We start from the raw sequence: 72089 nt of genomic DNA, 5'->3' as shown, positions 1-72089 counted from the left end.
GGGGACCAAGTTAAATATGAGTACCGCGTACCATCCCCAGACGGATGGACAGAGTGAAAGGACCATCCAGACACTAGAGGATATGTTGAGAGTCTGTGCAATAGACCTTAAAGGAAGTTGGGATGATCACTTGCCGTTGATCGAGTTTTCTTATAACAATAGCTTTCATGCTAGCATCGGAATGCCGCCTTATGAGGCCCTGTACGGAAGAAGGTGTCGATCTCCCTTATACTGGGATGAAGTAGGAGAGCGGAAGATGCTCGGACCCGAAGTGGTCCAAAGGACCAAAGATATAGTGGATCTTATCAGAGGGCGACTTGTAGCAGCCCAAGACAGACAAAAGAAATATGCAGACCTAGCCCGAAAGGACAAGAAAAATATCCCCTTGGAAGGGATTAATGAGGTTCGGAAAGAAGGGAAAACTAAGCCCAAGATACATTGGACCTTTTGAGATATTAAGACGGATTGGAAAGTTAGCTTACGAGCTAGCCCTACCCCCTAATTTGCAACAAGTTCATAATGTGTTCCATGTGTCAATGCTAAGGAGGTATCATCAGGATGCCAGGCACATAGTGGAGTACGAGCAGGTGGATATGCAGCCAGATCTAACTTACGTGGAGAAGCCAGTAAGGATCATAGATAAGAAGGAGCAGGTGCTTCGGAACAAGGTGATCAAGCTAGTCAGAGTACTATGGCAGAATCATAATGCGGAAGAATCGACTTGGGAACTAGAGAGCGCAATGCTAGAAAAGTACCCCCATTTGTTTTCTGTTTGATTCCGGGACGGAATCCTTTTAAGGAGGGGAGACTGTAATAACCCCAAAATTTTTCAACTTTTTGTAACCCTTGTGAATAGTGTTTTAGCTGAATGAGAAAACTTTTCACGCCACACTATGTAGGGGTTCTGTTATGGATATTCTGGGATTTTATTAGTACTCTATGAAGTATATAAGTGTATGTAAATATCGTCAGAATCCAATTCTGAACACTTTGGTTTTTCCCGGAAATCCACAAGATACGGAGAGAATTGAGTATAAGGTAACAGGATAAAAAGGATTTAAATTTAAGGATTATATAGAGGATCATAAAAAGGAATATAATGTATTGAGAAAGGTTAAGGGAACCTAAGTAATAAGATCCCGGGTATGATCCTTCAAACGATAAACGAGAACGAAAGTTAAGCGAACCGTATAACATATCAGCGGTCATTAGGCAAACGATTAGGAAGTTAATCAAAGGGATTAATGGGAATGATGTCATCCAACCAATAGAAAGAAGACAAGGAAGGAAGGATGACATCATGAGGATGAGGTAAGCATGACATGGGGAGGAAGGAGGTGTGGTTGAATAAGAACCACACAAATTCAAGGGCAAGGTAGTAATTTGCTAAATCAAATACAAATCAAGCCAACCAAGCTAGCAAAATCATTTCATCAAAAATCAAAAACAACCAAGGCATTTGTTCTTCATATTGCTCTCGGCTTTTACACATTTTCAAGGCTAGATTTTTCAAAAATCAAGATCCAAGCATCCTAAATTGGTAAGAAAATTCCCTAATCATCTTTATGCTTAGTTATGGCTATATCATGAGTTTAAGCCATTAATTTTTTCTCTAACTTCTTCATTTAACCAATAGAAGAAGACAATGAATAGTGTTTTCAAGTTTTTAACTTGAACTTTTTCTTGTTTTTCTTGAAGATCCAAGCTTTCCTAAGGCTTCTCAAAGCTTCTTAAGGCTTCCTAGCTCCACCCACCACTTCAAGGAAGGTATACCATTTCCAAACCCTAGGTTCATATATATTATAAGGTGATTTTGATTAGTAGGATGCTATTGTAGTTGTTGTTATGATTTAGAGTTTGAGATTTGGTATGGTAGTGTAATGGAATGGTAATTTTGTGGTTTTGATTTTAAGGAACTTAAGTATGATTAAAGTTAGGTTTAAGCATATGTATGAATGATTAAAATTGAATTGGTTGGGATTGTTATGATGTGATAAGGATGGATGTTTGTTGTGTGTTGGATTTGAGGATGGTTTGGGTTGATTGTGGATGGTTTAAAAATTTGGAAATCGCGTAAACATAGCCGTCGTAACGTCCGATTTTCTTTGGACTGTTTTTGTGCATAGCATTAGGACCCGAGAACCCCCTGCTAGATTATGACCACTGCCATGTTTAGATAGCTCATGTTACGAGCTTCGTTTTGATATGTAGTTCGTTCGATTCCGATGCACGGTTTAGGAGAAACGACCGTTTCAAGTAACGGCGTTTCGCGAACGAAACTTTTTCCCTCGCCTTACTTTGAAACATAGGTTAAAGACCAAAAAGGGTTAATTAATGTATGAAACATTTATGGTAAGTGTGTTAGGCAGTTGGTAAGACATTCGCGAAGGAATCGCTTTAAAACTCGTAAAGGTTAAATTATTAAAAATGGCGGAGCCGAGGGTACCCGAGTGACTTAAGCGAATCGGTGAGCGCAAAACAAGCGTTAGAGTCTAAGTTAGTTAAAGTATAGGTTTACAAGTGATTTTGGTTTAATTCCAACTTACTTGTTGTTTATAGGTGATCAGACTCGTCCCGAGCCTTTCTCACCCCCAAGTCGCTCAGGCAAGTTTTCTACCCGTTATACTGTTGTTGTGATGTAAATATATGTATATGCATTATCTTGTGATAAGTGCATGATTGTTATTAGCAAATTTTGCGATATATTGGAGCATGCTGATATGGTATATATGCATGTCTGTTTCGTAATCTTGATATATATCTGTTGATTCAATTGATTCAGTTGATAATACCTATGCTAGAGGATAGCGGTAACTTGTGTATACCCTTAGTATAGGGACCCAAAGGTGAACATATTTCTAAACCGGGAGTCGATGTTCCCGAGTATATTATATATATATATTTATATATATATATGGATATAGTTTTTTTAAACTATGGATCGAATAAGGTTTATTCGATACCTATATTTTATTATTTGAATATTATTTGAATATTCATTCGAGGGTTTATGACTCAGTTTATATTATTTATGAATATTATTTGAATATTCATTTGAGGATCTATGACTCCGATTATTTGCTGAGCTATATTCTTTATTTATTAAAGAATAAGGTGTTAATAATCAAACTTATTTTCGATTATTCAAATAAAGATAATACTTTTATATAAGTATATCTTTGGTTATTTAATACTCGTTTCAAGTATAAGTTTTAATACTTCTACTTCAATTATTTTTATAAAGATTATTCTTTATGGGAATATTATTTAATTAATAATATTCAGTCATTTTCTAAATATTCTGGGGACTGATTTACTTCATTAAATCAGCTTTACTCCAAACACTCTATAAATGTTTTCGAGTCTTCAAAATGATTTTTAAAAGATAGAGCGGATCCCAAAACTCACTTTTATATTTAAGATCTTCCTTTTAAGGGGATTTAAATACTCGTTCAAAACTTGAGGGATCCGGCTCAGTGGTGTATTTTATATTCGCAACAAGGTCGCAGTTTTGGTAAATGAATTGATTACTTACCCAACGTTCGGGAAGTAAGTCCATCAATTGAGTCGGTATAAGCAACATGGGCGCAGTGGGCGTCCATGATAGTGTAAGTGGCTCAGTGGGAGTCCATCAAATGCATAAGTGGCTGAGTGCCAGTCCAGCATAAGGTCCTAATTATGACCAGGGTGATGACCAGTGGGGAATTCGTCCATCTACTAGTAGAAAAGGTTACTAATGGGTATCTTTGCCTGATCAGCAAGATATCTAGTTTATGCCAAAATTCTTTTCCTTTCCAAAATTCATTGGATGTTTCAAACTCTGTTCATACTTTACATAACAGAGGTTCCAGGAAATGTTTTCGGGATATATATATGTGGATATATATATATCGGGACTAAATAAAGTATCTCATAACTTTTTCATTCAATAATATTTCAAAGATTGAATCCATTCAAGTCTTAACTTGTGGTCTCATCTATGGGATATTTTTCTTAAAACTCTTTATACTTTGAACAGTGGTAGTTCAAGTAAGCTTTATAGATGATATAAGTGTAGTGAAGTATTTGGTAACTTCATTTCTTGTTTTTACTTATATCTAGTAAGTAATTATCTTACGCACGATAAGGATTCTATTAAGTATCCATTTAGATACTTATATTATTGTTATCACTATATATTATCTTGCGAGCTGTAAGGCTCACTCTTGTTTTATTTCTTCATCACACAACAACAGTTAGGAGAGATGGCCAGACTCCAGCAGACCCAGCGCAAGCGCGTGGGAAGCGCCCCTCGTCTTCCCGATGATGTTGTAGCTGCTATAGCTGCAGAGGTAGATCTATTGTAGATCCTACTATCTACTTTTGAGAATCAAATTATGTATAATTATAACTTGTGGCAGATAATGGCAATTAACTGTAAATTTATCAAGTAATCATTTTGGGTTGTAATAATTTTAAATTATGGATTCAAAGACTTGTACTTATTTCAATTTCATCTCTGAGACTATAACGGGTTGTGGTGTGTGTTAATGTGGGGTCACAGCATGAGGTTATTTATTATTAATTAAGTGAAGTGATATTGTGGAAAGAAAGACCGTGACAACCCGGATCCCCGACCCCGGATCTGGGGGTGTTACAACAGCCTTCTTATTATCAGTAGATAATAAGTCAGTAAAAGCTCTTTTAGCTATTCTGAATGATGAAATTAATTCACCATAATTTTGGGGCTTATATCACAACAGAAACTATAAATAAGCTGACAGAATCTAGCAAAATAAATAGTAGATCTATCTTCATGCATTATGTCCCCAATAAAACCTAAAATAGCACTTGCATAGTCAAAATCAGTTCGATTTATGAGAGCATGCCCGATTTGTTGGCTGAATGAGGGAATTGCATCAAAATTGGAACATTTGTTTGCAAAAGCTTTAGTTATGCAATCAAAGAAAAAACTCCATTCCCTCCTTATGAAATATCTCTTCAACTGGCCCAGCTTTGCCAATGTCCTTTCATATCCCAGACTGGCCATCATGAATTGAAGAACTGGCTCGTCAACAGTAGAATTAACACAGTTCTCAGGTTGCTACAGTGCTTGACGAACCGTAGACAATGTCACAACATACTCATCCTCCCCTAATGAAAAAATAATACTTGGGGACCCTTGAGTACCACCATCATCATATACACCGCTTCTCCAGAACTCCAGTACTTGAGTACCAGAGACTGCTTCGGGTTCAGTCAGAGCATACCCAATATCAGAACTAGCAAGAATGTCCTGAATGAAGTGAAGTTCAGAGGGTGCTTCTGACTTGCTAAGAATAGCAGAGAAGTTATTAGGAACAAACGTAGCTCCATCGAAAATTATGTCCTTGGGTGCCATGAGAATTTTTGAGAAACAAAATTGCCTGTAAGGTGTTTGAGAAAATGTATGTATGAAAAATTGTCAGGAGATGAGAGAGAATAAAAGTAAAAAGAGAGAGATAAAATATGAAAGTAAATAAAAGATATTACAATCTTTTCTCTCATTTACTTATACACGGTAGAAAAAGTAACCGTTGAGACACATGTCAGACATGCAGCAGTAAAAGATAATTAATGGGCACGGGTATTCAGTAATCATTACTTATCACATGCAGTTTTTCAAGGAAAAACTGTTCCACTTACCAAGTAATCCCATTTATCAAGGTCGTTCAGTTTAATTTTAAATTTTAAAACAGTTCCCAATTAATAAATTATTATTACTACTTTACCAATATTCTGTAAAAATATGATCAATAATAGAATGACCATTAATAAAATCAGAAGTTGATTTGTATCAGAACTAAAAAGGTCATCAGAATATGGTTAGTATCAGGATTTAAAATGTTATCAGAATATCAAACGACTCAGAGACAAAATCTTGCATAAATATAAATTTCATTAATATATTGAGCAAATACATTTCATGAAATTTAAATTACATGCTGAAAAGTACAAGATTGTCCTAAGCTACAAATTCTAACATCAACAGCTTTAGTCCTAAGCTAAGAAGCCAGACAAAGCTGACGGTGAAGAGAAACAGATAGCTGCAATTATTTCTTCTTCCTACTCTCAACAAAAAGAACAACGAGAAGAATGATTCGCTCCTGCTGTCGGAGAGCATCTCTCCGTTCCTCTTCCAGACGCTCAAGATGGCGATGGTAGTCCATGTAGAAGAACAAGAGGTCTATGAGGACCTCTTGAGCAACTGAGTCCCAAATATCATCAGGAATGGCAGTGACATGCCATTCAGGACACCTCAAATTGATAGTGAAAGTGTCATAGTTCAGAACTAAGTTAAAGTGAACCATGTTTGTGATGAGTGAAAAAGAAATGAGTTTGAGAGTTTGAGAGAAAAAGAGAGATGTGTTGGCTGGAATGAGGTGTTGGTTTATATAGCCAATAGAATACCAAGAGACGCAAGGAAAATAGGTAGAAATAATTCTACCTCATCTCCATAGACTGATGAGAATAATAGCAGCCATTGGAAGTTTAAAACAGGATTTAATGCGCACACGAAACAAGTAAAAATTACTGTGCATAGACTTGTACCACTAACCCAAATTATGTTGACTGTTAATATCTCACCCAAACACATTCTGATTTTAAATAAGACTATTTCAGATTTTAATCACAAATAAGACAAGTAAAGAATCAGAGTTTAATATCAGAACTTAGACTTATATCAGAACTTAACAGTCATCAGAACATGATTTCTTAACTCAAAAAGTGAATGCCCATTTCTATAATTCTTCACACAAATTCTGATTTCATTTCTTCAGAACTTAATCATCAGAACTTCCATCATTACTTGTCCTCAGAATTTATGCAACTGACACTTAAACGTTCATCTAAAACAACATTTATCACCACGGTGATTTTCATCATTCATATGGAGTGTATGTGTGTGCAGTAAGCTAAATATCAGATAAAGATTAAAGTCTGATTTACTTCAGTATATCTTAGAAATAAGGCATAACTAAGAACTTTACTCAAAATTTGTCATGATTCTGAAGTCTACTTTAGAATGAGTTCATGCATGAATCCACCTCAACTGTTTTGTGCTCATTTTATGCATCTTTTGAAATTCCATTTTACAGTGGCTTCTCAGTGTAAGTGAGTCACGACTGCTTATCAAAATTTATGCTATTATCAGAGTATTTCTCCAGTAATCATAGAGTGTGAAAAGTCACCAAGAAAAAAATTTATTTTGCCTTTCTGATGCATATTATTTAATACCATCAATGCACTTGGGTCTTCCCTTCCACATTTTTACTCTAGATCTCAAAGGAGTACCTGATTTTTATTTCTTTTCCTTTTCTTTTGATAAGTGAGGCTTATCAGCACTTAGTATATTCACCAGATTTACTAACATCAGAACTTAACAGATAAGAAGCATTATTCTAGTTTTTGACTTAGTAATAAGATAGACAAAGTAAACTTAACTAAGCTCAATATCAGAATTTGCTTGTGTTAATAGATTTCCACATAAACAATTACTTCAAACATGGGACTTGTTAGTATATTAAAGACTACTAGGTCAGCATCTAGCATAGTTATCCTCATTGGATTGAGTAATCACAGAAACATTCATATCACTACCAGAGTTTAGAAATTCACATCAGACAACAATCAGTATTTAAGCAATTTTCAATTAAGCACAGAATACACAAAGACAGTAATATCTATAAATACTGATCATAAAATATGATGCATCAGAATAAAAACTAAGCAGATTTAGAGAAAGAACCTGAAACCATGCCAAGTTCATTTACCAATCTTGTAAAAGTAGCTTCACACAGTGGTTTTGTGAAGATATCTGTTAGTTGTTGATCTGTTGGAACAAAATGCAATTCCACTGTACCTTCATCCACATGTTCCCTTATGAAGTGGTACCTAATGCTGATGTGCTTTATCATTGAGTGTTGAACTGGATTACCTGTCATAGCAATAGCACTTTAATTATCACAGTAAATAGGGATTTTAAAATATGTTAACCCATAATCCAGTAACTGATTCTTCATCCAAAGAATCTGTGCACAATAGCTTCCTACAGCAATGTACTCTACTTCTACAGTTGATATGGAAATTGACTTTTATTTCTTGTTAAACCAAGAAACCAATCTCCCTCCAAGAAATTGGCAGCTTCCACTTGTGTTTTTCCTGTCAATTTTGCATCCTGCAAAATCTGCATCTGAGTAACCTATTAGTTTAAAATCTGATTCTATGGGATACCACAATCCCAGATCAGCTATTCCCTTAAGATACTTGAAAATTCTTTTCACAATTGTTAAGTGAGGTTCTCTTGGATCTGCTTGAAATCTTGCACAAAGACAGGTAGCATACATGATATCAGGTCTACTAGCAGTTAGATAGAGTAGTGAGCCAATCATACCTCTGTAATCAGTAATATCTACTGATATACTAGTATTCTTATCCAATTTTATTGCAGTGGCCATGGGAGTGGATGCACTTGAACAATCTTGCATTCAAAATTTCTTCAGCAAATTTCTGGTATACTTGGTTTTACAAATAAAAGTACCTTCTTCATTCTGCTTGACTTGAAGGCCCAGAAAATAGCTAATGTAACACCCCCAAATCCGGGGTCGGGGATTCGGGTTGTCACGAGTTCCATTTCCCTTATCAATACTTAATCTTAATAGTCAACCAACTACTGCGTACTGTGACCCCACAATATACACACACACCACAAGTTATAGTCTCAGAGATGAATACCAAAAATAACACAAGTCATTTTATTCCACAATTATAAGTCATTACACCTCAAAAGGGTTTCTGAATAATTTACATATTCCTTGTCATTATTACAATTCATAATATACATAAGTCTGGTTCTTCAATAGTTGAAAACCTAGCCTATTGGTAGTTCCTACCTCAGCTACGGCGGCATCAACGCCTACAGGAAACTGCGAAACGTTTCCTATCAGCTCGCGAATTGGGAGCTTGATCCTGTTCATCTTGTCTATCTGTTGTTGTGTGATGAAAGAAGAAAGCAAGGGTGAGCAACAAGCCCACCAAAATAATATGTATAATGATTAACAATATATGAGCATTCTCATAGCACTCATGAAAGTCTTGGTCAAGAAGAATTGAACCAAGTTTGACCCCTTAATGCGACCAAGTCGCATTAATATTTAGTATATATGTATATATACTGTAATATCCGGGATATAACGTGTAATTATTTTTACTATTAAATAATTAATATGTGTGTTCAGTATCTATTCTGTGAGTTAATTGTTAAGTGATATATGTACTTGTATATTCAAAAATAATATTAGTTGAGTATTTTAATTTTTATATGTCCAAAATAAAATATAGATAATTGTCATATCTTCCTAATTATTTTTATGTTGATTTATAGATTTATAAGAATCATATGAAATTTTTAAAATCTTTTTCCGGGTAATTAAAATCTATTTTATAAAAACGGGAACCAACCGACGTCAACCGTTGTTACGTTTTTGGAACCCGAAACTCTTTCGAGAACTCCTTCCTAACCTAATTGTAATATTCCGAGCATATTCCATGTTTCGACTTTTTCGATCCGGCTTACGGTTTGTCCTACGCGGGTCCCGGCGCAACATTTTCGATACAATATTCGTTTCGGTAAATCAATAAAACCCGTATTTTCGATAAACGGGAGCTTTTTATTAAACTATCCCAATTATCACTTCGTAATACGTGTAACCAGGCGCTGAGACCAAGACTGCAGTACAAATTGTACTGATTTGGATAATTATCCCGAAAACCGATACCGTTTGGATCAGTTTTTACAAATAAACGTACCGTTTTATATTCGGAATGATCCAACGGGATACTAATTTTTATAATTATAAATAGCCTTTTACCGTATTTTATTTCGTATAAAAATCATTTCCAGACAGATAATTATATAATTTTACAGAGAAAAATCTTATATTCATAAACTGTTCTAAGAATCAAACAGCAAAACGAAGGCGTTACCGATCTCTGTTTTCAAAGCTTGAGTAACCAAAACGAAGGATTTGAGGTGTTCTATCAGATTCTGAGCTTTGTTTCACTGCAGAATCAAAGGTTTAATATCTAAAAATTTATTTATTTTCGAATTTATTTTATTAAAAATATGAATTTTTGTTCGGATGATTGTTTGTATGATTTGATGATTGCATGTTGTAGAGCTTGTTTTCCTGATGATTTTCATATGTCATACGTCTGATTTGGAGTTCAATAACATGTTCAAATTTGAGTTTGATTTTTGAATTTTAAAATTAGGGTTTATAACCCGTATGAATGTTCTTAATTGAAATTTGGGGGTTTTTTATTCTGTGATAGATTGATGTTGTGTTATAGTGGGTTGTGTTCTTTGTGAAATTAGCAATCCAGTCGTATAAGTTTCATGAACCAACGAGGTCTGTAGAGAAGGGAGTTGTGTTTTGAATATTTTCGATGTTCGCCGGAAACCGGCGATGTTCTTGGCCAATTTCCGGCCAAAACATGAATGATTATAATGATTTGATTGCATGAATATGTTCCTGGTGAGGTGTAGTTGTGATCTGGACAGTTTGGTGGCCTGAGGTGGCCGGAATCGTGTTCTCCGGCCACACTCCGGCGAAGTCGACGGCGGGGTTGGTAAAATTGCAAACAAGCCCCTGTATTTTAAAAACGATGCAGTTAGGTCCCTGAAGTTTCCAGACTTTGCAAAAATAGGATTCCTGTTTTAAAAATGTTTAAAAATCATATTTCCCATTTATTTTTATTATAAAAATTCGTTTTTAATTTCTGAAAATTCTAAAAATGATTATTTTAACTCCGAAAATTATTTTTAATTCATAAATAAATCTGAATTAATTAGTTAATTAATTTCAGTTAATTTTTAATTGGTTAATTAGTCAATTAATTTGAAAATTAATTGATTAATTGATTTAATTAATTATTAATTGATTTTTAATTAATTATTTAATTAGATTTAATTATTAAAAATGATTTAAAAATTCTGAAAAATAGTTTCGAGCTTTAAAATATTATTCTAAATTATTTTCAAGGCTCGATAATTATTCTAAAATTGTTTCGGAGCCAGAATTGGCCAACTGAACCCTGTTTATTAACCCGAAATTGATCCAACGACCCGTTTTAATTCCGAAAAATATTTTAAAAATTATTTTAAATACCCGAAAGCATATTTATGACCCGAGACTTCTTCATAGATGATATGTCATTGATTACGTGATGTATTATGTGTTATACGTGACCTGTTGTTTGACTATCGGTCTATATATTCGATGTTTACTTGATTATTGCATAACTTTCAATCCGTTAATCGGATTTGGGTAAAACGAAGGGTAGATAGAAGTATGTGTTGAATAGAATTCCATGAGTAAATTATTGATAGATACTTATGATATGTGAGCAGAAGAGGCAAGACGTAGGAAAGGGAAACAGGTAGTTGAGGAGTAAGACGATTGTGATTGAAAGCAAGTGCAGGCTAGTAACCTAATACCAGGCAAGTGTTCTGAACTTTCTCGAGATATTGTAATTCTTGATAGTCTTGTTGACATTGCAAGTGCTTTGAAGCACGGTAACCTAAATCCTGATTTTAGTTATTGTTTCTGAGCTATGAACCATATTCTTTCTAAGCCATTGATTATTGTATACCCAAACACGAACCACAAATCTACGATACTACTCTACAAATACATACAAACTAAATATCAGACACTGAACTGAATTAATATATACTCAATCCATGATATCTTATGCTTTGAAAGCCCAAATCTTTGAAACCCTGAAATGTTGATTCCTTTGTTATCCAATTCTTTCATTACCCAGCATTCAAGCTTTAAAAGTACCTTGTTGATCCTTACAAGGATTTAAACCCTTTCATTGTTAAACATTTATTGTTGTTAATGATTTCGGTTATTGTTTATTATTGCATATTCTGTTATTATGTTAGAATTGGATTGTTTTTATAAAATTGTGGACCGGATTCGTGGTCAGACCATATAATGGTCAAGTTAGGCCAATGTGTGCCTTGGATCCAGTAGTTAGAGCAATGCTGTGTGCCTTGCTCGGGGTTAGTGCGTGACTGATCAGCAGCCTAACCTTGGTTTTTAAATTAAAAGTATAATATCCAATTCTAAATCATAATCCAATGTTCACTTGATATCATAATCATAGTCACCTGATGATCATTATTCTCAGTTTTGTCATTTTGACTTGCTGAGCTAGTTAGCTCATTTGTGTGATATTGTTTATATTCTTTCCAGTTAAAAAGGAACCAGTTGGTAGCAAGGATCCCCAGTCCAGCGCGAGAGCTAGGGGTTCAGGTTGAGGAAGCTGAGCTAGTAGGCTTCTTTTGGGATAATTTAAGTTTGTAAAAGTTTGTATTAATGTTTGATATTAGTGTGAGTTTGAAATAGTTGAGATTTGAACGGTTTGTAATATATTAGTGTGTTTGGCTTGTGTGCATACTTTAACCTGTTGCGGTCCGTGGTGGTTGATAAGTAGGGTCACTGCATATATTATTATTATCTTTATTATTGTTATAAGCAGGTTATAATTAAGGTGTGTGTGTGGACCCCAAACTTCTGACCCGGATTCGGAGGGCGCCACAGGTTTGGTATCAGAGCTACAGGTTATAAGTCACTGACACAAGCCTAGGTTAACGGGAATGGGTAGAGGGTTAAGATTAGAAGGCATAGGATGAAAGAACGTTAAGAGGTTGAGTGCTTCGGTATATCAGGTATTAGTATAGTTTGTGTTATGGAACGAGATTCTTATATTGTGATATGATTTCAGATAGCAGCGATGGCCGACTCTTTTATTCCCGTATCAGCTGATCACTCAGAGCCTTCAGTTGGAGTGCCGTTTTCGCATCCACGTCCTGTTGTTCCACCAGCATTGGCTATTCTACCTCCACCGGTATTGCAGCCCGTGCCACTGCAGGCTATTCCACCTCCAGGCATGAGGCCACCTGTTAGAGAACCCCCACCAGCTGATTCAGATTCCACTGGGCATTCAGCTGCGAGTGCCCCATTCCAGTCTACATTGCCCCCAGTTCCTTATTACCGGTATGAGGCTCTTCTGTTGGAGCGTGATTCCTTGTTGGCTCAGATCAGAGAGTTACAGCATATCATCAGGACTACAGATGTTGATCGTGGTGTGAGGGAGCTTCGAGAGGAGATTCATGTGACACGGAGGGTTCTTGAGGCTAGGCTACATGGAGCTACACTACCTGGCAGAGGCCCTGATGCACTGATGGGCTGGGCTACTGAGGTGATGGAGGACTTTGAGAGGCTGGCAGGACCAGAGTTTCCTTGGAGCTGAGTTAGAGATTCAGAGATGGAGATGTGGAGCAGTGTTGTATGGTTATATAGCATGTACAGTAGTGTGTAGTGTGTATCAGTAGACTTTTGAGTTGTATTTATAGACTAGCTATGTTGACTAGTGAGTAGGTTGTTGTACCCTTTTTGCTTTTACTTTTGAAGCGTCTTTACGCTTGTACTACCCTAAAACTTTTGATCTATATATATCAGTACCTTTTTCCTTTCCAGCACTGTCATTTATTTTATTGCACCTGTTTTACCTTACCTTATTTATTGCACCAGTTATACCCTGTGATGCCATGTACCCTGTTTTCCATAACTGTTTATATTCTGTAAAGAAGCATGCAATTTACTTAATTACCACTATTTTCAAAAAGAGATATTCCTGTTTTACAAAACTTTTCTTTTATGCAAATATTTGATTCAAAAGCTAAATAAATTGATTGATTCTTTACAGAAAATGCCTCCCAAAAGAAATACCCGCACCAACACCCGAAATGAAGAAACCAACAACAACAACAATCAAGATGATACAAACCCGAATGTGAACCCAGGACCTATGGACCCAGCAATAGCCCAGATTCTTCAAATCTTGGCCCAACAAACAGTTCACCTAGCACAACAACAACAAAGACAGACCAATCCCCAGGTAACTTTCAAAACTTTTCAGGCAATAAACCCACCAGAATTCAAGGGTTCCTTAAAGCCAATTGAAGCAAATGTTTGGTTAAAGGAAATAGAGAAGGCATTTGCCTTAGTGAAAGTAAAGGAAGAAAAGGATGTTGAGTTTGCAAATTACTATCTGAAGAATGAAGCCACCTATTGGTGGGAGATGGTGAAGACATTGGAAGGTACGGATGTTATTACTTGGGAAAGGTTCAAGGAATTATTTCTAGAAAAGTATTTCCCTCAGTTTGTTCAGGATCAAATGGAGCTGAAGTTTTTAGAGTTAAAGCAAGGGAATATGTCGGTAACAGATTATGAGGGGAAGTTTGAGGAATTGTCAAGGTATGTGCCGTCGTATGTTGATACTGATAGAAAGAAAGCTAAGAGATTCCAGCAAGGCTTGAAGCCATGGATCAGAGGGAAGGTAGCTATTTTTGAATTGGATACCTATGCCGGGGTTGTACAGAAGGCTATGATCGCAGAGAATGAGATGTTCCAGAAAGATAAGGAAAGCAAGAAAAGGAAAGTTGAGGGAAGTGAGGGTCAGTCACAAACAGGGAAGTTTCCAAATTTTAAGAAGGGCAAGTTTCAGCCAGGGAGAAATTTTAATTTCAGGAGACAAAATGCAGGAGACGGAGGCCAGGGCAATCGTCCAGCTAATATGAATCAGCCGAATCAGTTGAGATTAACTTTTCCAGATTGTCAAGTTTGTGGAAAGAAGCATGGAGGAGTTTGTAACAAGTTGAATGTGGTATGTTTTAAATGCAACCAGAAAGGGCACTATTCAAGGGAGTGCCGAAATCAGCCAGCAAATAAGGATCAACCTATCCGGAATCCAGCAGTGAAGGTTCCAGTCATTGGATTTACATGCTTTAAATGTGGGAAGCCAGGACATATGGCCAGGGATTGCAAGACACCAGCCCCAGTCAGTAATGCATTGAGGATTATGGGATCTACCCCAACAGTGAATGAGACTTCAAGGGCTAGAGTTTTTGACATGTCGGTGAAGGATGCGATCCAGGATACGGATGTCGTGGCAGGTACGCTTAATGTGAATTCTTTATGTGCCAAAGTGTTAATAGACTCGGGAGCAACTCGATCGTTTGTTTCACAAGATTTTGTTAGTAAATTAAACTGTCCAGTTGAGTGCTTAAATGAAATAATGACTGTGGAATTAGCAAATCAAGAACGTGTAACTGTAAACCAAGTTTGTGGAAATTGTGAGATTGAGATTTCTGGTAGTAAGTTTTGTGTAGATTTGATACCATTTAAGTTAGGAGAATTTGATGTGATATTAGGGATGGATTGGTTATCTAAGCATGATGCTCAGATAGATTGTCGAAATAAGAAAGTAATGGTGAAAACGCCAGACGAAAGAATAATAACGTTCAAAGGTCAGAAACAAATAAAGAAATTCTTAACAATAATTCAAGCCAAGAAGTTACTACGACAAGGATGTGAGCATTTCGTAGCATATGTAATCGACAGAAGTCAGGAGCCAACAAAACTTGAAGATATTCCAGTAGTGAATGAATTTCCAGACATATTTCCCGACGAGTTACCAGGACTTCCTCCAGATAGAGAAATTGAATTTGCGATCGACTTAGAACCTGGAACAGAACCGGTGTCCAAAGCCCCGTACAGAATGGCGCCTGTTGAGATGAAAGAGCTAGCAAGGCAATTGCAAGAATTGTTAGAGAAAGGAGTAATTAGACCCAGCGTATCCCCGTGGGGAGCCCCGGTATTATTTGTTAAGAAGAAAGATGGAAGCATGAGACTGTGCATTGACTATAGGGAGCTCAACAAGCTGACAATCAAGAACAAGTATCCGTTACCCAGAATCGATGATCTGTTTGACCAATTGAAGGGAGCCAAGTACTTCTCCAGAATTGATTTAAGATCGGGATATCATCAACTAAAGATCAAGCCAGAAGATATACCAAAGACAGCTTTCAGAACAAGGTATGGGCATTATGAATTTCTAGTGATGTCTTTTAGATTGGCCAATGCCCCAGCATCGTTTATGGACCTGATGAACAGAATTTTTAAGGAGTATTTGGATAAGTTTGTTATTGTGTTTATAGACGATATTTTAATCTATTCCAAGGCGGAAGAGGATCATGCAGAACATGTGAGAACGGCTTTGGAGATTTTAAGGAAAAAGAAGTTATATGCTAAACTGTCGAAGTGTGAGTTTTGGCTACAGGAAGTTCAGTTCTTAGGACACATAGTCAGTAACGAAGGGATCAAAGTGGACCCGGCAAAGATCGAAGCAATTACGAATTGGGAGAGACCGAGAACACCCACTGAGGTAAGAAGTTTCCTAGGATTGGCGGGATATTCTCATCGATTTGTTCAGAATTTCTCAAGGATTGCCACATCATTAACAAAGCTTACACGAAAGAATGAAAAGTTTATATGGAACGACAAGTGCGAAGAAAGTTTTTAGGAGTTGAAGCGAAGATTAATCACGGCACCTGTTTTGTCACTTCCAGACGTTCAGGGAATTTCGTAATTTATAGCGATGCTTCTCATAAAGGATTAGGATGTGTTCTTATGCAGCACGACAAGGTGATTGCTTATGCGTCAAGGCAATTGAAACCACACGAACAGAAATATCCTACTCATGACTTGGAGCTAGCAGCTATAGTTTTTGCTTTGAAGATTTGGAGACATTATTTGTATGGAGAAAAGTGTGAGATTTTCACGGATCACAAAAGTTTGAAATATATATTTACCCAGAAGGAACTTAATATGAGGCAAAGGAGATGGTTAGAATTGATCAAGGATTATGATTGCTCGATTAATTATCATCCCGGTAAGGCGAACGTTGTAGCAGATGCGTTAAGTCGGAAGGAAAGGTTAAATGTGTTATCTGTACCTGAAGAAATATATAAAGAATTTCAGAAATTAGAATTGGAGGTTAGAATTTGCAAGCCTGAGGAAGCAAAAGTGTACAGTATGATTTTCCAACCGGAGTTATTGGAGAAAATAAAGAAATGCCAGAAAGAGGTAATGGATCAAGATATAAATAGTTTGGTAGGTGAGGAATTATGCACGCAACAAGATGATCAAGGTATTCTTAGGTTTTCTTCAAGAGTTTGGATTCCACCAGTGACGGAGTTAAAGAATGAAATTTTACAAGAGGCACATAGTTCAAGATATTCCATCCATCCAGGGAGTACCAAAATGTACAGAGATTTAAAGAAGAATTATTGGTGGCCAAATATGAAGAGGGAAATTGCGGAATGGGTTAGCAAATGTTATACCTGTCAGAGAGTTAAAGCAGAGCATCAGAGACCAAGCGGATTGCTACAGCCATTGGAGATTCCAGAATGGAAGTGGGAACATATTACCATGGATTTCATAGTTGGATTACCAAGGACAAGGGCTAATCATGATGCCATTTGGGTTATAGTGGATAGACTTACCAAGTCAGCTCATTTTCTGCCTATAAATGAAAGATTTTCGCTCGACAAGTTAGTCCATATGTACCTAAAAGAAATTGTAGTTCGTCATGGAGTTCCAGTGTCTATCGTATCTGATCGAGATCCAAGGTTTAATTCAAGATTTTGGAAGAGTTTTCAAGAATGTTTGGGAACAAAATTGAATATGAGTACGGCCTATCACCCGCAGACGGACGGCCAAAGTGAAAGAACAATCCAGACAATCGAGGACATGCTACGTGTTTGTGCTATTGATTTCAAAGGAAGTTGGGACGAGCATTTACCCCTGGTAGAATTTGCTTATAACAACAGTTATCACGCCAGCATTGGGATGCCACCTTATGAAGCCCTTTATGGACGCAAATGTAGATCTCCATTATATTGGAACGAAGTAGGAGAACGCAAAATACTCGGACCTGAATTGGTGCAACAGACAAAGGAAGTTGTTGAAATTATCCAGAAGAGATTAATAGCCGCATAAAATCGTCAGAGGAGATATGCAGACCAGTCAAGGAAAGACATGGAATTTGAAGAAGGGAGCTTGGTATTATTGAAAGTATCACCGTGGAAAGGACTAACGAGGTTTGGGAAGAAAGGGAAGCTAAGCCCAAGATATGTCGGACCTTTTGAAATCCTAAAGAGCGTTGGCAAAGTCGCTTACGAATTGGCGTTACCTCCGCACATGGGGCACATTCACAATGTTTTTCATGTATCGATGCTCAAGAAATATAATCCAGACTCCAGGCATGTAATAGAATATGAACCAATAGAGCTTCAGGCAGATTTATCATATGTAGAGAATCCAATAGAGATTTTAGAGTAAAGAGAGAAAGTATTGAGGAATAAAGTGATAAAGTTAGTAAGAGTATTGTGGAGAAACCCAAAGGTTGAAGAGTCAACCTGGGAGTTAGAAAGTGATATGATAGAAAAGTATCCTCATTTGTTTTCTTAGGAGATTCTGAGGACAGAATCCTTTTAAGGGGGGAAGGATGTAATATCCGGGATATAACGTGTAATTATTTTTACTATTAAATAATTAATATGTGTGTTCAGTATCTATTCTGTGAGTTAATTGTTAAGTGATATATGTACATGTATATTCAAAAATAATATTAGTTGAGTATTTTAATTTTTATATGTCCAAAATAAAATATAGATAATTGTCATATCTTCCTAATTATTTTTATGTTGATTTATAGATTTATAAGAATCATATGAAATTTTTAAAATCTTTTTCCGGGTAATTAAAATCTATTTTATAAAAACGGGAACCAACCGACGTCAACCGTTGTTACGTTTTTGGAACCCGAAACTCTTTCGAGAACTCCTTCCTAACCTAATTGTAATATTCCGAGCATATTCCATGTTTCGACTTTTTCGATCCGGCTTACGGTTTGTCCTACGCGGGTCCCGGCGCAACATTTTCGATACAATATTCGTTTCGGTAAATCAATAAAACCCGTATTTTCGATAAACGGGAGCTTTTTATTAAACTATCCCAATTATCACTTCGTAATACGTGTAACCAGGCGCTGAGACCAAGACTGCAGTACAAATTGTACTGATTTGGATAATTATCCCGAAAACCGATACCGTTTGGATCAGTTTTTACAAATAAACGTACCATTTTATATTCGGAATGATCCAACGGGATACTAATTTTTCATAATTATAAATAGCCTTTTACCGTATTTTATTTCGTATAAAAATCATTTCCAGACCGATAATTATATAATTTTACAGAGAAAAATCATATATTCATAAATTGTTCTAAGAATCAAACAACAAAACGAAGGCGTTACCGATCTCTGTTTTCAAAGCTTGAGTAACCAAAACGAAGGATTTGAGGTGTTCTATCAGATTCTGAGCTTTGTTTCACTGCAGAATCAAAGGTTTAATTTCTAAATATTTATTTATTTTCGAATTTATTTTATTAAAAATATGAATTTTTGTTCGGATGATTGTTTGTATGATTTGATGATTGCATGTTGTAGAGCTTGTTTTCCTGATGATTTTCATATGTCATACGTCTGATTTGGAGTTCAATAACATGTTCAAATTTGAGTTTGATTTTCGAATTTTAAAATTAGGGTTTATAACCCGTATGAATGTTCTTAATTGAAATTTAGGGGTTTCTTATTCTGTGATAGATTGATGTTGTGTTATAGTGGGTTGTGTTCTTTGTTAAATTAGCAATCCAGTCGTATAAGTTTCATGAACCAACGAGGTCTGTAGAGAAGGGAGTTGTGTTTTGAATATTTTCGATGTTCGCCGGAAACCGGCGATGTTCTTGGCCAATTTCCGGCCAAAACATGAATGATTATAATGATTTGATTGCATGAATATGTTCCTGGTGAGGTGTAGTTGTGATCTGGACAGTTTGGTGGCCTGAGGTGGCCGGAATCGTGTTCTCCGGTCACACTCCGGCGAAGTCGACGGCGGGGTTGGTAAAATTGCAAACAGGCCCCTGTAGTTTTAAAAACGATGCAGTTAGGTCCCTGAAGTTTCCAGACTTTGCAAAAATAGGATTCCTGTTTTAAAAATGTTTAAAAATCATATTTCCCATTTATTTTTATTATAAAAATTCGTTTTTAATTTCTGAAAATTCTAAAAATTATTATTTTAATTCCGAAAATTATTTTTAATTCACAAATAAATCTGAATTAATTAGTTAATTAATTTCAGTTAATTTTTAATTGGTTAATTAGTCAATTAATTCGAAAATTAATTGATTAATTGATTTAATTAATTATTAATTGATTTTTAATTAATTATTTAATTAGATTTAATTATTAAAAATGATTTGAAATTCTGAAAAATAGTTCGAGCTTTAAAATATTATTCTAAATTATTTTCAAGACTCGATAATTATTCTAAAATTGTTTCGGAGCCAGAATTGGCCAACCGAACCCTGTTTATTAACCCGAAATTGATCCAACGACCCGTTTTAATTCCGAAAAATGTTTTAAAATTATTTTAAATACCCGAAAGCATATTTATGACCCGAGACTTCTTCATAAATGATATGTCATTGATTACGTGATGTATTATGTGTTATACGTGACATGTTATTTGACTATCGGTCTATATATTCGATGTTTACTTGATTATTGCATAACTTTCAATCCGTTAATCGGATTTGGGTAAAACGAAGGGTAGATAGAAGTATGTGTTGAATAGAATTCCATGAGTAAATTATTGATAGATACTTATGATATGTGAGCAGAAGAGGCAAGATGTAGGAAACGGAAACAGGTAGTTGAGGAGTAAGACGATTGTGATTGAAAGCAAGTGCAGGATAGTAACCTAATACCAGGCAAGTGTTCTGAACTTTCTCGAGATATTGTAATTCTTGATAGTCTTGTTGACATTGCAAGTGCTTTGAAGCATGGAAACCTAAATCCTAATTTCAGTTATTGTTCCTGAGCTATGAACCATATTCTTTCTAAGCCATTGATTATTGTATACCCAAACACGAACCACAAATCTACGATACTACTCCACAAATACATACAAACTAAATATCAGACACTGAACTGAATTATTATATACTCAATCCATGATATCTTATGCTTTGAAAGCCCAAATCTTTGAAACCCTGAAATATTGATTCCTTTGTTATCCAATTCTTTCATTACCCAGCATTCAAGCTTTAAAAGTACCTTGTTGATCCTTACAAGGATTTAAACCCTTTCATTGTTAAACATTTATTGTTGTTAATGATTTCGATTATTGTTTATTATTGCATATTCTGTTATTATGTTAGAATTGGATTGTTTTTATAAAATTGTGGACCAGATTCGTGGTCAGACCATATAATGGTCAAGTTAGGCCAATGTGTGCCTTGGATCCAGTAGTTAGAGCAATGTTGTGTGCCTTGTTCGGGGTTAGTGCGTGACTGATCAGCAGCCTAACCTTAGTTTTTAAATTAAAAGTATAATATCCAATTCTAAATCATAATCCAATGTTCACTTGATATCATAATCATAGTCACCTGATGATCATTATTCTCAGTTTTGTCATTTTGACTTGCTGAGCTAGTTAGCTCATTTGTGTGATATTGTTTATATTCTTTCCAGTTAAAAAGGAACCAGTTGGTAGCAAGGATCCCCAGTCCAGCGCGAGAGCTAGGGGTTCAGGTTGAGGAAGCTGAGCTAGTAGGCTTCTTTTGGGATAATTTAAGTTTGTAAAAGTTTGTATTAATGTTTGATACTTAGTGTGAGTTTGAAATAGTTGAGATTTGAACGGTTTGTAATATATTAGTGTGTTTGGCTTGTGTGCATACTTTAACCTGTTGCGGTCCGTGGTGGTTGATAAGTAGGGTCACTGCATATATTATTATTATATTTATTATTGTTATAAGCAGGTTATAATTAAGGTGTGTGTGTGGACCCCAAACTTCTGACCCGGGTTTGGAGGGCGCCACATATACTTTTCAAAATCTTTGAAATCCTCGGCCATGTATAATATACACAGAGTTCCAGTTTATAACTGTATAAAAATATCGTTGCAAGATGATCTCATATATCTAACCTTGTCTCAACGTTTTTCTCATGTATAAGATAATCATTAACCATATATAAGTTGAAAAGGTGAAGTTACGAGATACTCCAATATACTTATATATTTTCCGAATACTACTTGAACTACCACCGTTCAAGGTATAATCCGTTTCAAAAGTTCATCACATAGATGAGACTATAAGATAAAATTTGAATAAATTCAATCCTTGAAATATCATTATAAATAATGAAGTTACGAGATACTTCATTAAGTCCCGATATATATATACACCTATATATATACATTTCATACACTCCTTGAAAACCTCTGTTATAAAAATTATAAACAGAGTTGTAATATCCAATGAATTTGGAAAGAAGAAAACCTTGGCATAAACCAGATATCTTGCTGATCAGGCAAAGATACCAATAAGTAACCTTTTCTACTAGTAGATGGACGAATTCCCCACTGGTCATCACCCTGGCCGCATTTGGACCTATGATGGACTGCCACTCATCCACTTACGCATTGATGGACTCCCACTGAGCCACTTACACTTTCATGGACGCCCACTGAGACCATGTTGCTTATGCCGACTCAAATAGATGGACTTACTTCCCGAATGTTGGGCAAGTAATCAAGATGTTTTCTTAAAACAGCAACCTCGTTGCGAATATAAAATACACCACAGAGCCGGATCCCTCAGGTTTTGAGCGAGTATTTAAATCCCCTTCGAAAGGAAGATCTTAAATATAAAAATGAGTTTTGGGATCCGCTCTAACTTTTAAAATCATTTTGAAGACTCAAAAACATTTTTAAGAATGTTTGGAGTAATGCTGATTTAATGAAATAAATCAGTTCCGATACATTAGAAAATATCTGAATATTATTATTTAAATAATATTCCCATAAGGATAATCCTTATAAAAATAATTGAAGTAGAAGTTTTAAAACTCATACTTGAAATGAAAAATAAATAACCAAAGATATACTTATACGAAAGTACGATCTTTATTTGAATGCTCGAAAATAAGTTTGAAATATCGAAATATTATTCTTTAATAAAATAAAGAATATTATTTAATAAAATAAGCGGAGTCATAAGTCCTCGAATGAATATTCAAAATAATATTCATTAAATAAAATAAGCGGATTCATAAGTCCTCGAATGAATATTCAAAATAATATTCATTAAATAAAATAAGCGGAGTCATAAGTCCTCAAATGAATATTCAAAATAATATTCATTAAATAAAATAAAGTTATCGAATAAACCTTATTCGATTAATAGTTTTGAAAACTATATTCATATATATATATATATATTATACTCGGGAACATCGACTCCCGGTTTAGAAATATGTTCACCTTTGGGTCCCCTATACTAAGGGTATACGCAACTATTGCTTATCTCTAGCATAGGTATTATGCAACTTATAAGCATTTGAATCAATAATTAGATATCAAGATTATGAAACAGACATGCATATACCATATCACATGCTCCAATATATCGCAAGATTTGCTAATAACAATCATGCACTTATCACAAGATAATGCATATACATATATTTACATCACAATAACAGTATAACGGGTAGAAAACTTGCCTGAGCGGATGGGGGTGGTAAAAGGCCAGGGACGAGTCTGGTAACCTATAAACAACATATAAGTTAGAATTAAACCAAAGTCGCTTAAGAATCTAGACTTTAACCAATTAGACCCTAACGTTCGCTTTTGCGCTTAACGATTCACTTAAGTCGCTCGAGTACCCTCGGCTCCACCATTTTTAATAAATTAACCATTAAGAATTTTAAGGCGATTCTTTCGCGAGTACTCTTCCAACTGCCTAACCCACTTTATATAATTGTTTCATACTCCAATTAATCATTCAAGGGCCTTAACCAAGGTTTCAAAGTAAGGCGAGGGGTAATGGTTCGTTCGCGAAACGCCGTTGCTTAAAATGGTTATTTCTCCTAAACCGGTCATCGGATTCAAGCGAACCACATATCAAAACGAAGCTCGCAACATGAACTATCTAATCATGGCAATGTTCAAAACCTAACAGTGAGTTGACAGGTCCTGATGTTAAGAACAAAAACAGTCTAAGGTAAATCGGGCATTACGACGGCTATATTTACGCGATTACCAAATTTTAACTACTCCAATCAATCCACAAATCAACCCACAATCATCATTACAACCAAAATCCCTCCAAACCTCACTACATCAGTCCATTACTTCATGTTTTATCCAACTCATTCAATCACAACAAAAGCTACTAACCATACTAAGGTTCATTAACTAATAACCAAGATTCAACCATCAAAATCTCTACAAACTCAACCAAATTTTAAACAAACAAGCATCATGCTTCTCATATACTATATCAATCATAACCATTCCTAAATACTCAAAACTAAAGTTAGGGTTTGGAGTTTATACCTTCTTGAAGCTTCTTAACACAACACAATAGCTTTGAATGCCTAAAGGAACCTTGATCCTTGCTTGTATAACCTTAAACTTTCATAAAAATTCAAGAAAACTAAAGTTAATTTTTGAAAGTTACTATTCACCATCTTCTTCCTTGAATTATTGGAAGAGATTCATGAAGAATTGGAAGCTTAAACTCCTAGGATATGCTTATCTAATCATCAAGAAGCTAAGGAAATTACCTTGGATTTGTTTATGGAGTGAAGCTTGAATTTTGCAATTTTTCTTCTTTGAAAAGGGGAAAGGGCCGAGAGTTTCATGAAGAAAAAGAGAGAAAATGAATTGTTTGCTTGCTTGGTGTTTTTGTGTGGTGTTTAGCTTGGTTACATGGAATTTACCATGGTAACTTTTACTTGGCCTAGAATCATCCAACAAAACACTTCTCCTTGTCATGCTTATGTCACCATGCTTGTGTCATCTTATTGCCAAATGTCTTCTCCTTGTAGTGTAATGATGTCACAATCCTTGGCTTCTTGTTCAAGCTTGTCTCTTGGTCGCTTATTTGTTTTACGGTTCGCTTAACTTTCGTTCTCGTTTATCGTTTGAGGGATCATATCCGGGATCTTATTTTTTGGGTTCCCCTAACCTTTCTCAATATTTTATATCCTTTTATGATCCTCTCTCATAATCCTTGAATGTAAATCCTTTTTATCATGTTACCTTATACTCAATTCTTTCGGTATCTGGTGGATTTTTCGGAAAAAATCAAAGTGTTCGAATTTGGATTTTGACGATCTTTACATACACTTATTTACTTTATAAAATACTAATACGATCTTAGAATTTCCATAACAGTACTCCTATATAGTGGGGTCTGATAATTTTCCTTAATCAGCATCATCAACAAAAGTTACTATTCATCAGGGTTTCAAAAATTCCAAAAATTGGGGTTATTACAGTCTCCCCTCCTTAAAAGGATTTCGTCCCGGAATCATATAGAAAATGAATAGGGATACTCTCTTAGCATTGCACTTTCTAACTCTCAAGTAAATTTTCCCACGTTGTGGTTCTACCATCAAACTCTGACTAGTTTGATAACCCTTCTCCTAAGCACATGTTTCTTTTCAATCTATAACCCTTCCTGGTTGCTCCATATAGGTTACGTCCGGTTGCATGTCTATGCGCTCATATGCCCCTATTTGTCTGGCATCCGAATTATACTTCCTTCACATTGATACGTGGAACACGTTATGAACTTGCTACATGTTCGGGGGTAGGGATAGCTCATATGCTAACTTCCCAATACGTCTTAATATATCCAAGGGTCCAACAATTCGTGGGCTTAGCTTTCCTTTCTTTCCGAACCTCATCCATCCTTTCTAAGGGAATACCTATAACATCACTAGGTCCCCTACTTCCTATTCTTTGTCCTTTCGTGTCAAATCAACATACTTCTTATGTCCATCTTGGGCTACTACCAGCCGTCCTCTGATTAGATCTAATATATCCTTGGTCCTTGGACTACTGTGGGTCCGAGCATCTTGTGCTCTACAACTTCATCCTAATATAAGGGAGATCGACATTGTCTTCCCCCAAGGATCTCATAAGGCGATATCTCGATACTGACATACGATCTATTATCGTAAGAAAACTCAATCCGCGTTAAGTGATCATTCCAAATTCTTTCAAGTCTATTGCACAAACTCTCATCATAGCTTCTAGCATTATAGCTTTTGCTTCTCAATACCCATTCTTTTCCGGTGCGCAATCGGTACTATCTTCCGTACTGAATATTATTCTAGATATACCTTTACTCGCTAGAGTTTTATAACCTTTTAATAATCGCGTCAACCTTAGTATCACGAACGCGTTAGAATTGGAATACCACCGTACTTGGTACCACTTTATCTCTAGCTGCCTCCATCTTCGAAAGCTTGGTCCTTCGTATAGAAGTAAAAGAATTTATAGAGAGATCACTATGATCATGAACACTTGTTCTATTGCATATTTAGTACAGAAGGTGGCCAGCCTTTAGTACTTGACAAGCAATTAAACAACATGTGGTATCCTACTAGGCTTCTATCACACAGATAGATAGTCATTCGGCAATACCTCCCCTTCTGGAAGGGTTGTTCTTCTCAGCTTATACAAAATGAAAAGGAGAGAAAAGAATGAATTGAAGAGAATTGTATATGAAAAGAATACTTCCACAAAATATCTGGCTTGGAATCTACCCCTGAACTATAGAGGTTTGTCATAGGAGAACAAAACATATACGTATATATATCAACATCAAGTATTATAGCATTGTATTTCCCATGCCTAAATATTTTTGCTATTATGTCCATCATTATATGGACCCATGCTCTTGCTCGAGCTTATACACAATCACCTTTGAAACTCCCTCGTCATCGAAAATCGAATCTGGGATCTCGTTCTAGATATCATCGTTACTAGAATTCTATGCTTGCACAACAACCTTCCTCGTATAGTAATACGACTCTCTATTGATAAGAAGGAATAAGTATTCCATAGGTAAATAATTGACCTAGTTTTTCTATCAAAGATAACTTATACGTCAACACGACCCAATTAGTGGTACTCAATCTCAACATCCATTCCAATACAACTCTCACGGTTGTAGTCGGCTCATTACTCGCAGAATCATTGTTGCATTACTATGGTCCACCACTGACCTACTGTCGTCATTCACTTTCCATGAAATCTTAATATCTAACCATATGGAGTCCATACATGTCGTATAGAATTCTTCTAAGGAGGTAACATAATTACCATTCATGATTCATGAAGAACACTCCTGATCCTGACGTACATTCATGACATGAAGCAGATAAAATTGCAAAAGAGTTTCAATCAAAGCAACGATAGCAGGTTAATACCATTATTAACCATATGTCTTTATTAGGAGACATAAAGCTCAAAGGTTCATTTAGACCTTTCGTAACATGGTCCCGGCTAATCTCAAGATATGACCTTATAAGATAGATAGCCTGCTCACAGCGATTACATAAATTTAATCTTTACCAAACTACTATCACGGTTGAGTATCGCACAATCATCAGAAGGAATGTCAATCTTTCAAACCATAATACAATCTTCACGGCTTTAACCATCATCATTGTATTCCTCTGGCATGAGCGCCTATAATTGTCCTCTTACACTTTAAGTGTCGGCCACCTCTTTGGCCTTTCCTGATAGTAAAATTTCCTTATAATCAATGTCATTTTAACCACCTCCAACTAAATTTTCTACCTCATTTCAAATCACTGCTTATGTGAAAATGCTTTTCTTAAGTCCTTGTGATAAAATAATAAAAAAAATCACCATTTTTTTCCATAAGTCACTGCCTTAGTCTTTAAATGTAAACATTATCATGGCTGACTCTCGATCATACTTAGGACGTCTTTTATCTTGGGCCCTTCTTGCTTTAACAATTCTGACCATCATTGGTTCAATCTATACTTCTTATGGTTTAACACGTGCCCACCTGGCATTATTATATTTACGCCATATTTCCTTCATCAAAATTTCTATTCTTGAGAACTTTGAATATTACCTTTCTCCTTGTAAAACCTCTAAGGTTATCCTTAAATCCTTTATCAGGTACACCCTAGGCACAGGGCATATCAAGATACCATTTACTAATACTAGAATCATTGTTTATACACTTCTGAAAAATTTCTCCACTGATCCTTAAAGGTTGTTGTTACCTTAATCCTTTCCAATTCATACTGTCAAAACTCATACTATCCCTATTAAGGGTGAAATGCCAACCTTTATGCATTCCCCAAGGATTCATTTTAAGTTACAGGTGTTCTATCCTTAATTCCACCTTTAAAAAGGTACATGCATCCTTCCATGGATAAATCAAGTCATATATCCCTGATAAGGGTGTCTTATTCAATCATTCCCACCTCGATAGTAATGCCTAATTTCACAATAATATCTGTATTCAAAATGAGGTCAATCAATATGGCCTTCAAAAGATAACAACAGTTATCCGCTTTTCTTGCCTAATTTGGTAACGATAACAAGGATGTTCTGGAAGATATTGGTCGTGTTCAACGTGAACTTCTTCTTAATAATTCCTTATTTACTTTTGTTGTTTATCTCAACAGTCATCTCAATGTTGGGATATCTTTCATACCTGGCATCTCCCTTTCTAGGTATCATGCCACCGGTCTTACACTTCACATTCTTGAAGGTCACTTCCTTCATCCAATTTTCCTAATTTCTTACCTTCGTGTCTTCTCAGTCTATCCGCATCTCATTATTTATCCTTCAAACTATCTCAAGGTTTCCTCGAATCCTCCCAACTTACAGGGGATAAAATATATGTATCTCTTATGCCTTCGACCATCAACTTTAACTCATAGTGAATCACCCTCATCCTGACGATTACATACTTTTCTATTTCTATTGCTACGAGTCTTTAGGGTTTCCTCATACCCAAATCCCTTATCATTCCTCAAACTGTATTGCCTTTTTATTTCTTCCCACTTCAGCTTCTCTTTATTTTCCTTTCTCATACAATCATTTAATGAACCCACTAATCATTGACTTCAAACATCACGTCGTTCTGGATTCTTGTCCTCAGAACGAATCCTTACAACGTTTACAACTTAGCTTCATAATTCATCATACTCGTCCGCCTTTGTTCTGGCTCTAAAGATTTTACACTATCTCCATAACCTTGGGAATTACTTTCCCGAAAATAATTGACTGAACTTTAATCAGTTTATTCTAACCTCTGGCTCCGTGCCTTTCTTGGTCTTTCACCGGCTGGTGGCCTCTCTCTTAGGAGGGTAAGTGACAAAAACAGTCTTTTGTGATTCGTCCATCATTTAGAATCTCAAATGATTCCTATATTTCCTTTAGCCAGGATCTCGCCTCTACTGGGTTCGCTTGTTCCTTGGAACTCTGAGAGCTTAGCGACTTAAAGGTCCTGAAAGAATTTCCCACAGCACTGTCTCCTCAGGGTGGTGGTTGGGGATAATAGTCTAAGTTCTTTTTAGACAGGCCCATGAATTGCCGTATAGGAGTACCGTCTCGGGTCTCCTTTCCTTACTCGACTTTCTGTTTCCTTAGTATGAAATGTTTCATCCTTCTCCAATACTTGGGGTTATCTTATACGTTAAAATTCTTGTTTTCCACTTCATTATGTTATGGGCTCCTTCATCAGCTTTTAAATCAAATTTGGATAGCTGTTCAGGGTGAGTCTTAAGAACATAACACTTGTATCCAAATACATGAAAATACTTCATATTTGGCTTCTTTTTCTTCTCCATCTCATATGGTGACTTTCCATGCTTGTTAATGAGTGTTGCATTCTGAGTAAAACAAGCAGTCTGCACAGCTTCAGCCCAAAAATAGGTTGGTAGCTTTGCTTCATCAAGCATTGTTCGTGCAGCTTCAATAAGAGTTCTATTATTTCTTTCAACAACTCCATTTTGCTGTGGAGTTCCAGGAGCAGAAAAATCTTGCTTGATTCCATGGTCTTTGCAGAACTCTTCCATGATCAAATTTTTGAACTCAGTGCCATTATCACTTTTTATGATCTTCACAGAATCTTTGACCAATTTATCCAGTTGCTTGACATGATCAATCAAGATAGATGCAGTTTCACTTTTTATGTGCAAGAAATACACCCATGTGTATCTGGTGAACTCATCCACTATTACCATAGTATATTTCTTCTTTGCAATAGACATGACATTCACTGGACCAAATAGATCTACATGTAGTAGGTGATAAGGCTCAAGAATTGATGATTCAGTCTTGCTCTTGAATGAAGATTTTCTTTGTTTAGCCTTCTAACATGAATCACAAAGGCCATCAGAAGCAAATACTGATTTTGGCAGTCCTCTCACAAGATCTTTCTTAACTAGTTCATTTATATTGTTGAAATTTAAATGAGAGAGTTTCTTGTGCCAATTCCAGCTTTCTTCAATTGATGCTCTAATTAACAGACAGATTACGGAACCATCAGTACTTGTTGAAAGCTTGGCTTCATAAATGTTACCATGCCTGTATCCTTTCAGAACAACTTTGCCTGTAGATTTGCTTACAACTTCACAGTGTTCTTCAAAGAAATCCACATGATAACCTCTGTCACAGATTTGACTAACACTCAGCAGATTGTGTTTAAGTCCTGAGACCAGAGCTACTTCTTTAATGATGACATTCCCAAGATTGATATTGCCATATCCCCGTATTTTTCCAATGTTGCCATCTCCATAAGAAACACTTGGGTCAGCTTTCTCCACAAAGTCTGATAGTAGGGCTTTATTTCCAGTCATATGTCCTGAACATCCACTGTCCAGAACTAGGATGTTTTTTCTGTTGCCCTGCAATCACAAAGACCATTAATGATTAGTTTTAAGGACCCAGACTTGCTTGGATCCTTTGGCCTTATTAAGTTTGTTAACATTTGCAGTGGATTTAGCATCAGAGTTTATGTTAACATTTTTCTTATCAGCATTTACACTATCAGACTTTGTATCAGAACTTACACTAGAAGGAACAATGCTAACTTTTTTTAAAGAAGGTTTTATTTGATAATAATCATAGTACAAACTATGATATTCCTTACAAGTATAAATAAAATGCCATAAACTACCACAATGAAAACAAGGATTTTGTGGCCTGTATTTAACAGACTGACTCTTAACTCCTGACTTTGAAGGTAAGGAGTTTATGTTCTTATTCTTCCTGCAAAAAGAAGCCAGATGGTTAGCACTTCCACAATTATGACATGTTTTTCTAGGAGCATTAAGAACAGGCTTATAATCATTGCTTTTATTCACACCTTCCTTTCCATTCCTATTTTTCCTAGGTGACTTTACCTTGTTTACATTCTTAACATCTTTCAGCTTGTGCTTAAGCTACTTCTTTGTCATTAAGCCTACGTTAACTTCAGTTGTCTTTTCCTATTTTAGTTTGTCAGAAGTTAATCTCTCTTTAACTTCTGATTTCTCAGTATCAGACTTTTTAACTACAAACTTAACAGGTTTTAACTTTGGCTTTTGTTTAACAACTATAGGCTTAATTTCTATAGTTCCTTTATCATTCTTATCATCTCCATAACCTAAGCCATCTTTCCAGTTTCCACTACTTAACAAATTTTGAGTTGTTCTGCCAGAGTTAGTCCAAGTCCTGATAATCTCTCTTTCCTTTTCTAACTCAGTTTTTAGAGATTCATTCATTTTAAGTACTTCATCCTTAACATAGAAAGCATCATCTCTATCTTTCTGAGTTTGATGGAACATGACTAACTCTTATTCTAAATAATCATTCCTCTTTTTACAGGCAAGATTTTCAGAAGTTAATCTTTCACATGTTAAAGTTTGATCTCTATAACTAATGAACATGGTTTTAAGATATCTTCTCAACTCATTAATATCATCAGTATGAAAGGCATAAGTAGTTTGAGGTACCTTTAACTCAGCAGCTTCAGAACTACTATCAGCATTTGCCATCAAAGCATAGTTCACCTCACTTCCAGAATCTGAAGTGTCTGTCCAACTTTTCTTCTTTGTGACAAGAGCCTTGCCTTTGTCACTCTTCACTTTCTTGCAATCAGGAGATGTGTGGCCTTTCTCACCACAGTTGTAGCATTTGACATTTGTGTAATCTCCTCTGTCAGACTTCCTCTCTTTGCCTTCAAATTTTCTGAAACTTTTCTTATCAGAACTTGCACCTTTCCTGGAAAATTTCTTTCCCTTCCTAAACTTTCTGTATGCAATCCTTGTGATTTCTTTCACCATAAGAGCACACAGCTTCATCATCTCTTCATTAGCATCCATCTCAGGCAAGCTTTCAGTTTCTGAGTCATCATCACTATCAGAACTTGATGACTCAGTATCAGACTTTGTGATGAGCGCTTTTCCCTTGCCTTTCCCTGAGGTAGCTGCTTTGGGGGATTCTTCCTCAGCCTTAAGAGCAACTATCCTTGACTTTCCTCCTTTCCTCTTGCTTCTTTGTTCCATCTCAAGTTCATGAGTCTTGAGCATGCCATAAATTTCATCAAGAGTTGTTTCTTCAAGATTATAGTTGTATCTTATAATTGTGGCCTTCAAATCCCAACTTTCAGGAAGAACTAACAGGAATTTAAGATATGAATCTTCAAGATCATGCTCCTTATCAACTAGTGACAAATCATTCAAGAGTTTGACAAATCTGTCATATAAATCAGTCAATGACACATTAGGCTTTGAGTCAAAGTGTTCATACTCTTGAGTGAGTATTGTTTTCCTGTTCTTCTTAATCGAATCAGTTCCCTGGCATCTTGTCTCCAAGGCATCCCATATCTCCTTTACAGTCTTGCAGTTAATTACCCTATTTGACATTACATTATCAATGGCACTATGCAGCAAGTGTCGTACCTTAGCATCCTTAGCAATTGATGCGATATCTTCAGTAGTGTAATCACTCTTCTCCTTTGGTACAGACTTTGCTGCTTCACCTGCAACTACAACAACGACTTTTGTTGGCTTGTGAGGTCCTTCATTGATTCTGTCAAGATATTCTGGATCTGTAGCTTCCAGAAACATATTCATCCTCACCTTCCATATGGGATATTCAGATAGTTTCAGTATGGGAACTCTAATAGCCTCATATCGACTATGGATTTGAGTCTTTGGAGGTTCTTCAATTTTGGTGGGCTTGGTTGGAGTTTCTGCTTCAGACATGATTGTTTTTGGATCTTAAACTGTTTTTGTGTTAACAGATAGGCTCTGATACCACTTGTTAGGTCACACACACTGTAGAAGGGGGTTGAATACAGTGTATAGCACAATCAAATCAAATTCAAAGAACACAAGTAACAGAAAACAAACTTTATTAAACTCTGTTACAATGTAGAACTGTCCTCTCTCAGTGATGAATAAATATCACGAGAGCTGCTACGGTTACAATGAATAATATTCTCGATAATAACAACACTTATAGTGTAAACCCTATGTCTGTGTTTATATACTACACAGTTACAAGATAATCGCTAATTGATATGGAATATAATTCTGCTTCCTAAAATATATCAATCAGTTATCTTTTCTTCCAAGTATTCTATTCTTCACAGAATTCCTTCTTCATGCATATCTCTTCTTACGTTTGTCTTGATCTTCTTTCCTTTCAATCAGCCGCCTTCCTTATCTGAAAGTTTCCTTTAAATCCTGATATCATCTCCTGATAAATATCTCCTGAACCTTAAGTACTGATAACTTAAGTTCTGTCTTCTATATAAGTGATGATTTCCAGTTAAGTACTGATTTGTCCTGTTTAAGTAAGATATGAAAACTAAACACAAATCATATTAGACATGACATTATCAAATATATCTAACATAATCAATACCAATAGCTATATTAGCACATGGCTTGTTCTTCTCATGATACAAACCAACCAACTCAGATGCATTCCTGTAAGATTTCAGTTTCACTTTATTCTTTTCCAACTTTTCCCTCAACACAGCTTCAATTTCACTAGCACGCTTTAGCTTGTTTTTCAGATATTCATTTTCTTGCTTGACTGTGTCAAGCTCCACAAGAAGCAGATCAAGTTTTTGCTTCTCACTCTTAAGCTTCTCATTAGCTTTTGTTAGCCTACTGACCTCCACAGTAGCTTCTACCATGCTAGTGTGTATATAAAACATCTATACACTCATCTTTTCCACAGTCTCCTTATATTGGCTAGCATTTAAATCAATAGTGATTAGAGTTGGTACCTCTTATTTTGAAGTGGATACTTCTCCATGCTCAAAATCCATGAGTGCATAGTATCCAACTTCTTCATCCTCATCATCATTATCAGTATCATCCCAACTCTTCTCTTCTGCAATATAGGCTTTTCCAAACTGTTTCTTCAAGAGAGCTTCATACTTTGCCTCCAGTTCTAAATAAGCTTTATCCTTCTTCACCTTTTTGGGCTTCCTGCATACAGTATCAAAGTGACCCAACTCACCACAGTTGAAGCACCTTATCTTTGATCTGTTCACAGATCATGTTTTGTAACCATCTTTGCTAGCTGAATTATACTGAGCTTTTGGTTTCCAATTTTTGATGTTGGAAGATTGTCCCTTGCTTTTGAAAAACCTTGGCTTCTTGACTCTTATGTTGAAGAATTTACTAGCCAAGTAAGTCATCGATTGGTCCATTTCATCTAGTTCATCCAAGGTGTAGTATTCATCTTCCTCCAGTTCCAACACAACTTGCTTCTGAGGTCCTTTATTCTTTTGTTCCACAGCTTGAATAAATAACTGCAACTTGGTCATCTTGCACATCTTAACTTTCTTCTCTGTCATGTACAATCAAAGCACTGAAACCATGAATAACATGTCCAAGGTGTGCTTTCAATGACTTTCTCTGAAGCATCTCAAGTTTATAAGTTTTCAAGATTCCATATAGAACTTCCAAAGTCATTCTGCTTAGATCTCTTCCTTCTCTAATGGATGATATTTTCTGTTCAAGATGGTCAGGAAGAGCTAGCAGGAACTTTAGGTTAACCTCCTCAGCTTCATAATATTTATCATATAGCTGCAAGTCATTTATCAATTTATTGAACCTCACAAAAACTTCAGTAATTCCTTCTTTTGGTTTAGACATGAAACCCTCATAATGAGATACCAAAATCCTTCTTTGGTTTGACCTAACTTCCTATGTTCCTTCACATAGGATTTTTATCTTCTCCCAGAACTATTTGGCTGTGTCGTAGTTGACAATGTTATTGTACATGACATTGTCAAGTGACTCTATTAATATCAGTTGTAAGCCATTATCCAGAAAGACTTTCTCCTTTTCAGGTTCAGTATTCTGTGATGGATCTTTAGGAGCATAATGAGCTGGAATGACCATGTCTCCGTCTATAGATTCCTCAACTCTTTCCTTGGGGGTGAAAGGGCCATTCTTTAGAATCTGAACATATAATGGGTTAGCCATCCTTATAAACCGCATCATTTTCTTTTTCCATAATGTGTAGTTAGATCTGTTAAAGGTAGCGATACTTCTAAGATTATGTGTATTCATTCTTCCAAGATCTTGCTTTCAGATTTCGCTCTAATACCACTTGTTAGGTAATGAATACAACACAGAGGAGGGGTGAATGTGTTTTAGATATTTTTTTAAGCTTTTTAAAACTATTTTGGATATGGTGAACAAAGCAGTTTAACTTGTAGAGATATAGTGTTTAAACAGAATTAATAAACATGCACATAAACACAGTATCTTCAAAACTCACTTAATTTTATATTAAAATCAAGTATATTTTGCTATAAATTTCTGGGTTTTTTTTTATAAAAAACTCAGCTTCTTTCTTGAGAGAGTTACAAAAAATTCTAGATCTATTTGTTACACTTAAAAACAAAGGACCGGTATTTACTTTATAGATCAGTAAACACAGGTTTTACATAGCATGCAATAGCATGTACTAAGCCCTATTTTAAGTTATCTAAATATTTCCATTTATGGCTTAATATATCTTTGAAAATCGTACATGTTTGTGACTTTCCTTTGTCAGTCAATCTTGGCCTTTGATCTTGTACTCTTCAAGCTGCTTTTGTAGACTTTTCAAATCAGTGATTGATTAGTTTGTTGATTGATAATCTTGGATCTTTAAATGGTCTACATTCTGTACTTGAGGTTTATATCGAGATCTCCAGTTTGAACTATAGAGAACTGACATCTCGATAAGTATAATGGCTTATCGAGATCTCTTAGTTCTCTATAAGTGTTTTGACTTGTCGAGGTCTTTGAGTTCTCTATAAGTGAACTTTGGCTTGTCGAGGTCTCCAAACTTCTGCATGTAGAAATGACTTGTCGATATCTCTGAGATCTCAATAATCATTTTGACTTGTCGATATCTCTGAGATCTCTAATGAGAATTTGACTTGTCGATATCTCCAATCTTCATATCTTCATTTAGCTTGTCGATATCTCTGAGTTCTCTAATGCAGAAATGACTTGTCGATATCTCCAATCTTCATGTCTTCATTTGGCTTGTCAATTTCTTTGAGACTTCTATATGAGCTATTTTGGACTTCTCGATAATTCATTCTGGAGTTCTCGAAGGACTTCTCTATATGACTTGATCTGTGACTTGTAGATATCTTGACTTAGAATATTTTTCCCAAAACAGATTTATTCAACTCCAATTTTCTTCACAGTTTCTCTGAGGCATGATATTCGTGATCTTCTTCCAGAGTTTATTCTTAGGCTTGATACTGTTTACAGAAAAATACTCCAGTCTAATCTTTGACACTTTTACAGACTCAAGTAATACAATACAAAATATAAATTTAGATTATCATACAACTAATTCTTAGGGCTGTCAATTTGACTTAGTCTTGTTATAGTACAGGCATGTCTTGTACAACAAGTACTACCCTCAAACCTATCAATCTTTGAAGATTGTTTAGCACATAAAAGTGCTTAAGAGACTACCACAGGGTCTTCAGTAAAAAACTAATGAAACCCATGTGTTTGTGTTGATGTCATCAAGGTCTACCCCAGAGTGTAGCCTCTCACCAACTAAATGTGGTGTTTGGGTGGTGAGCATAGTTTGTTGAACCATGTCACTTGATTTTAGCAACACTTGATAATCATATTCAAGTGTCTCATTGTATGAAGAAGTAATTTAAGAAATGAGATTTGAGATTTCATTACGAAGTGTTGGAAGCTCCCCCTGAATAGATGAAGGAGCTTCAAGAGATGTGCTCTCAGTGTGTGTGTCATTCTTATTCCTTCTTTCATATACTTGAATGTGTTCAATTGCTAGTGCAGACTCTTTACAGGGTGCACTAGGGAGAGTGCTCTTTTCAATAGAGACACCCTGTTGAGAGGATGTCCTAGAGTCTGTTTGATTCCCTCTTTTTCAACTACATCCTTTTGGGAGGATACATAGGTGACTTGAGTGGTCAACTCAGTTTGCTTTGCCTTCTTTGGTTTCTTGACCAAGGTGGACTCTATTTGTGTTTGATCCTGACCACTCTCATTAATAATAGTTAGGGGTGCCTGTTTTCTCTTCTTTTTACTCACTTCACCCTTTTGAGATGATGAAGTGGTTGGTTCTCTAGCTGTTATTGGTAAAGAAAGAGAGGTCTCAGTTTGGGAAGGCCCATGTTGGTGTTCCTGTGTTTGTTCTTCCATAGGTACATGAGCCATTACTGTACTAGTAGTGATTGTAGACCTAATGACATGCATAGGGTAAGGGTAAGTCATGAATCTCTCCAACACTAATGGAGTGATTCTAAGACTTACAGTTACCTTATTTTTTTGTAGTAAGTAAACCAAACAGAATTTTGGACACCTGTTTACAATTGCCTATTTGTGTTCTATTTATACCATTAAGTAAATGAATGTCTTGAACTTTATGGTTTAAAGTAGACATTATAAACCTAGGAAAGAAAATTTTCTTATCTCTTGTAGCCACGGGAATTGTGATCCTTGTGCTTAGTTCCAGCAGAATTAAAAGCCCCATATTTAAATGTCTGTTGTAAGCCATGGAGAATACTAGCTTCTGGACCACACTTGAAATGTTATCATACCCTGTCTTCCTATATGTGAAATCTCTCACAATGGAGTCAAACGGAAATGACCATTCCTTCCTCAAATTCTTCTTGTTCAGGCTGGATAAGTTGATCATTTCACTGTAATTGATGAAGTCCATGAATTCAGCTAGCTCATATTGAGTTGGAACCCCCATCAGTTTGTCAATAGGGATGCCCAAAGCCACATTTACATAATTTTCAGAAAACTCCACGTGTTGGCCTTGAATGGAGCAGTTCACCACCATGGACATAGCTTGGTCCTCATGCACTATTGTCCTTACTACAGCCGTGTTCCAAAAATCTCTGAGAATATCCAAATACATAATTGGGTTTGCAGTTAGAGCACCTGCAAAGTATGTCTCAGAAAGGAACTTCACAAAGCTCTTGAAGCTATCAGGAGCTTGGTTTGCATCTTTTAAGATAGTTGGAACTTCACAAGATAGTTGGTGCCCTTTTTTCGAGATAAAAGGTGTAACTGTGTTTGATGCCATTTAAAGTGTTTGAATTTGAGTGGGTAAGAAGAATTAGAGAGAAAGAGTTTGAAATAAACAGTTTGGATTTTGAGAAATTAGGTCACTTAGAGATCTCGAAGGCGTAAAGAGGTGTATGTCGAGATGTCTGGGTACTTATAGTAAAAGGTAAATGACTTATCGATCAAAATAAACATTTGAAATTTGCTTATCGAGAAGTCATATTAAGAGAATAGATACATATCGATATGTCACTTTCCAGACTCTTATCGAGAACTAGAAAATTATTTTATCGATATGTCAAATAAATACCCGATTTGTCCTAAATGGACTGAATTTTTGTAATTTTATATTTTGAATAAATCAGAGTAACTTTATCAAAAGTATTTTACCAAAATAATTTATTAAATTAAATTATCTTCTAAGTTGTTGATAAGTCTAAAATTTAAACTTGCAGAGAACTCTCTGATTTATCACTTATCGAGATCTATACAATGACTTATCAAGAAGTCATAATAATGCTTGTCGAGAATTCCTTCGAGAAGTAGAAAAATGACTTATCGAGAACCCACTCGAGAAGTCTCAAAATGACTTCTCGAGAACTCAGTTTTCTATATACTTTTGTTCTTTTTAAATCTGTCTTATGCTAATTTCACATATTGAAAATATAAGTTAACATTTAGACAGTTTTCTCATGATAGAAAATTTTCAAGCTAAATTATTGAATTTTGAAAAATAAATATACAAAGATTTCTGAAATATTTATAACTCATATTCCAGTTAATTTCCAATTAAATTAAATTAATTTTAATTTACTAGAAATCAATCTGCTGCAACACATTAGCTGAGTTCTTGCCTTTAGGATGAAGAATTTAGCATTCTAATTTCACCTACAAGTCTAGTGAAAGTAGCTTCATCCAAAGGTTTAGTGAAAATATCAGCTAATTATTTTTCTGTTGGAACAAAAATGAGCTCAATGGTAACATTATCAGCATGATCTCTAATAAAATAGTACCTTACATCAATGTGCTTTGTTCTAGAATAATTTACTGGATTAGCCACAATAGATATAGCACTAGTATTGTCACACATAATTGGAATTTTTGGTAATACTCAGACATAGTCCATTAGCTAATTTCTAATCCAAAACACTTGAGTACAGCAACTTCCAGTAGCTATGTATTCAGCCTCAGCTGTGGAAGTTGACACAGATTATTGTTTCTTGCTATACCAGGATATAAGTCTTTGTCCAAGAAATTGACATCTTCCACTAGTGCTCTTTCTGTCAACCCTGCATCCAGCAAAATCTGCATTTGTGTATCCAACAGTTTCAAATCCTGTTCTCTTAAGATATCATAATCCCAATTTTAAAGTCCCCTTTAAGTATCCAAAAATTCTCTTCAAAGCCATCAAATGTGATTCTTTTGGATTGGCTTGAAATCTTGCACACAGGCATATTGCAAACATAAGGTCTGGTCTACTAGCAGTCAAATATAGCAAAGATCCAATCATTCCTTTATAACCTGAAATGTCAACACTTTTTCCTTTCTTATCTTCATCCAACTTTGTAGTTGTAGACATAGGTGTTGATGCAGGTGAACAATCAACCATACCAAACTTTTTCAATAAATCTTTAACATACTTGGTTTGGCTGATGAAGATTCCATCACTTCTTTGACTGACTTGAAGTCCAAGAAAGTAACTTAACTCTCCCATCTTACTCATTTCGTATTCACTCTGCATAAGCTTAGAGAATCTTTGGCACAGCTTTTTATTAGTAGAACCAAAGATAATATCATCCACATAGATCTGTACTAGGATCATATCATCACCATGCTTCTTATAGAAGATAGTCTTATCAATAGTTCCTCTAGAGAATCCATGATTAATAAAAAATTCTGATAGTGTGTCATACCATACTCTAGGTGCTTGTTTTAGTCCATAGAGAGCCTTTAGAAGTTGGTAGACAAAATTTGGAAATTCAGGATCTTCAAAGCCAGGTGGCTGTTGCACATTCAGGATCTTCAAATTCAGGATCTATAGCAACTTCCAAACTTTGATTCTTTTAAACTGATTTAGCTCCTCTTGCATAGCAGATATCCAATCAGGATCAAGTAGAGCCTCATCAGTTTTCTTAGGCTCAATTTGTGAAAGAAAGAATGCATGTAAACACTCATTAATAGTTGTACTTCTATTCTTCACTCCAGCATTTGGATCAACAATAATTGCTTCTCTTGTGTGACTCCTATCCTATTTCCTAGTGTGAGTTTGTTGACTTGAATTTTCTGTATTTTCTTCACCATTGGCATGACTTGCAGAACTTTCTCCTCCTTCTCCCCCTGAGTTTGTGCTATCAAATTCTGGTGTTTGAGATGAGATTATATTCTCATGATTCACTTGTTCAGTTAATTCTTCATCTATTCTGTTGCTTGTGTTGACTTTAGCTTCATCTTCATAATCACTATCAATAGTGAGATTTTCAAATTTAAGGGCCTCAGCTTCATTATCATCAAGGCATTCCAAGCTTGGAAATTTGTCATCATTAAAAGTCACATATGTGCTTTCTATAATTTTCTTTTGTCCAAGCACATAAACTTTGTAGGCAGTTCTCTCCAATGAATATCCCAAAAAATTGCTTCAAAAACCTTAGAATCAAATTTTCCCACATATTCAGAGTGTCTTTTAGAACATAACACTTGCTTCCAAATACATGAAGATGCTTCACAGTAGGCTTCCTTTTTGATAAGATTGAGTAGGATGATTTGCCAAGATTCTTGTTAATGAGATATCTATTTTGAGTATAGCATGCAGTGTTGACAGCTTCTTCCCAAAAACTTGTTGGCAAATTTGCATCTTGCAGTATTATTCTAGCAGTCTCTACTAGTGTTCTATTCTTTCTCTAAACTACCCCATTTTGCTGAGGTGTTCTAGAAGCTGAGAATTCTTGAACAATTCCTTTATCCTGCAAATTCAGTTAAAGTTATATTTCTGAATCCTGTGACATTGTCACTCCTCAAGCTCTTCACACAATTCTGATCTTCATCCTGCTTCTCAATCTTTTTTATGTCTTCAATTATGATGTGTGGGGTTTCATCCTTAGAATGCATAAATTATACCCATGTGTACCTTGAGTAGTCATCCACCATCACAAGTGCATATTTCTTCCTTGAAATTGATAAGACATTAACTGGTCCAAATAAGTCCATGTAAATAAGTTGCAAAGGTGCACTAATGGAATTCACATTTTTACTCTTGTGACTTGACTTCTTCATTTTGCCTTTTTGACAAGCCTCGCAAACTTCATTTTGAGCAAACTCTAGATTTGGCATGTCTTTCACTAACTCTTTTTACAATAGAGTATTGATTGCCTTATAATTCAGGTGAGAAAGCTTTTTGTACCATAGCTTGTTTTGCTCAACAGATGCCTTGGTGTAGAAGCAGCATATTCCATCCTCATTTGCTGAGTTTAAATCTACAACAAACAAGCTTCCCTTTCTTTCTCCTTTCAAAGCAATTTCACCAGACTTTTTGCTGATTATTGAGCAATCTCCTTTGTCAAATGAAACTTTGAATCCTCTATCTGTAAATTGATTGACACTCAGGAGATTTACTTCTAAACCAGCCACCAGTTCTACATCTTCAATGACAATATTTCCAGAAACTAAATTGCCATATCCCATTGTGAATCCTTTGATGTTGTCTCCAAAAGTCACTAATGGGCCAGCCATCTCCTCAGATTGTGATAGCAGGGCCTTATCACCTATCATATGTCTTGAGCATCCACTATCTATGATATATATGACCTTCATTTCTTTGCCCTGCACACAATAAGGATTAAGTGTGTTTAGCTACCCAAGCAGTGTTGGGTACTTTCTTCTTGCTAACAGAATTTGCAGAATTAGAATGAGTTGACTCAGAAAGAACAGTGAGAATAGATGGTTTTGCATTTTCCTTTTTGACTGTAGATTCAAATTAACATATTTCAAATCTACTCTCAATTTATAACAAATTGTCATCACTTTCATGTTACAAGGTATGCAGCCAAATTTGTCACAAAAGGAGTAAGGGTCTTATGCATTTGCTTCATTGTACTTGTAGGCTCCTACTTTTGGCTTGCTAGCATCCTTTTTACAAAGATGAGTTATATGATTTGTTGAGCCATATTTTTGACATTGCTTTATGGGGGCATCTGCAGCAAATGCAAAGTTGTTGCTTTTGTTTACTCCTATCTCGCCATTCCTGTTCTTTCTCTTTCTTCCTGTATTCTCAGCCTTGATTTCCTTGACAAGTATCTTAGGGAGTTGGTTAACCACTGGCTTCTTCTTTTTTCAGTAGCAGGAGTGGTTTCTTCATTTTTCTTTTCTTTATCTTCATATGCAAGTTTTTGCTTGATGACCAACTCCTCTTCACTGAAATTGACTTCACATGCCTTGAATAAAGGTGAATCAACTTTTCTCAGCATAGTCGGGATATCTTCATTTACAGTAATTTTGCCCTTGTCACTTTTATTCTTCTTGTTGTTGTTCAAGGCATCATAGTCAAGGCCAATGCCTATATTAGCATATGGCTTGTTCTTCTCATGGTACTGACCAACTAACTGAGAAGCATTTCTGAAAGAACTCAACTTTACTTCATTCTTTTCTATCTTTTCCCTCTACACAGCTTCTATTTCACTAGCACACTTCAGCTTGTTCTTTAGATATTCATTCTCCTGATTGACAGTTTCAAGCTCAACAAGCTGCAGTTCTAAATTTTGTTTCTCAATCTCAAGCTTCTCGTTAGCTTTTGACAACCTACTAACCTCCTTAGTAGCTTCCACCATGCTAGTATGGATGTAGAACATCTTTATGTTTATTTTTTCAACTGTCTCTTTATATTGACTTGTATTTAAATCAATATTAGTAAGAGTTGGTACCTCTGTTTTTGATGAGGATGACTCTTTTTGCTCCATGGCCATGAGTGCATAGTATCTAACCTCCTCAGCTTCATCATTATCAGAATCATCCCAACTCTTTCCTTCTGTAATTTAAGCTTTACCATGTTGTTTCTTCAAGAGAGCTTCATATTTCGCCTCCAACTCAAAATAGGCTTTATCCTTTTTTCACTTTCTTTGGCTTTCTATATTATGTGGCAAGTGGCCCAATTCATCACAATTGAAGCACCTAATTTTTGATCTGTCAACAGATCCAGTTTTGTAGCCACTTTTGTCACTAGAGTTGTATCGAGCTTTACTTTTCCAGTTGCTTTCCTTGTTGAATGTATGTCCTTTGTTCTTGAAGAACTTTGGCTTCTTCACTCTAATATTAGAGAATTTTCTTGCTAGGTAAGCCATGGATTGATCCAACTCATTCAGTTCATCCAAGGTATAGAACTAATCTTCTTCAAGTTTCAGAATAACTTGCTTCTTTGGCTCCTTATTCTTTTGCTCAACACTTGAGGTAGTTGAAGTCTGGTTCTTGTTCATCATCAGATGAATTATCGTTATTAACAACCAGTGCACTTGATCCTGAAATTACACCTAGAGAGGGGGTGAATAGGTGATTATGGCTAACTAGGATTACTTTTAAATTTTACCCGATAATAGCTTACTGAGATTTTATCAACTGAACTATAATCTGATAATGATAGTAAGCTGAGATGACTAAATGCAATGCAGAAAATAATGTGCAGGAAAGTAAATAGAACACACAAGAATTTTAGCCAGGTTCGACCCCTAAGCCCCTATGGTCTACGTCCTGGTCCCTTACCAACTTGGTAAGAGAATATATTATTGATCAATGAAGGTTACAACTACAAGATACAACAATATATCTCTCTTTATCCGAGCTGCTGATAATGGCTTGCTGAAACCCTGTTTAAGAACCTGCTCTCTAAGTACTATACTACCCCGTAGTACAAACTCCTCTAGCAAGTACCACTAAACCCTTGTTTCCCTAGCCAACTTATCCAGCAACTAATCAATACAATTGAACAATACAAATCAGTGATAAAGTTTACAACTCAAACTATAAACTCTCTTCAATAAAATACGTATATATATTTAGAGCTCGAGAGTATTTTGAAAACAATAACGATCAGGAGTTGTATGTGTTCTTTCTTGCAAAGTCGTCCCTTTTAAAAACTGCAAGAAACCACATATATATATATAACCATACATTAACATTTGAAAACAGCCTCAACAAATTACAACGGCTAGAATCCAATTCTACCGTGTAAGATCGTTGGGATGGTTTCCAACGTTCATGTCTACGTTAGATAGAAGAGAAACACAGAAGTCCAACGTTCAGAAAATATCTCTTCTATTTACTAAAGGATAAAACGTTTTAATCAGAAGATAGAAGAAAGAGTTTGAAAGAGAAACAAACTCCTATTCTTTAGGAAATCAATTTGAATGATTAAAAATAATTTATAATTGAGCTCTATATATATAATGCACGTATATTTATTAGAAAAGTCCTTACAACTGATATATATGAAGATCCTATAAAATCTCCATGAAATTCGACTTCCTTGTTGAATCTGGACTGTGCATCTTGGCTTGCTGTTATTCTGACAATCGTGTTCATAGCTTACTGAAATAGATTACTGTCTTATGATAGCTTGCTGTCATGATACTTAAACAACACTGATATCAAGCTGTTATATCCTGCAAACATTCTCAAATAACAACATGATGGCTTGTTGTGTTGTGATCATCAAAACTAAGGAGTTACAATCTCCCCCTTTTTGATGATTACACACATTTAGGAGAATTATAAAAACTCCCCCTAAATATATGCAAATCTCAAAATTGTATAACCTGTTACTGCAATTAAAATATAAATGACACACATGCATATCCAAAATAACCAACATAGCAGCATTATATCATTACATCAATTCTTAAAAACTAAAAGACAATTAAGTCTTAAATAACAGCCAACATAAACCAAGTAGCATCATAAACCAAGTAGCAAACCACAGATTAAACATAAGCCAACAGATAGTCTTAATAATCAGGCATAAACATAAACATAAGTCTCCTAAATTACTCCCCCTTAAAGCATCAAAAAGATTCAGGTTGAGGGCTGATCAGAATTATAAGATAAAGCATCAAAACACACAAATAAGTAACAACAATAAACAGATAATGACATATCATAATTAAAAAAATTACATTAAACACAAAATTGCCATTTAAATAACCAATCATAGTAAACTAATCTGAAAAATGATAGTAAGCTAACATTACCAAATTTCCAAAGATAGTTTGCCATTATACACTGCACATGCCAAGTTCCCTTCGAATGGTAGAAAATCTTGCTTCGCCAAGGGGTTTTGTAAAGATATCTGCCAATTGATATTCAGTGGGTACAAAAACTAATTCAATCTTACCTTTGGCAGCATTATCTCTCAAGAAATGATGACGAACATCAATATGCTTTGTTCTTGAGTGATTAACTGGATTCTTTGATATGTTGATGGTGCTAGTGTTGTCACAATAGATTGAAACTTTGCCACACTTGATTCCAAAATCTCGTAGAGTCTGAATCATCCACAAAATTTGAGAGCAACAGCTACCAGCTGCCAAATACTCACCTTCTGCTGTGGATAATGCAACTGAAGTTTGTTTCTTACTTTGCCAAGATACGAGACTTTGTCCTAAATATGTACAAACACCACTTGTGCTCTTTCTATCAGTTTGACAACCTGCATAGTCAGCATCACTATACCCCACAAGATCAAATGTGCTTGTAATAGGATAAAATAACCCAAGATTAATAGTCCCACTTAAATATCGAAATATTCTTTTAACTGCATTTAAGTGTGATTCCTTAGGTTTAGCTTGAAAATGAGCACAAACACATACACTATACATAATATCTGGCCGAGAAGCAGTAAGATATAAAAGACTACCAATCATACCTCTATACTTCTTGATATCAACATTTTTACCTTTTTCATCCGATGTCAGCTAGCTATTTTGATTCATTGGAGTAGATTTCGGCTTGACATTGTCAAAACCAAATCTGGTCAGCAAATTCTTGACATATTTTGATTGATGCACATAAATTCCATCTTTAGATTATTTAATTTGGAGCCCCAAGAAATAATTGAGCTCACCCATCATGCTCATGTCAAATTCACTGCTCATACACTTAGAAAACCACTCACACATAGAATCAATAGTGGATCCAAAGATTATATCATCTACATATATCTGGACAATCAAAATATCATTACCATTTTTCTTAGTAAATAAAGTAGGATCAATTTTACCTTGAATGAAGCCATTTTTGATCAAAAACTTACTAAGCCTCTTGTACCAAGCCCTTGGTGCTTGCTTTAAGCCATATAATGCCTTCTTAAGCTTGTAAACATAGTCCGGATGTTGTTCATGTTCAAAACCAGGGGGTTGCTTAACATAAACTTCTTCTTCCAGAAATCCATTAAGAAAAGCACTTTTGACGTCCATTTGATGTAGCTTGATCTTCTTTTAGCATGCATAAGCAAGAAGCATCCTAATTGATTCCAATCTAGCTACTGGAGCATAAGTTTGATCAAAGTCAATGCCTTCTTGTTGGTTGTACCCTTGTGCTACAAGCCTTGCTTTATTTCGAGTAACAGTACCAAATTCATCCACTTTATTCTTGAAAATCCATTTTGTACCAATGATTGAAGCACCCTTTGGTGGCTTGACCAGTTCCCAAACATCACATCGTTCGAATTGATTGAGTTCTTCTTGTATGGCCGTGATCCAATTTTCATCTTCAAGTGCTTCTTTGACATTTTTGGGTTCCTCTTGAGCTAAAAATGCAGCATAAGCACAAAAGTTTGCAGTGCCTTTTCTTGTCTTGAGACCATCAGAAATATCACCAATAACCTGTTCTGGAGGGTGATTCTTCACTGTCCGTGTAGCTTTTGGCAATGAATGCTTTGTAATATCTTTATGTGAAGTCTTCCTTATCTTAGATGGAGGAGCTAAGTCTTCACCATCATAGATTGGCATTTTATCCTTTGCTCTATTTCCTCTAGGACCATCAAGAGTCATCTTTGCCATCTTTACAATTGCATCATCAACTGGAGTAGAAGGTTCTGCTTGCTGATTTCCTGAGGCAGTTTCAATTTCAGCTTGCTGTTTTCCAGAATCAGTCTCTGTTTCAGCTTGCTGTTTTGGAGTAGCCTTCTCTGTTTCAGCTTGCTGTTGTCCAGCTTCACCTGCATCATCTTCCTCGTCTCTTGGAAGATCATTGTTAGGTTCTTGAAAAGTAACATCTATAGATTCCTCAACAATATGCTTAGATAAATTATAAACTCTATAGGTTTTACTATTCATAGAATAACCAAGAAAAATAGCTTCATAAGATTTAGCATCAAATTTACCATCATTACCAATTATCTTGAGCACAAAACACTTTGAGCCAAAGATTCTGAAGTAACTGATGTTGGGCCTCTTTTTCTTGAGCAATTCATATGGAGTCTTGTCCAAAATAGGTCTTATCAATACTCTATTCAGAACATAGCATGCTGTGTTGACTGCTTCTGCCCAAAAACTTCTAGGTAACTTGCTTTCTTGCAACAAAGTCCTTGCTGTCTCTTGCAGTGACCTATTCTTGCGTTCCACCACACCATTTTGTTGTGGAGTCCTTGGAGCCGAGAATTCATGTGATATTCCTCTTTCTTCACAATAAGTAACAAAGTCTTTTTGGAATTCACCACCTCGATCACTCCTTATTCCTACAAGCTTTGTATTGAGCTTATTCTCAAGTAATTTAATTAGTTTCTCAAACTCATTAAAAGCAGCATCTTTAGTTCTAAGAAACAATACCCATGTAAAACGAGAATAATCATCAACAATTACAAAACTATATTGCTTACCTCCTATACTTTTATAAGCTTCTGGACCAAATAAGTCTAAATGTAAAAGTTCTAAGGGTTTAGAAGTAGATACCATTTTCTTTGCTTTGTGAGTACTTCTAATTTGCTTGCCTAATTGGCATGCCGAACACACCTCAGTCTTGACATACTTGATTTTGGGTAAACCTTTGACTAGCTTCTTCTTTGAAAGCTTATTAAGTAAGTCCATGTGAGCATGACCCAATCTTCTATGCCAAACATAAGGATCAGTGTCTATTGCAGCAAGACAGCAAGCTATTTTCTACAACTCAAAGTCCAAAATATATATATTTCCTTCCCTTCTAGCAACTAGGGGGACTTTGTTAGTACCAATAGTAATAATACACTTATCAATACCAAAGTTAACAGTATGACCATCATCATATAACTGACTTATGCTAAGCAGATTATATTTAAGGCCTTTAATATATTGAACTTTATCAATTGAAATATATTTATTACCTATTTTACCTTTTCCAAGAATTTGAAGAGTTTTGCTGTCACCAATAGTCACTCTTCCACCCTTTTTCATCTGAAGACTCAAGAATTGTGCTTTGTCTCCACTCATATGTCTAGTACATCCGCTATCTAAAATCCATTTAGTTGATTTGACTCGAACGGCAAGACACATCTACAAAACAAATAAAACAACTCAACCTTTTGGTACCCAAAGTTTGTTGGGTCCGACATGGTTAGCAGATAAAACATATAGAACATGTAAATCAGATTTCTTTATCCATTTTTGGATAAATCTAGGTGATTTAACTCTGCCAGCCTGATGATGGTAAGCTGTCTTTGTTCTTCCATTCTGATCATAGTAAGCTGTTTTCTGTTTGTTTCCTCCATGGTATGATTTTTGTCCATTCTGAACTTTGCAATGCTTTTCAAGATGCCCTTTCTTTCCACATCTGTTGCATATCTTCCAAGGCATAGCATAATCATAGGGTATGCCATGTTTTCCTTCATATCTTAGAGCTTTGTCCTTCTTATTTGCATTCATTCCAATTCCTTCTCTGACCAATGGAATATTTGTGTTGTTCATCATAGATTTGAGACTTTCTTCTCCTTGAACAAACGATCCCATGCCCTTTTTTAGATCCTCCACTTCCTTTGTGAGCAGATCAATCTTTTCAGCTTGCTGACTTATGATTTCAGCTTGCTGAGATGGTTCTTCTGCTTGATTTGAAGGTGTTGCATCTATTGATTCTCTGAGTTTGAACAGCTCCAAACATTCATCCCTTGCTTCAATCTCCTTCTTTAACTCTGTGATCTCCATTAATTGAGTCTTGTTTCTTTTGAGGAGGATTTTGTTGAAGTTTTCCACATGACTAACTTTAGCTTGAAGATCCTTGATTTCAGCCTCTTTGTCAGCTTGTGTAGGTACCTTCTTGTCAATCCAAGTATCTACTTTGCTCATCAAATCTTGAACCATAGTCTTGAGATAATTATTCTTCTCTTTTAGCTTGCTATTTTCAGCTTTAAGAGAATAATATTCACCCATAGATACATTTTTACATTCCTGCATGGTTAGTGGTTCCAAAACAATATTTTCAGAAGATAAATTATATTTACAAGAGTTTACCTCACTCTGATCTTTTTCTGAATCACTTTCTAGGTATCCACTTTCTGACTTTCCTCGAACAGAATCATCATCAAGTCCAACTAGGGCAAGATTGACCATGTCTCCACTTGAATCATCACTGGAAACCGAGTCATCATCACTCCAAGTCATTAGAGCTTTAGCTTTCTTCTTATCCTTGAAGACAGTTCGATGTTTTGACTTCAATTTATAGCAGTCCCGCTTATAATGGCCTGGCTTTCCACATTCAAAGCATGTCTGATCTTTAGAATCCTTGTTGGGCTTCTTGTTGTTGGAAAATCTGCCTTTATCTCTTTTCAGCTTGTTCTTCTTCTCGATCATCTTTCTGATCTTCCTGGATATTAAAGCTAGTTCTTCGTCTGACTCATCTTCAGATTCCAGTAAGCTATCATTAGTGTTAAGAGCTAATTGCTTCATTTGAGCAACTGGAGCTTGCATAGAACTTGATTGGCTTTCCTTGATTTTGCTTTCAAATTGTTCCAATTCTGCAAAAACAGCCAATTGATCCATAGTATCTATAGTTGGAGAGGATTCTAGAGCTGTTACCTTTGGTTCATAGATAAATGGCACAGCACTAAGTATCTTCATGTTGATTTCCTCTTGTGGGATATGTTTGCCAAGCTGCTTTAAGGCATTCAGATTTATCTGGAATCTAGCTTGACTTTCTCGAATAGTTTCTCCGTCTTGAAGCTTGAAATTTCCAAACTCATTCATTAGTTTACTCAATTTCACCTTTCTTAAACTCTTGGATCCTTCGTGATACAATTCCAGAGTATCCCATATCTCTTTAGCTGATTTGCATGAAGAGACTTTATCACATTCACTAGGACATAACCCATTCATGAGAGAATTCCTAGCCTTTCCATTGAAGCTGTATTTGATTAGTTCAGCCTCTGTGAGATCATCAACGTCTTTCACTTTGCCTTCTTTGTCCTTGAACTCAAAAGGACCCTTCTGAACAACTCTCAAAGCTAGTGGCTCCCTGGATAGATACACTTCCATGCGACCTTTCCACCAGTTATAGTTTTCTGTACCAAGCAAGAGAGGTGCTCGGTAATCTGAGGTTCCTTCGGGATATTTGTCAGCCATTTCGATCGAATACTATTCCTGTTACAGAAAGATTAGTATACCAAAGCTCTGATACCAACTGAAATTACACCTAGAGAGGGGGTGAATAGGTGATTATGGCTAACTAGGATTACTTTTAAATTTTACCCGATAATAGCTTACTGAGATTTTATCAACTGAACTATAATCTGATAATGATAGTAATCTGAGATGACTAAATGCAATGCAGAAAATAATGTGCAGGAAAGTAAATAGAACACACAAGAATTTTAGCCAGGTTCGACCCCTAAGCCCCTATGGTCTACGTCCTGGTCCCTTACCAACTTGGTAAGAGAATATATTATTGATCAATGAAGGTTACAACTACAAGATACAACAATATATCTCCCTTTATCCGAGCTGCTGATAATGGCTTGCTGAAACCCTGTTTAAGAACCTGCTCTCTAAGTACTATACTACCCCGTAGTACAAACTCCTCTAGCAAGTACCACTAAACCCTTGTTTCCCTAGCCAACTTATCCAGCAACTAATCAATATAATTGAACAATACAAATCAGTGATAAAGTTTACAACTCAAACTATAAACTCTCTTCAATAAAATACGTATATATATTTAGAGCTCGAGAGTATTTTGAAAACAATAACGATCAGGAGTTGTATGTGTTCTTGCTTGCAAAGTCGTCCTCTTTTAAAAACTGCAAGAAACCATATATATATATAACCATACATTAACATTTGAAAACAGCCTCAACAAATTACAACGGCTAGAATCCAATTCTACCGTGTACGATCGTTGGGATGGTTTCCAACGTTCATGTGTACGTTAGATAGAAGAGAAACACAGAAGTCCAACATTCAGAAAATATCTCTTCTATTTACTAAAGGATAAAACGTTTTAATCAGAAGATAGAAGAAAGAGTTTGAAAGAGAAACAAACTCCTATTCTTTAGGAAATCAATTTGAATGATTAAAAACGATTTATAATTGAGCTCTATATATATAATGCACGTATATTTATTAGAGAAGTCCTTACAACTGATATATATGAAGATCCTATAAAATCTCCATGAAATTCGACTTCCTTGTTGAATCTGGACTGTGCATCTTGGCTTGCTGTTATTCTGACAATCGTGTTCATAGCTTGCTGAAATAGATTACTGTCTTATGATAGCTTGCTGTCATGATACTTAAACAACACTGATATCAAGCTGTTATATCCTGCAAACATTCTCAAATAACAACATGATGGCTTGCTGTGTTGTGATCATCAAAACTAAGGAGTTACAGATCCATCCTTTGACCAGCTCTTAAAAATTATCTTTGAATCATTTCCAATTTTTAAGTTTTTAAGATAGCATACAAAACCTTCAGTGTCATTCTACTCGGGTCTCTTCCTTCTCTTATAGCTGAGATTTTTTGTTCAAGTTGATCAGGAAGGGTGAGCAAAAATTTCAAGTTAACCTCCTCAACTTCATAATATTTATCATAAAGCTGCAAGTCATTTAACAGCTTATTGAATCTTTCAAACACATCAATTATACTCTCATTTGGCTTAGCCATAAACCCTCATATTGGGATACCAGTATCCTCCTTTGATTTGACCTAACTTCCTCTGTTCCATCACATAGAATCTATATTTTCTCCCATATATGTTTGGCTGTATCACAGTTGATAATGTTATTATACATTACATTGTCAAGTGACTCTAATAGAATTAGTTGCAAGCTACTATCCAGAGAGACTTTCTCCTTTTCAGTCTTAGAGTATTTTGAGGGGTCCTTAGGAGAATAATGAGCTGAGATGACCATGTCTGCATCTTTAGATTCCTCAATTCTTTCCATGAGAGTAAAAGAGCCATTCTTGAGAATCTCATATAATGGGTTGGCCATTTTTATAAACAACATCATCTTCTTTTTTTCATAATATATAGTTGACTCTATCAAAGGCTGGTATCTTGATACTACTTAACTTCTGTGTATTCATTCTTCCAAGATCTTGATCTGTTTACTTTCAGATTTTGCTATGATACCACTTGTTAGATATTGAATACAACACAAGGGGGTGAATGTGTTTTGGATATTTTTATCATTTCTCAAACTTTTATGGATGTATGAACAAAGCAAATAAGAGATGCGGTTATATTATGTTAGCAGAAATAAAACAGCAAACACAATATTTCAAAACTCACTTAATTTTATATTAAAATCAAGTTATATCTTGCTACAAATCATGGGTTCTTTGTAAGTAAAGAACTCAACTTCTATCTAGAGAGTCTACTCGAAAATTTAGATATGTTTGTTACACACTTAAACAAAGGACCAATGTTTACTTTATAGATTAGTAAACACAGATTTACATACCATGCAATAAGATTTACTAAACCCTACTTTAAGTTATCTCTAAAGCTTTCCATTTCTGGCTTAGTGAATCCTTGCAAATCTTGTAGGTCTGTGACCTTTCTTTATTAATTAATTTTGGCTCTTGATCTTGCACTCTTCAAGCTGCTTTTGTAGACTTTTCAATCTAAGTGATTAGATCTTTGCGTGATTGATAATCTTGAATCTTTAACTTGTCAGTATTCTGTACTTGAGGTTCATATCGAGATCTCTAGTTTGTTGTATAGAGAACTAACATCTCGATAAGTATAATGGCTTATCGATTTCTCTTATTTCTCTATAAGTGTCTTTGACTTGTCGAGGTCTCTGAGTTCTCTATAATTGAACTTGGCTTGTCGAGGTCTCCAAAACTCTGCATGTAAAAATGACTTGTCGATATCTCTGAGATCTCTATATGCATTTTGACTTGTCGATATCTCTGAGATCCCTAATAAGAAATTGACTTGTCGATATCTCCAATCTTCATATCTTTATTTTGACTTTTCAATATCTCCAATCTTCATATCTTCGTTTTGACTTGTCGATATCTCTGAGTTCTCTATATGCAGAAATGACTTGTCAATATCTCAAAGTTCTCTATATACATTTTGACTTGTAGATATCTCTGGGATCTCTAATGATAATTTGATTTGTCGATATCTCCAATCTTCACATCTTCATTTGACTTGTCGATATCTCTGAGACTTCTCTATAAGCCATTTTGGACTTTTCGATAAGTCATTCTGGAGTTCTCGAATTTCTTCTCTATATGACTTGATCTGTGACTTTTAGATATCTTGACTTAGAACATTTTTCCTAAAATAGATTTATTCAAGTCCAGGCTTCTTCACCTTTTCTCTGAGGCATGATCTTGTTGATCTTTTTCCAGAATTTATTCTTAGGCTTGAGACTGTTCACTGGAAAAATATTCCAGTCTGATCTTTAACATTATTACAGACTCAAGTAATACAATACATGATACAGATTTAGACTATCATACAACTAAATCTTAAGGTTATCTTGCACAATGCAAATGACTCTTTCAAAAGTAATAACCAAGTTTCTAGCACTGATGGCATAAGTGGCTATATTTTGGACAGAGACATGAACAAAATGTTTTTATTATGTGGTCTTATTATTGCCAAGGATGCATTGGAAGCTGAAATAGCTGTTATTGAGTTTATTCTCAATATTTCTTACGCTTCTCAGTTTAAAAATAAATTAATCAGTATCTGCTCAGACTCTAGTCAGGCTATTGAGATCATGAAACAAAAATAATTGCTAAAGCAGGGGTAGCAAGGTCTTTTTTTAGCTATAAATGGTTATGATGTTTCTAAACTGGGAGACAAAAATAATTTTAAGATTGGCTAGTGGTTAATTTTCACCTTTTATGTATATAATGGTTTGTTATTTCAAGGGATTGAATCAAATCATCTTACATTTTCTTGTTCTACTACAACCATGCAAGTTCTTTGGGGGCTTCACGTCATTATTTGCTTTGGTCTTCACAACCTTTTTTCCTTCTCCAAGAGTGTAATGATTACAACCTTGGCTTTGATATACTCTAGGGCCATGTTTGTTTAATGGTATTAAGTAGGGGATAGGATTATAGTCCTTTAAATTTTCCAATCCCATGTTTGTTTTGTAAAAAAATAGTGAAGGGTTATCCAAGGATTATAATCCTTTAAATTATCTTATCCCATGTTTATTTTGTTGGAGTAGAGGATAGGGTTATAATCCCATCTAATGTTTGGTGGGAGAAGGTATTGTTTTATCCCCTCCTACAAGTCATTTTTTAAAAGATTATAATCCCCCTCATTGTTATCCCATATGAAACAAACATAGGATTGGAAAATTTAAAGGACTATATTCCAATCCCAAGTACTATCACACAAAACAAACATAGGATAAAGTTTTAAAGGATTATATTCCAATCCTACACTTAATCCTTTCAAACAAACTTAGGATAGGATTATTTAATCCATAGGACTAATTTTGATGGGATTAGTTATCCCCGGATTATTATCCCGGGATCATGAAACAAACATGGCCTAGGTTCTTAGGCCAGCTTGTTACATCTCTCAAGCTATTGCCTCTCAAGATTCTATCCCTCTTCTTTATTATTTTTATTCCCTCCCCTTTTTTGCTTCATGGCTCTGAACAATGTCTTGGTGGCTCCTGAACAAGATGTAATAAATATTAATGTCCATGGTGTGGTTGATGAAGATATGAATCCAACCAAAAATTTCAATAGCATAGGTCTGGTGACAAGGGGTCACATGGGAACTTTTCATTCGGGTGTCATAGGTTCGTTAAGAGGAATGGAGCATTTTCAGTCCCAAATCTGGGCGATCCATAATTCCATGAAGATTGCAGTGGAGCATAACATCCCTCATATTCATATTGAAACTGATAATGTGGTGGCATTTGACATCTTGATGGATCAAGAAGAGGATGTATTTGAGACAGGAGGTCTAACGTTAGCAATTCAGCAAATTAATATATTGCATGCAGAGTTTAATAGAGTTTTTGAGGATGAAAGTCAGCCTCATAGTTGTAATATAACATATTCGTTCTCATCTCATAATCAGGCTCCAATGTTCTTGGCTGAATATGGCTTTAACCATTGTGATTGCTTGGTAGAGGTCCCAGTTCTGTTTGGGCGTTTAGCGGAAATTTAAGCCTTGGATAATGGTCCAGGTCCTCACTTACCTATATGGGTTGGGTACCTAATTTTGGGTTGGGCGTTTGGACGTTTGGGCACCTAATTTTGGGTTGGGTGACATTGTTCATCCTTTTCCTCCGTCCTAGTATGAATGGCAAAATCCCTATATGAAGAGTTTTATTCAAGTTCCTGAATCTTGTGTTTCAATCGTTCATCTCACTGGAATTTGGTAATAGAGAGCATTCTGTGATGACTAATAATCTCTCAAATAACAGTTCTCAAATATTTGCTTCTGGACTGGAAAGCATGATTCAAGATCTGCTGCCTGAAATTATGCCTGCTCCAAATCATGGTGTTGTGATTAATGAACCATATCATCTTTCTTTGTTTCTCATAGTTATGGCTATTGCTGATATAGGTATTGGTAAAGGCAAAATGCATGTTATAATGTCAGACACTACGAACAATGATGATGACGAGGGTATGCAGTACTGGGCGCTTGGGGTTAATACCGCATTCCAGTTTGGGGAATTTCTGGAGATTGGTAGCTCCTCTAATTCGGGCCAGAATGCTCAAAAATCACAGAATATGGTGATTATTGAAGACTAGGTTAGGTGTATGTCCTAATGTCTGAGTTAATGATAGACTTGCTCAGCCAAGATTTGCTCGGTTGTGTTATTTCTATATTCTAGCTCTTGCGGTTAAGTTAAATTAAGTCTGATTTTAGTTTAGGCCTAGCTAGTAGCACTGGTTAAAGCTGTGGTAGTGTCTTGTTGTGTAAGTACCGTTATGGCTTCTTGCTAATATTAATTTTGGCATATCAGAAAAAACTTACTACTGGTGTTAATCTGTGACTTGAACCAAACAAAGCATGAATATAATCAAAGCAATGTTGGCCGTATTTTGTTCGACCAAGATGGTAAACTCGGTGTTTTATGAATCGCCATTATCAGGACAACTGATTTAAGATGGTAAACTCAGAGTTGATATTAATTACAATTATATTTTAATTCTTTCAAATTAAAAATAGTATTTTCTACATGTAAATCAATTTGAACAATTTCGTACTTGAAAAAGGTTACCATAAACCATCCTTTTTTAAATGAAACTATTATATATTGATGACTTTGTAATAATTGGACGCCTAAGGAACATCTCCCCTTCAGCCTATAATAAATCCCCACGAGGAAAATTACAAGTCTTTTCCCTACCACTACGCCATAAGTGGGCTATTGTAATGCCTAAATAGTGTTATAATAGGCCCCAAAAGTGTTACAATAGGTCTATTGTAACACCAGGGGGCATTACAATAGACACCCTTTTGTAACACTTTATCGATCTATTGTAACAGAGAAGAAAACTTACAATAGGCACCTACTGTAACACTAACTGGCCCAAATGTAACACAAATTGAATGATACAATAGCTTGATCAAGATTGCATAAGTCAGACCCACAAGGAGGGGCCACGTGGCCCCTCTCTGTGGGTCCCACTTAACCTATTGTAACACTAGGTTTTATCTATTGTAACACCAATTTTTTTAGTTAGGTAACACTGGAATATGTGTACTGTAACAGTCTTTTTATCTATTGTAACCTAGTAGCATATATAATGTAACATTATATGTAAACAAATGTTACACTATAACAAGCAAATGTAACAGTTATTCAAAACATTTTTGAAATATAAGGTTTGTTTTTAGAACAATCCATAATCAACAAAAACATCAAATCTGAGTACATAAGAGTCTCAGCTCTGCAAACCAAACAACTACATAGCAGAACATTCTCCAAACCATCTCCAACGACAACCAAAGTACTACAAATAATCTCATCCCAACGCCAACGACAACCAAATACTACATAATTAATTCTAAACACCAAGGCATGAGAGTCTCATCTCGCCAACACCAACAAGTACGACATAACTACTACACAGTCAAGTTTATAAATACCAGGGCAGGAGAGAACAAAAGTAACAAAGTACATGATAAACATGAAACTTAATAACATATATAATAAGTAGGCTTATTTAAGAACTGGTGCCTGCTTGAGTGGCGGGAGGGATTGGAGTGCCATTGTCGTCTTGATCGCTTGAGATGGTAGCGTAAAAGTCTCCAATATCACACTTCATACCAGGATTCGCCTCTGCTAGTTTTTTCAGCATCCAATCCATGTTCTCCTGGACTTTTCTTTTTACGTTGGCTTCCATTTCACTCTCCAGATTTCGAGGTATCTTTGCGGTCAACTCATCAATAGTAGGTACTGTACCTTGCATTCCCATCAACCAATCTCGTCCATGTTTGCCACTAAGAAGCATCGCGTCGGCATCATTTCCTTCTTTCAGCATCTAATCATTGGAATCCTATAAGACAAATTTGCATAAATTTGTTAACGGACAAACTAAGTTTTTTTTATTTACAACTAAATATAGCTGCAATTCTTCAATGAACTATATGAGAAATTTACTTAAATTTGTTACAGGTAAAACAAACTCAGGTTCATTATCTACAACTAAATTTACTTACCATTCTTTTCTGAATTGCATCCCTGTTTGTCTTATACTTGCGCCCTTTTTTGTGCTTGCGACTTTTGAAAGCTTGTGATGGGGAGGCCTGATTTGGGTCTTTGGTTTTCTGGCATGTACCAAAAATAAAATGACAAATAAGGACTACATTATCATAAATGTGAAAGAAAAAATAAAAACAATAATGATATATGGGCCAAAAAAATATCAATCTGATTAATAATAATCAGAGCAACTAATTTTAATATTAATCTGATTAATTATTAGTCTGATTAATAATCTGACGAATAATGAGACTATATTTATTTTGCAATTATACCAAAATCGAACAATTTCACTTTTATAATTAAAATAATGTCATACCGGTTTCTCTTTAACTTCAGCAAGAGTTTTACGACCAAGTGTGTGGGGGTCAGTATAGGAATTATGACGGGCTGCATTTTCCTGTGCAAGTACCTGTTACAAATAAAAAAAATCAAATCTCATATCTCAACTCATATTGGTATTGGATGCCAAACAGATAAAGCTAAAATTATTGACCTGAACTTCTTCGTCTGCCCAATACTTCAACAAAACCTTAAAATCTTCAAGCGGAATTTCATGCGGCCTGTTTTGAATCCGTTTCTCGTCACTGTCATATTTTGTATAATGTGCCTTTTTGACACGTGACTTGTGCACTCTCCAAAGAGTATTAAGTGTCTTGTTTAAATACTTTTCCCCTTGTGCAGGAATATCATACCTATCCTATAATATGCCAAACACAAACTTTGCATTATCTCAATGCACATGTACTAATAAGACTAAAATTTCAGGATAATTGGTAAAACTGAGAATACCATAGTATATTGCACCATATTCTTCTTCAATTCTTGTGGAACGACATGCCAATTTACATGAGTAAGCGACACATGATCCTTGACTAGTGTCCCCAGAAAATTACTCAACTCAGATATAATCTTCCTATCTCCAATTGGCTGACCCCGTTTACTGAATTTAATGACTGGCTTCTCATTAGCACTCCTACCATGAACTTTCAACATTTTTGTCCGTCCTCGAGGTTTTTTAGGACCTGGACACATATGAACAATATAATAGAAAATTGTGGGTCCTAGTTGCTATATTTGTTAATAATCTTACAAGAACATACTCAGGTGCATGTTTATTACCTTTTTCAACAACTTCCTGGGCATTCTGTAAACTCGACTCACCAACATCCTTTATCATTGGATCAGCTTCAAGATTTTGCATCTGACGTTCCCGCAGCGCTATATAAGTGGCAGCTGATCCACTTTCAAAATTGCCACACTGTTTCAATAATTTACTACAAGTTGGATTGATAAGTTTTCGAGCAGATGGACTCTTTGCTTCTGTGTTCGTAGTCGGGGCTGCAGTGGCTCGGGAACAAGTTCTAGGACCAGGTGGTAGTGTCTTTTTTTCCTTCACATAATTAATTTTCCATATATATATGCAATAAATGGAATGAAGTAAAAATTTAAGCATAATTAGTCTAAATCAAAATAATGAGTAAACGGATCATAAATAGAAGGAAGTAAAAATTTAAACATAATGAAGTGAAAAATTAGACATTAAATGGATTATAATCAAAATACTCCCCTTCTTGATTATTAAGAACAATTATGGAAAAAAAACAAATTATATATAAGTACTTATGTCAACATTCACCACATAGATGTGTTATTTCAAATAAATTGGTAAAATTTAATTAAGTGAATTAAGTATATATTAAGTAAATTATGACCGAGACCGAAACAAGAAGACTAAATGAAGTATTAAATTAAGTTTCATTTTACTAGAAATTGCAGTATCACACTTAAATTAGTTAAGGAAGATGCGTATACCTTTGGCGAATCATCACTATCACTCTCCCTCTCGTTTTCCAAGACATATTCATCAGAAACCTCATTGTCTTTCTCCTTCCCCTTGACATTCTGCACTGTAGGTGGTGTTGGATTAGTCCCATATTTACCAAACCCAAGTTCATCAAACTTTGCCATGTTTTCTTGCACACGTTTCATTTTAAGTAGCTCATACTTATTCATGCCTTGCGATGGCTGTTCCGGTAACTACAACACATTGTAACAGTTAATACACAATTAATTATCCTTGTTTTTTATTTATACGTCACACCAAACTTACATTCATGCTAGTTTAACTACATAGGGGCATAGGAAAATTAATTGCAAAATTAGTAAAAATGACTACCTTAATAGCAATGTCATTCTTCCATGTACTTTTGCCATTTATCTTGTCTCCCTGTAAATTCAACTTCCTTCTCGCTGTTCCTTTTGGACTAACAGTTCCTTCAAGTTCTGGAGTCTCCGCAACTGGCATATTACACTTTCGTGGTGATAAAATCCTCCTGGGCAGCTCAGGTGACTTCTTCTTGTTCTTCTTTATTTGTTGTTCCTGTTGGAGCTGGTGTGAAGTCACAAATTTACGCTTCCCTTGTTCCTTGGTTGACCCTGTGAAAGAAGATTGAACAGTCATGGTAAACATATGGCGCTAGTGAAGATTTATTTAAGTGTGTGTCGATATACATGCGGGATTAGTATAATTACCTTGAATTAGGTTCTTCCTCGGTCGTATAATTACCCATGACTGCATCTGAACTGAAGGCTCCACTTCTTTGTTAATAACAGTGTCAACATACAAATGAATTTCATGATCCGACTTAGTTTCATTTACAAGATCCAGCAATTCTTTATCGCGTGTCAGCAATTTCCAACCATCAGCAGCTTTGGTGTATACCCCTCCAATTTCTGTCAACTTCATGTAATCCTTGACATATTCCATAAGCACGCTATATGAGAATTCTGAAGTATCCAGTCTATTACCAATAAAGCTTTTTCCACCGTGATAAGTAGTCTTTTTAAAAAATTCGTCATAGTGCAGATTTAAAGTCACACGTTTTTCTTCCATCCTACATAAAATGGAAATAAAATTAGCAGTTAATATTTAAACAGCTACGAGCACATTTAAACAGATGCAAATTTAATAAAAAAATAGAAATACATGAAAATGATATAAAAATTAGCACTCATATGCAATATTCATGCAAACAGATGCGAGCATATTTAAACTAATGCAGTATTTATAAATGAACACTTTAAATATTGATGCAACATTAAAAAACAGAAATACAAGAAAATAATATAAAAACAGAGATACAAGAAAATTAAAACAGATGCAATCGATTCAAATTTTAGCAGTTAATATTTAAACCACAAACTTGATATATTCGGAGTACAATAACCAAACTAAGAAATACATGAATTTTTCTTAAGGATTATGTCTTGAACTGAAACAGATATTAAACATCATGATTTTCCACTTCAGTTTTTGGAACAGGAATTTGTTCTTTAGGGACATCATCCCTAAACCAATTAAATTCACCATCTTGATTAATAATATCATTCTGATGATTATGGTCATTCTGATCTTCAGTTTGAGTTTGGTCATCGGCGACGTCGCACCAGTCCCTTGGTAACTTTTTAATAACATACTGCAACATATTTTCAGTCAGATCTTCGACATAAAAAATTTGTTGTACTTGTGAAGCCATCACGTAGGGTCTGATTTGCTGCACAACTTTTTAAAATTCACTTTGGTGAAACCAAATGAATCCTTCTCTTCTTGGTACCAACAACACTTGAAAAGAACCACTGGAAACGCTCCCCAATAGTCAACTTTAATAATATCTATAACTGATCCATAGTAATTGACGGCCCCGATGATTGGGTTTTCATCTTTCGCACTCGCAAAGCTAGTGGTTTCAGCGATCAAAAATATGTCGTTGTTTTGTGTAGTGCATTTCGAATCTCTGTTTTTTGTATGAATCAAGTGCAAGCACAAAAGAGTGTGTTTGTTCTCTTTTGTATTTTTTTGAGTTGGCATCACCATCCACTGAAGTTCGATGGTTCCTATGAAAAATTATGTTGAAACAGTTTAAGAAGAAAGACAAAGTTCAAAATTTATAGTTTTCACTAAATGAAGTAGGGTCTAAAAACTTACTCGATCAATGTCTCAATTTCTTGATTGCCACAATTGAAAAGAATGTAGGTATGGCACACTTTCCACTCCAAATCATTTAACTGAATTACTTTTCCGTCTTTATTTCTTCTTATTTCAATATGATACTCCGCATTTGCTATTTTTTCTCCAAAATTAGTTGATTCAACACCCAAAAACCTTGAGCAGAATGTGACACACTCCTCAACCAAGTAGCCTTCTGCAATTGAACCTTCGGGTTTGGTCTTATTACGAACGTAATATTTTAGCTTGCCAAGATAACGCTCAATAGGATACATACATCGCAGGTGCTCCGGTCCGCCGTACTCAATTTCTTTACAAAGATGAATGGGAAGGTGCACCATGATATCAAAGAAGGCAGGGGGGAAATAATCTCAAATTCACAAAGGATGTCGACAATTTCTTCTTGAAGCCTCTTGATATCATCCAAGTACATGACCTTAGTCCATAGACCCCTAAGCAATGCGCTAAATCTGATTAACGGTTTTGCAACATCAGTTTTTAATGATTTCTTCACAGCAAATTGTAACAAGTAGTGGAGTATAAAATGCGCATCGTGGCTCTTATACCCCGCTACCTGCCTCTCGTCTGTGTGCACATACATACTGATATTGGAGGCACAACCATAAGGAAGTTTCACATTCTTCAATACCTTGCAAAATAGTTATTTCTCCTTATTTGTCATTTCAAAGATTGCGGCAGAAATTTCAAGCTTCTTCCCATCGACAGATTTAACTGGATGAAGGGAATTTCGAATCCCCATTTCTTGTAAATCCAAACGGGCAGCTAAGTGATCTTTTGACTTCCCCCCAATATTAAGTAAAGTACCTAATATTTTATCACAAATGTTTTTTTCGATATGCATAATATTGAGGTTATGTCGGAGTAGATTATGCTTCCAATAGGGCAAATCGAAAAAAATTGACTTCTTCTTAAATGGGCTGTTATTTTCTCGCTTTCTCTTCTTCTTAATCTTTTCCCCAAAATGGTTTTCAAACCCAACCAACAATTAATCAACATCTGTTCCCGTTAATGGTTATGGACTCTGCCTCATTTCAATCTGGCCATTAAATTATTTCTTGTCAAACCTCCATTTGTGCGAGGGATCAAGAAACCTTCTGTGATGCATATAAAACATTTTTTTGTTATGTTTCAAATATTCCGAACATGTCTCACAATGACACACCGGACATGCCAGCTTACCCTTTGTGCTCCAACCGGACATCATGGCGTATCCTGGAAAGTCGCTTATGGTCCACAACACCGCTGCCCGTAAATTAAAATTCTGATCAGTCATGGCATCATATGTTTGGATACCAAAATCCCATAATTCTTTTAACTCGAAAAGTAATGGTTGCATATACACGTCGATACTGTTTGAAGGAGAATCTGGACCCGATATCAACGTCGAAAGAATTAAATTATCTTATTTCATGCTAAGCCAAGGCGGGAGGTTGTAGTTTACTAGTATAATTGGCCATGTACGAAAAGGACAGAATCCATCAGCAGCTACGCCTAGTCTTATATTTCGCATTTCTGAAGAAAAATCGGGATAATTTGCATCCATTATCTTCCAAGCTTCGGCGTCAGCCGGATGCCTCAATTTCCCATCTCTTATTCGTTCTGTTGCATGCCATGTCATGAGCTTTGAGTATTCTTTGCACATGAACAGCCTCTGCAATCTCAGTTTTAAAGGGAAGTATCGAATCACATTTATTGGAACCTTACTGATCAACTTGGCCGGATCATTTATAGCTGCTGAGCCTTTTTTTCTTGTAAAATTCACCTCGAAACCCCACAAGTATCACAAACTTGTTTATCTTCATTTTCGGCCCAGTATAACATGCAACTATTTGGACATGCATGTATTTTCTTATAATCAAGACCTAGGTCTTTGATTATGTTTTTCGCAGCGTTGAAGGATAATGGCACATTGGCTTCTGAAAAGGCATCTTTTATTAATACTAATAAATCCCCGAAGGCGGACTCGGTAATCCCATGAACACACTTTAGGTGATAAAGTCTGATCATAAAACTAAGTCGAGAAAATTTTGTGCAGCCCGGATATAGCGGTTGCTTTCCCTCTTCGACAAGGCGATAAAACTTTCTAGCCTCCGTATTTGGTCCTTGTTCGACATTCTGAAACCTCCTGCCCGTACAATCAAACATCGCTCCTAAATTATCTTCGAAACTGGTCCCCGTTTCACAACCCTTAAAATCCGTAGATTTTTTTACTTTGGCTTGTGAAATCTTACAAATCCACTAGACATGTAAGAAAGAAGGCCCTCTGCAAATTAGATGATCGTAAATTACATCTTGACGATGTCACATACGATCATTACAATCTTTGCAGGGGCACTTCATTTCATCACCTTTGGAAAAAAGACAAAATGCATTTTCCACAAACAATTGCATCCCCTTTTTATACTCTCTATTGGGTCTTAGAAGTCCTATCCAGTTATTCAGATCATTATCAGGTTCCATTTCTAAAACCTAGGCCCTTTCCAAGATTGCACCTATAAAGGAATCAATTAAATATATACATCATACCGATATTCATAGTAAAATAGCAATACAAACATAACAAAAAAATTATATATACAATATTTAACATTGTATTCCTCTTCGTCATGATACATGACATATATATAAATATTATTAAATATTATTAAAATAGAAATATATAAACATTATTAAAATACACTTATACCACTATATATCCCTAATCATATACACTACATTTTCAATTTAATTTAATAAATACTATCATTGGTTAAAATATAAGTTTTAAGGTTAGAATTGTTATTTAATTTTCTGATTTAGTTATCAATATAATTCTCTACACAAAATATATATAATTAAGTATGGCTATTGCTCGTAATAATAAACAGAAAAGTAGACCAGGGCCATTAGATGACATGTTCTATCTCAAATCGTACAAAATTTAAATAATCGAATTTAGTCTATCTCAAATAGTACAACACACCTATAAGGGTAGACCGGGGCCATTAGATGATCTGCTATATCTCAAATCGTAATGGTGGTCGTAGTTTATACAAAGTACAACGTACACACCTATAAGGGTAGACCAGGATCATTGTGATTCTCAGTTCTCACTTCTCAGTCATCTTAATCCATTTTAACTTTTACTCCAACTTTTACTTGTTTTATGACAGGGTGGACGATACTCCTGAATTCCACGAGATAAGCATGTAATGGTGGTCGTAGTTTATACAACGTACAATTTTCAGATTGTAAAATTAACTGCTAGATTATCACTCAGCATTTTAAATAGACAGCAGCTTTTAATTCAGTTATTAAAAAATACTTTTTAGAAATGCCATAATAATCTCAGACTCAGCCAGACTTGCTAATAACATTGCATCAAAATAACATAACAACTTTCTCACATTTAGATATGGTCAACAAAATAACATAACAACTTTCTCACATCAGAAAAAGAACCATATTTTGCAATGTCCTAATTTACCTCATCAGTACGAGGAATATCAAACAAAACATAGTTATTTGAACTGACATCGAATCGCATTACATTAACATTTTTGACACTTTCATCGAACAATAAAAAAATAACAAAACATACTAAATATCAACTTAACAACAAATAAAAACATAAATCAAGTAAACAAGTAAATCAATTATGACAAGAAAAATAAACAATACACACATGCATACGACTAAAGACCCAAGTGAATATCAAAACCCAAATATAAGTACATACCTTACTGAAAGCTTTAACTCCCGACTCTAAATGAGGAAAAGCCCCAATCCCTAATCGACTGAAAATTCACAATGAAAGAAAACACATTAGTACGGGCAAGTAATTATGTTTAAATTTGAGCAATTTAACAATGAAGTATGTTAATAATTACCGGTTAATCGGAGTAAAACAGAAAAGCACCAATTTCAAGACCTGCAAAAAAAATGAAGAAATTAGTGCGGGCCTTTAAATTAGAGCAAAATAATGTGGGTATTCAAATACCAGATCCAAGAGACTGTATTTTTTTCTTCAAGAGACGAAGAAATTTTGTAATTTGTAGGTAATTTGTAGTTTAGATTGAAGAAATTTCATAGAGAGGGAGGGAGAGAGTGAGTGAGTGAGTGAGGGACGGTTGTGTTAGTTTTTTGTCTAAGTCCCGACAATATGTAATTTGGGGGGGAAACTGCCGCTTCTTTTTTCACCTAAATATTTAGCAAATTTTAATTTTTTTTCAAAAACTTTTATTAATTAAATTATTATTTATTAAATAATGAACCACCAAAATTACTTTTTTATTTATTTACAATAAATTTCGTAATTTGTAGGTAATTTGAAGTTACATTCCCGATTAATTAATAATTCAGAATATAGTTTTACTACTACTTTTGTAGTAATATTTCCACTTTAAAATATTTAAAAATTAAAAAGTACCTAATGTAACACCAGGTGCTAGTGTTACATGTTGTGCAACACCAGCATTTCATTATAACAGTAGATTTATAGCTATTGTAACACTACAAGCGAGGTGTTACAATAGGTTAAAAATCTATTAGCTAATGTAACGCTCCTTGTAACACTTGTATTATAGTAGCCCACTTATGGCGTACGATCCTCCCTTACAAAGTCATGAGATAATGTCCCTTGACCGGCGCCCGTAAAAAATAAGGAAATACGGCAACCGAAGACATTCAACTGAAGGCATTGCTATGTCTTCGGTTGTCGTAGGCTCCCGCTATGATCTTATCCATTATCTTACTTTACATATAACTTCCATTCAAGCACTTTGTTGTCCTCCTTATCCCATGCATGCCTCACGTGTGTCTTTATAGCCCTCACCAGTCACCAGCCTATAAAAATAGGGGAAACCTGACTATTAGGGGGGATAAAAAGGAAAGAAAAAAGAAGGAGAAACACACGCAATAAAACTGTCCATGCCAAATACCAGATAAATAGTTCACAATAAAACTGATAAAAGCAAACTTTACGCTTAGTTTCATTATTCCTTAGGAAGCTCAGCTTGAGATATAGTTGAATCAGGAACATGAGGAACAACTCCTTCTTTCAGAGCATCCGGGTTCACAACCTTCAAATCATCAGCGTTAACTTCCTTAGCAACCCTTTCGGCCTCCGACTACTCTTTCTCTTTAGCACCTTTCTCGGCCTCATGTTGTTCATTTTCCATCATCTCCTACTCCAATGCCCTGAAATGGCCTACGTTATGCAGTTGGAGGTTCACAACATTCCCTTCTCCTATAAACGTCAAGTATTTATTGAAGTCATCTTCATGCATTGAACCAACTTTCTTATATAGTAAGGCTTCCTATTCGGAAACTTTCATGAACTTGGCTACATTATCATTATATGTAATAAGGGCCTCACTTTAAGCCACGTTCTTATTACCTCTCCCCCATATTTTCTCTTACCACCGATTCATATAACTCCTTTAAATTCCAGAATTTCGCGATAATTTTTTTCCATAAAATAAGTAGCTTCCTAAAGAAAACCGCACTTATTGAGGGCAACTGATGATTTTGTAATAATTGGACACTTACGGAACATTTCCCCTTCAACCTATAATAAATCGTCACAAGGAAAATCGCAGGCATTTTTCCTACGATCCTCCCTTACTAAGCCGTGAGATAATGTCCCTTGATCAGCGCCCGTAAGAAACTAGGACCTACGCCAATCGAAAATATTGTAATGTTTTCGGTTGTCGTAGGCTCCTGCTATGATCTTATCCATTACCCTACTTTTTATACGTGTCTTCCATCCCGCACTCTGTCATATTCTTTATTTTTTTTCCTACCTCTCATGTGTCTCTATAGCCCTTATCAATCATCGGTCTATAAAAATAGGGAACACTTGATTAATAGAGGGCATGGAAAAAGAAGAAAAAACGCACATAATCTAACAACCAAGAACTTCGACCAATCCATAGAGACGAAACCCAATGCCTAAAACCTGACCATCATATATCAATGTTATTCCCAGTTTATAATAATTTACAAATTCCTGTATTTCACGGTTAAATTCGGAGTTTGAAGTGATAATATCATAGACTTGTCCTTCAGATTACATATTCAACTGTTCGTGAAATTAGCTGTGTAAGTAAAATGTACTCCCGCACTTCAGTCTCATTCAATTCTATACATCAATTTTGGACACGCTTTTCAATACTCATTTAAAGTATAATTTCATAATATTTTTTAAAAAATTTTATAAAACAATAATTTATAGAAGTTTTGAAATATGTGCAAATAATGCACATATACAATTTAGAGGGACGGATGTAGTAGATTATAAGAGCAACTCCTTCGTTTAGAATATGCAGATTCACACCACCAAGGAATATTAAAAGTATCGATTTTATCATTCAAACTTGACTAAACACATTAAAATTTTCGATTCTAGAACCCAAAATTTGACTGAAGAACACAACTAAACAAAAAAAAGGTTGTTAACCGGACAGTAGTTTTATATAAAATATATCCGGCGGCTTTAAGCCAGTTGACATTGATATATCGGTGTTGATCTAGATATATACAACTTGGCTGCGAATAGTCAACATCAACTCTGTTAGTACATCCACCTGGTATTTAAAAGTTATACTACTATCTCCACCTAGTATTACAGATTTGTCATTATTTGTGTACAGGTATATGCTCTTGTCCTTGTTCATCGGACGAATCATTTGTCCGCATAATAGCAAAAATCTTAAAATTAAAAAATGAAACAGGAATAAAGTGACATGACTCCGTAAATTTGCATTAATTTTTAGTGTTGAATATTATGCACGAAATTTTTTTTGCTGACAGATGGTTGTAATCGAACGTCAGGACCCAATAAATTTATTAAGTATATACGTGGTTTGATTTTGTCTGATTAATCTCTAATTTTGTAGTTACTGCAACAGTCTAGCATCTCTTAAACGACAGGAAATGTTGAGCAAGTAAAATGATGGAATTCGTGTTTGACGAGACAATTAAAAAGGGGATGGGCTGAACATGACAGATTTAATTGGGGACGCAGTTGGTCTCCAAAGTCCGGAAAATGTCACCGTGAGACCCATACCATTCAAGAACGTGAATCTAACTTCAATGTTGCAGTCTCTTAAAATTTCAAATAAAACACTGTATTCTTGGTCCAATACGTATACTTATCCATTCTCCTAGCTAGTAGTGGTATTTTAGCTTCGCCAGTGTTGGCCACCTGCATTTTTTGGAATGAAACTAATAGCGACTTGAGTAGTTAGCATTTAGCAGCCTGTGAGATTCTTTCCCAAGCAGATATCATCATCCAGCACATGCATGCACTTTTAAGCCTGCATGTTCTGCATTCACAGATCCAATATTGCAAACTACTTGGGGCTAATATTTTACACAACTTAATAATTTATTTTATAATTTATTTTTCATTAGTTTTTATAATTTTATCACGAAGGTTAGCCTCGAGTAAACTCGTCAGCTCCGACTTGATTCCGTCGTAGATATTGTCCCTGTATGTGTTATATTGATGTATCACAGTGCAGCAGGTTCTGAGTTTGGCTACTGTCTTCATCAGAACAATAGTGCATCTAATTCCGGAGTCAATATATAATAATTAAGCTTGTAGAAGTAGAACATGCAGAGAAAGCACGGTTATTTGCAGACCAATTCAAGGAGAAAAAGGGGGCTGACCAAAACGTGTTATATAATTTATGAACAGAGACAAGTCTATGGGCAACAATTATTGACGTTAAAACAACTCTCCTCTTTTTCTTTTTTTCAATTCACTTTGTTTCTCCCCACTTGAAAGGTCCTTGCTTATAAATAGCAGAGCCTTTTCGATATCAAAACAACAATTCAATAAAAAGAAACAAAGAGTTACAATGAAGATGACTTCTTTTACCTTGCTTTCTTTAATTTTACTTGTTTTCATTTCATTTCTTTCGTCCCAAGCTTATGCTGATTCTACTCAGTTCGTTCAATGCCTGAAGACCAAATCTATAGACCCAGCATCCATAAGCACGGTTACATACACCCCATTAAATTCTTCGTACACACCTGTTTATGAATATTCCATGCGAAATCCTCGTTTCAATGTGTCCAACCGACTCAAACCCCAGATCATAGTACAACCAGTGTCCGAATCTCAAGTCCAAACCGTTGTTTTTTGTGCTAAAAAATACGGCATGAGGATTCGTATCCGTAGCGGTGGTCATGATTTCGAGGGCCTTTCGTATAGTAGTACTTATGATATTCCATTTGTGTTACTTGACATGATTAATCTCCGAGCCATTAGTGTTGACCCTGTGGCTAAAACTGCTAGTGTTCAAGCTGGTGCAACACTTGGTGAACTTTACTATTGGATTTACCGGGCAAGCGACACGCTCGCTTTCCCGGCTGGTGTTTGGTCAACAGTTGGAGCCTCTGGACTACTTTGTGGCGGAGGGTATGGCCCGTTGAGACGAATGTATGGTTTGGCTGCTGATAATGTTATCGATGCTCGGATTGTCGATGTTAAAGGAAGGATTCTTGATAGAAAAGCAATGGGAGAAGATTTGTTTTGGGCTATAAGAGGTGGAAGTTGTTCAAGTTTCGGAGTCATTCTATCTTGGAAACTAAACTTAGTAGATGTTCCCAAAACAGTTCTTTCTTTTACCATTTTTAGAACATTGGAACAAAATGCAACCAAGATTATTTATCCCATGCAAACTGTTGCCCCGAACTTTCCAAATGAACTTGAGATGAGAGTGCGAATCAGCACAATTCAAAGCAACACGAGCGCTCGTGCTGATGGCAAAACAGTTCAATTCGCCGTAGGTGGATTATACGTTGGTACCGGTGGAGTTGATGAAGTACTTAGAATTGTGCAATCAACTTTACCTGAATTAGGTATGGTTGCAGAAGATCTTGAAGAACTTACATGGATTGAAGCTATTATGATCTCTTCGTTCTTCAACTTATTCGACGATAATTACAAGCCAGAAGATTTGCTTGACAGAACATTCTTAGCTGATATTCCTACGAAAGCAAAATCGGATTTCGTCAGAGAACCGATGTCTGAACAAGGGCTAAACGGATTATGGGACAAAATGTTGGAAGTCGGAGTAGCAGAAACATCAGTAATCTTTACATTTTACGGAGGAAAATTGGATGAGTATTCAGAATCAGCACTTCCATTCCCTAATAGAGCCGGAACCTTGTACATGGTGTACGCAAGAGTGCTTTGGGTTGGGAATACAACTGAGAAGCTGGAATGGATCAGGAGCTTGTACAGCTACTTGACTCCATATGTCTCGAAAAATCCGAGAAGAGCTTATTCGAATTACAACGATCTTGATTTGGGAGTGAATGATCCAACAGGGAGCATAAGTTATTTCGATGCAAGAAAATGGGGAAAACAATATTACAACCATAATTTCCACAAGTTGGTATTGGTGAAGACAAGAGTAGATCCTGATAATTTCTTCAGACAAGAGCAGAGTATTCCTACACTCTCACTTTGGTCAGATATGTAAGAGGCTT

The 72089-nt window shown here is 35.6% G+C and overlaps 1 protein-coding gene across 1 annotated transcript in view; it reads left to right on the top strand.

Moving 5' to 3' along the window:
• Nucleotides 1-70404: 70404 nt before the first annotated feature.
• The window catches only part of LOC141692432 (berberine bridge enzyme-like 8), a 1869-nt gene continuing 184 nt past the window's right edge, over nucleotides 70405-72089 (top strand). Inside the window, exon 1 of the mRNA XM_074497274.1 lies at nucleotides 70405-72089. This exon is cut by the window's right edge and continues 184 nt beyond it. Within this exon, the coding sequence (XP_074353375.1) occupies nucleotides 70451-72082 (1632 nt within the window). The 5' untranslated portion in view covers nucleotides 70405-70450 and the 3' untranslated portion in view covers nucleotides 72083-72089.

The sequence above is a fragment of the Apium graveolens genome, chromosome 10, assembly GCF_009905375.1.
Source record: "Apium graveolens cultivar Ventura chromosome 10, ASM990537v1, whole genome shotgun sequence".
NCBI classification, from domain to species: domain Eukaryota; kingdom Viridiplantae; phylum Streptophyta; class Magnoliopsida; order Apiales; family Apiaceae; genus Apium; species Apium graveolens.
The sequence above is the reverse complement of the archived record's forward strand: the minus strand, read 5'-3'. Positions and strand labels throughout refer to the sequence as shown.